General features: G+C 52.5%; 1 protein-coding gene across 1 annotated transcript; it reads left to right on the forward strand.

Annotated features, from left to right (window-relative positions):
• Positions 1-20,531: 20,531 nt before the first annotated feature.
• On the forward strand, positions 20,532-55,603 carry MROH7 (maestro heat like repeat family member 7; the record flags this gene model as incomplete). The annotated part of the gene is made up of 22 exons (XM_084871286.1): positions 20,532-21,756; positions 23,753-23,826; positions 26,044-26,127; positions 27,820-27,899; positions 28,171-28,300; positions 30,670-30,765; positions 31,477-31,581; positions 31,800-31,935; positions 35,298-35,410; positions 35,719-35,901; positions 36,229-36,383; positions 38,932-39,070; positions 42,400-42,599; positions 44,092-44,229; positions 45,948-46,062; positions 46,415-46,555; positions 47,804-47,983; positions 48,747-48,902; positions 49,156-49,278; positions 52,120-52,222; positions 54,788-54,850; positions 55,359-55,603. The coding sequence occupies 22 exons, from the start codon at positions 20,532-20,534 to the stop codon at positions 55,601-55,603; spliced, it is 3,984 nt and encodes a 1,327-aa protein (XP_084727412.1).
• Between the last annotated feature and the right edge of the window lie 1,295 nt (positions 55,604-56,898).

The raw sequence follows: 56,898 nt of genomic DNA on the forward strand, positions 1-56,898 counted from the left end.
CTGGCCCAGGCTCAGCAAGTAGTCCAGCATGTCTGCATCTGGTCGACAAACTGCATCTTGCGTACAGACTGGAAGGAAGGCCAAGGTGATATCAGCATCAGTTCTTTCTGCCCCCAGCACGACCCCGTCTGCTCACCACCCTCCCTCTCTGGGCTCCAGGGCGTGTCCAGCATGTCATCCAGCAGAGAGACGGGGGGACCCCAATCACCAGTGCTGGGGAGAGAGAAGTACGTGGGCTCCTGGGTGAAGGAGGCTCTGAACCAGCCCAGAGCAGTCAAGGAACTTAAGAGAAGGGAACATTTATGGGGCACCTTGATGGATGGACATAAATTGACAGGGAAGGGGGGATAGGTGATTCCACCAGAAAGGACACTATAAGCAAAGGCTTGACTGTAGGAAATAGGGACTGAACTTTGGCTCCGTACAGGTGGAATGCAGAGAAATGGAAGAGGGCCAGACTGATAAACGGCTTGGTGATCAGGTTGTAAATGGCCTTGACTGACAGCAAAGGAGCAGGGCGTGCGCGGAGGGCAGCGGGTGAGCTCTGTGTTTAGGAAGATCTCACTGGTGGTGGAGAGGCCGTGTGGGAGGGAGAGGGCCACGTCAGGGGTCCAGGAGGAGCCGGGTGCCTGGGAAGGCTAGGTGGTAGGGAGCCCATGGAGGGCAGAAAGCAGATGCCTCAAGGCGAAGGGCCCGAGGAGACAGACGAGAGGCAGAGGGTGAGGGGAGGCTGCTCCCCGGGGAAAGGGTGAGTTTGGCTCAGTGCACCGAGTCTGAGATGCCCACATCACCTCCAGGAAGGACCGCCTATCGGGGGCACAGGAGGGAGGTCAGGGCTGGAGACCAAGACTTGGTGTGATTTTCAGGCAACGGAAGCCTGGTGAAGGAGGAGGGAAAGAAGGCCAATGGGACCTTCCTTCGGGGGGAGAGATCTTGGTGTGGTTGGTAAGGGGAGAGGCAAATGGAGCTGAATCTTGGTGGGGATGTGGGATGGGAGAGAAGGCCACCACAGCTGTGGCCGAGGACCAGAAGGCTGGGTGACGAGGACAGATGAGGTCTGCCTTGGTGGGGACAAGGCGTGACCGATGCGGGGAGCAAAGCTAAGGGCAGGGTGGGGAGGGACCTACCTGGCTGGTGAACCCACAGCAGCGTGAAGCCCAGGACCATTCCGAGGACGATCACGAGGAGCACACTGGCAGCGCCCGCAATGGCCCACTTGCTTGAGCACTTCGCCATGGCGACCTCTCTCGGAGCGTGGCTCCCTCCTCCTCTGGGCCCAGAGTCCCGAAAGCTCTGCAGCTCGGATTGGGGGGGAGACAGGAGCTCCCAGCAGCACCTTTTCTCTCCGGGGCCCGGAGCTCCTTTAGGCAGCGGTGGAGTGTGGAGCTCCTCCCTCCTCCCCACCCTCCTCTCCTTCCCGCTCCCTCCCAGGATCTTAACGGGTCAAGCAGAAAATCCTGTCACCCTGACTGTGAACTTTGAGCACATGAAGAGGCAGCAGAGGATGTTGGCCGGAGCCCCCACCACCGGCCTCTCTGCCCGGCCTGGGAGTTGGGAAAGCAGGGATCTAGAGACCTACAACAAGCGTCTTCCCTTCTCCGTCCCGGCTCCCCCATTAGTAAAAGGAGGCCGGTGGATGGGCCCTTCCTCTTTCTGCCCTGCCCTAGGGAGTCAAGAAGATCTGGTCGGTGTTGGCGATAAGGACAGATTAGGTCTGCCTAAGGAACTGGCTTTTTCTTCCACCCCAGATTGTGGCCGATAGTCTATCTACCTGAGATAAGCCGATAGGCCTGGCACGCTGACCTGGGGCAACAAGTCCATGGGGAGAGATTGAGTTACCGTCTCCAACTGAGGGTGTCCTGGGCCCCTGGCATGGGAAGGAAGTGAGAGTCTGTCCCGACTTCAGCTACCTTGGCGTTTAAATTAAGGTGACCAGATTTTAACATTGGTAAAGCGGGACACCATTGGGGGGGGGGGCGGTTTCTTGATTAAAAATTTGGTCTAGCCGAAACCGGTTTGGCTCAATGGATAGAGCATCTGCCTGCGGTCTGAAAGGTCCTGGGTTTGATTCCAGTCAAGGGCATGTACTTTGGTTGCGGGCACATCCCCAGTGGGGCGGCGGGGGTGGGGGGGTGGGGGGGTACAAAAGGCAGCTCATTGATGATTCTCTCATCGATGTTTCTAACTCTATCCCTCTCTCTTCCTCTCTGTAAAAAATCAATAAAATATATTAAAAACATGTTTCTATTAAAAAAAAATTGTTCTAGATGGAGCAACAAAAATTTTCATAGAACGCAAAAATAGTATTGTAATATATATTTTTAAATTTCAACATAAGTATAATTTATAAATATAATAAATAAATAAAAAATTATGTATAGTTGTGTCACTTTCAAGGCCAGCACTAGACTTTTTGCTGCCAGTATAAAATATAAATAATATGAGTAGTCTCTGCTAAATTCAAGAAAATTTATGTATTTATGAAATAAATAAATAAATTACTTACCTAAATTATCTGAATAGCTGATTTGTAATGACATCACTTGTTTAACTAGCTTACTAGCACACAGTACAATGTGTATCGTCTGAGAGACAGTTACAAAATGTTTTCGTCGTTGCCAATCCCCAAAAATGCCATTGTTCATTAAGTCCAAACAATGGTGGTCGAATTCTAACAACTGATCAACAATGCGAACTTTGATAAGTAGTTCTTGATAATCAGTTCTCAACAATTATTTGTTATTATTAAAGTTTAACATTATAAAATTAACAAAAATAATATAAAACTCATATCCTGGCTAAATAGCCACATGGCTGCTGGAAACCATATATTCCCTGTTCTCCCACTGTTCCCTAGCTTGTTGTGCATTCTTTCCAAAAATTGGGACTTTTTTTTTTTTTTTTACAGAGAGGAAGGGAGAGGGATAGAGAGCTAGAAATGTCGACGAGAGAGAAACATCGACCAGCTGCCTCCTGAACACCCCCCACCAGGGATGTGCCCGCAACCAATGTACATGCCCTTGACTGGAATCAAACCCGGGACCTTTCAGTCCACAGACTGATGCTTTACACTGAGCTAAACTGGCTTCGGCTAAATTGGGACTTTTTAAAAACGCTGAGGGACGAGGGACAAATTGTTAAAAATTGGGACTGTCCTGCCAAAAGCGGGACGTCTGGTCACCTTAGTTTAAATGAGTCCAAAAAGCACCTGTAATGGGCACAAGGACGTCAGCTTGCAGAGGTTCACAGAGAAATCCAGCAGGGCCCCTGGTGACTTCAGGTGTATCTATGTGTGTAAGAGTGTCTAGAAGAATGAACGACGGGCAAATGGAGGGAGCCTGCAAGTGGGGAGCAAGTTGGGCGGGGGGTTGGTTCAGGTCCTGTGGAGTCCTGGGCTGTGGGTCAGCCCCCAGGAGCTGCCCAGGAGGACACTCAATATAGGGGTCTGGGGCTCGGGACCAAAGACAAGGATGTGAGCATCTTTCCTGCCCAAGGCCCAGAGAGTAGACGTGGACCACGGGAATCAGGGCAGAAGAGGAAGTGGCCGAGAAGAGTGGGGCAGAATGAAGGGGGGGGAGAGGTCCCAGGAGCGAATGCAGGGTCCCTTCAGGAAGAAAGGGGGTCAGCTATGCCGGGAGCAGAGTCCTGTAAGGACAGCAAAGTGCCGCCGGATTTGACAATTAGATGGATGGCGATATTGGTGAGGACAGTGTCCATGGACTCCTTACAATGGGATGGTCACTTTGGAGGGGTTATAATGTTTAACACCAATGCTGGACAGACCTCTTTTTGAAAGAAAAATCCAGAACTTAGGTCTCACAGTTAAGAATGTTTCTCCATGTACAGCCTTTCATTTTATTTATTTAAAAAAAAATATGTTTTTATTGATTTTAGAAAGAAGAGGGGAGAGGGAGAGAGAGAAACATTGATGAGAGAAAAGCATCTATTGGCTGCCTCCTGCACGCCCCTTACTGGAGTTCAGGCCCACAAACTGGGCATATGCCCTGACCAGGGAATTGAACCATGACCTCCTGATTCATGGGTCGAGGCTCAATCACTGAACCACCCTGACTGGGCAAACAGCCTTTGTATTAGCGTTGCTTGTTTATTTAGATGGCATGACACTCGTAAGGGGGAGGCAGCATCACCCTATTTTCAGCTAAGGGAACAGGAGTGGGTGAGCAGCAGAGTGGGGAGAGGGTAAGGTGACCAGATTTTAACATTGGTAAAGCGGGACACCATTGACCGGGGCAGGGGGTGGGGGGTGAGGGGGTTCTTGATTAAAAATTTGGTCTATATGGAGCAACAAAAATTTTCATAGAATGCAAAAATAGTATTGTAATATATATTTTTAAATTTCAACTTAAGTACAATTTACAAATATAATAAATAAATAAAAATTATGTATAGTGTCACTTTCAAGGCCGGCGCTAGACTTTTTGCTGCCACTATAAAATATAAATAATACGAGTACTGTCTGCTAAATTCAAGAAAATTTATGTGTTTATGAAATAAATAAATAAATAAATAAGTAAATTACCTAAATTATCTGAATAGCTGATTTGTAATGGCATCACTTGTTTAACTAGCTTACTAGCACGCAGTACGATGTGTATCATCTGAGAGACAGTTACAAAATGTTTTGGTCTTTGCCAATCCCCAAAAATGCCATTGTTCATTAAGTCCAAACAATGGTGGTTGAATTCTAACAACTGATCAACAATGGGAACTTTGATAAGTAGTTCTCGGTAATCAGTTCTCAACAATTATTTGTTATTATTAAAGTTTAACATTATAAAATTAACAAAAATAATATAAAACTCATATCCTGGCTAAATAGCCACGTGGCCGCCGAGAAAACCGTATACTTCCTTCCCATTCTCCCGCCGTTCCCTAGCCTGTTGTGCATTCTTTCCAAAAATCGGGATTTTTTTAAAACGCCGCGGGACGCGGGACAAATTGTTGAAAATCGGGACTGTCCCGCCAAAAGCAGGACGTCTGGTCACCTTAGATAAGGGCCTGGTCTTTCCTCCCAGGAGGGTGTGTGCTGCCCATCCCCCATTCTCGAGTCACCCCCCCCGCCCCCCCCCCCCCACCCCCGCCCCTCGGATGCAGCAAGCTCCTCTCTGGGTTCTGAGGGCTCTGCCGGCTGTGTCTTAGGGAAGAGGGACTTTTGGCAACTAAGGTTCTGAGCCCTACTCTGTGCCTAGCACTGTGCTGGCTCTGGGACCCACCTGCAGCCCATGACCTTCTGTCATGGAGGAGAGAAGGAATGGGGGGTGCAGGGGGCTCCAGCGTCTCAGATGGAGCAGGCATTCTGGAGGTGGTGCTGCTGGAGGGGCTCAGCCTGGGAGAGTGGACTGATGTCAGGCCCCAGAAGGGGGGGGGGGGGATGATGGGTTAAATAGACACAGGGGATGAGGAGTCCAGAGGAGGACGGGTGACTTTCAGGAGAGTCACGGAGAACTTGGGGCATCGTGCGGGTCAGAGGCCGGGGAAGGACAGTCCAGACAAGGGAGCAGAGTGTGTGGGAACACGCAGGGCTTGCTCAGGGACATGAGCAGGGCAGTGAGCCTGGATCACGGGGTGGTCAATGGGGGTGTTGCCGTTGGAAATGGGGTCCTTGTGGTGTGGTAAGAAAAGCATTTCGGGGACCATGCGTGGGAGGATGTGTGTGGTGGGGAGGTTTACTGAGGTTGGAGCAAACACAAAGGACTGTCCTGGCTTCATCCCCTCCATCCGCACCCCCCCCCCCCCCCCCGGGTGGCAAAGTCCAGCCTGGTCTGCACCCGGCCCTGAAATAGGGCCAGCGCCCTGCTGTCCCCATCTGGCCAGCTTAGTCTGCTCCCGGCTCTGCTTCCGCTGGTGCTGCGCCCAGGCCCACGTGGCTGCCAGACCCTAGGCAGTTGCTAGGCCCACATGCCCGCTATGCAGAGAGCACGTGAGTGCACGCCAAACGCATGCTATGGGCAGAGAGAGAGAGAGCGAGCGCTCTCTTTGTTAAGCTTGGATTGTATTACCGGGGGCTTGGGAAGGACCAGGCACCCTTTCAGAATAACCCGACAATTTCCCAATCCCTCTGGTGCTTAGGGCCTTCCCTAACCAGCCCGTTTCCGAGATCTTCTGGGGTCTGTCTCCCCATGCAATCTGATCCATTTTCCAGGCAAGGCCCTGCCCTTCGGTTCCTGCTGCCGTGCCTCGTGGTAGAAGCACCTCCCCTGTGCCAGCCTGGCTTCTCCTGCGCATGCACCCAGCAGGGGAATTGCCCCTTCATTGTCTACTCCTCTGCCCTCACCGCCGCAAGTCTAGTGAGTGGATGGAGTGGACCGTGGTTCCCTGGGAGTTTGAAAACCCAGGGGAGGGAGGGTGTGACCCCCTCGGTGGGGCGATGCTGCAGTCCCCCGGGGCGCCCGTGAATGCTGCCACTTCCCAGGGAAGCAGGCCCCATTGGGTCCAGCTCCCCAGGCCCTCAAGCTCAACAGCGGCTAGCTACTCCCGCTCACAGGGTGCTCTGGGGGTGGGGGTGGGGGGAGCCTGGGAGGTGAGCGGGGCTTGGGTTGCCCCGATAGTGAACTTGGCTCCAACTGTTGGTGGTGAAAACAGCACCAGGTGTTAGACTGGTGGAGTCAGACGGACCGTGGTTTGGCCATCGGTAGTTGGGTTCTGGCTAAGAATCCTGAGCCGAGACTCAAACTCTAGAGCAGTGTTTCCCAAACTTCTCTCATGATGAGAATCACCTGGTGGAGTTGTTAAAACACAGATTCCTGAATCCCAACTAAGAAGTGCTAAACTAGAATTTTTGAGAACATATAGGTAAAATTGCATACCTAACTTAGTGCTCTGTATATAACATCTGTCTTAGAGCACTAGTTAAGTATACAATTTTACCTATATGTTCCCAAAAATTCTAGTTTAGCACTTCTTAGTTGGGATTCAGGAATCTGTGTTTTAACAACTCCACCAGGTGATTCTCATCATGAGAGAAGTTTGGGAAACACTGCTCTAGAGAAAGTTCATTTAGAAAGCCACAGAGGTAGAAGTGGAGAAATGAGCTCAGGAAACATCCCAGAGGCAAAGGAAGGGCTCTTGGAGTTTAGGAAAAAGGGAGGCGAGGAGAACCTGCCTGGGGGATGGGGTGGGGAAAGGTGGCTGAGCTCGGAGCTCAACTGGGTTCTTCAGCTCCCCAGAGGTGGAGAGTTCGGGGACCCTCCCAGGGAGGATCTCAGCAGAACATTCATTAGCTTTCCAGGTGTGTCCCCTGCAGGCTCCTGGCTTCTGCTGATTGGTCCGTGCTGGGGCAGGGAGACAGTAGTCAGTGCAGCTGGTCCTGACTGCAGCGATGCTGTAGCTCTCTCTGGTTTTGCTGCTTTTCTGGGCCTGGAGTGGAAACACAGCTGAGGCCTAGATGTCATTACTAGGGCTTAATGCTCAAGGCCGTGGTCGGCAAACTGCGGCTCGCGAGCCACATGCGGCTCTTTGGCCCCTTGAGTGTGGCTCTTCCACAAAATACCATGGCCTGGGCGAGTCTATTTTGAAGAAGTGGCATTAGAAGAAGTTTAAGTTAAAAAAATTTGGCTCTCAAAAGAAATTTCAATCGTTGTACTGTTGACATTTGGCTCTGTTGACTAATGAGTTTGCCAACCACTGGCTTAAGGAAGTGGTTGTGCAAGGGCTTGTGGGGGGCGGGAGGGGTCCCCATGAGGCTATTTCCGGGCCCCCTTGTCCCTCCTCTAAGGGGACCTACCACGTGACTTGCATGGGGGGGGGCGCGGAAGGGATGGGAGAGGGTCAGAGGAGGGTCTAAACCGCATGACCAGCGATATGAAAGGTCAGGGGTCTAAACCATATGATTAGCGATATGCCGGAGAGGAAAGGTTACCTTGGGGCAAGGTCTTTGTTTTCCCAGTTTTTCCCATTGCTTTCCAACTCAGGGCTTTCCAACTGGTGACCTTCTGTGTGTAGCTGGCCCATCGTCCTTGCTGTGCTCATGTCTGCCTCACAGCCTGCCACACAACCTGGGGGTGACGGGAGCCTTCCCCGGTGAGATAAGCAGGTGTTAGCAGAAAACCAAGGCCCCAAGTATTGTCCCTCATGCTGGAAGTCCTAGATTTAATACCCGACGTAACTATAATTCCAGCCTTTCCCAGAAACATTAGATCTTCATCAACCAGTGTGGAATTTTCTGGTCAAGCACCTGTAAGGTCATCTGTCCCCTGGCCCCTCTCCATTCCCAGAGTACAGTGGTCGGCAAACTCATTAGTCAACAGAGCCAAATGTCAACAGTACAACGATTGAAATTTCTTTTGAGAGTCAAATTTTTTAAACTTAAAACTTCTTCTAACGCCACTTCTTCAAAATAGACTCGCCCAGGCGGTAGTATTTTGTGGAAGAGCCGCATGTGGCTTGCGAGCAGACCACGGCCATAATAAGAGGCAGTCTGCTTGGAAAAAAACCCTTCCCTTCTCTCTCCTCAAAGAAAAAGCATCACGGTCCCAACATAATCCTTTCTTTTCTTTGCTTAATAGCTCCCTTTCCCCAACCTGCTGCCGACAAAACCTTCCTAGTAAGATTTCCTGCCTTCCTCTAAGAAAAGGGGACTTTGCCAGAAATAATCGACTCTCCTAACGTCTGAGGCCCACCCTTTTTCTGCCCATAACAACCTTCCATTTTGTACAGCCCCTAGGAGCGCCCTTCTCTAATTGCTTGATGGATGCAGCTGATTCACGAATTGCTTAATCAAGCGAATTAGATCTGCGAGCGTGCGCAGGTAGGTGGAATCCATCTTTTGACTTGAGATGCACTCAGCTTTGCATTTTGGAGGGTGATTCTGGAAGCTGGCATTGAAAATGGCTTGAGAAAGCCCAACTTCTCTTAGCATCTTGGCCATCTTGTTTGAGCAGTGCCCAACCCGACAGAGCCACGTGACTTCCCACACCGTTCTGCTCAGAACAATCAAATGCTCAATGATAAGAGAATCATTGATGAGCTGCTTGAGGCTTGAGCTCCGTGATCAGTTACCTGGGTTACTTTGCTCGCCCATCCCCTGACACAGTGGTCGGCAAACTCATTAGTCCACAGAGACAAATATCAGCAGTACAACGATTGAAATTTCTCTTGAGAGCCGAAAACCAACTTCTGCGCATGGGCCACGAAGTTTCAATCATATTGTACGTGCGCGCCCACACGTGGTATTCTGTGGAAGAGCCACACTCAAGGGGCCAAAGAGCCGCATGTGGCTCGAGAACTGCAGTTTGTCGACCACGGCCCTGACGGATAGGGAGCTTGTCAGGAAGCACCAATATCAGATGTGGAGCAACCTGTGGGGCTGGTGCTGCAGGAGGTCCTGCCCCCTGGGCCTGCCCGCCAGCTTCTGTGAGGCAGCATCCCCTTCCCTCCCCTCTTCAGAAGGAAGCCCACGAGTATGGGGCAAAGCAGCCGAGAATGACCTCAGAAGTGGTTGTTCCTTATTCCAGCTTGGGGACGTTGGGCACCCACTAGCTGGGGTCTGCTCCCCAGAGTGGGCCCCTGGCCAAGGCCGCTGGGAGGCTCGCATGTGACCTGGACCTTGAAGGATGAGTAGGCTCTCTTAGGAGGAAAAATAAAAGCTCATCTTTTCCCCTTATAAAAATGGTACAAAAATATGGGAAAGTTCAGAAAAATGGGGAAAAGAAAGTATCATGGTTTTTAAATTTATATTTATTAAATTACATTTTTATTGATTTCAGAGAAAAGGGACCTTTTTATCTGGTGGAGAAACTAGATACTGTGAGCCCTGGCTGGTTTTGCCCAGTGGATAGAGCACTGGCCTGCGGAGTGAAGGGTCCCAGATTCGGTTCCAGTCAAGGGCACATGCCTGGGTTTCGGGCTCAATCCCTAGTGGCAGGCTGGTTCTCTTCTGGCTCTTCCACAGCCTGACTGGCCCAATTCTTAGCACCATGGATTCTGCCATAAAGACAGAAACGCAGCAGGTAAATGGAGCCTCTTTGGACCAAGATCCCTCCACAAGTCTGATTCTGAGGCTTTGCCACCCAGCCCCACAGAGGAGCCCAGGAGCCTCTCCAATGGAACTGGAGCACATGCAGGCCGCCCGATGGCCAAAGAGCCAGCAACCTTCACGCCGCCCAAGGTGGATGGACCTCCCAGTGATGGAAGGGGAGAAACAACGCCATGGACCCATGATCTCAAACCCCGTGGCTTGAATGTGCTCACACCCACCGGCATCTAGAGCTTTTCCTCCATTGACACTGAATAGAGGGTGTCTTGCACCCACTTCCTTTATTACCCTGGCTCTGACATAGGAATGGTTTGGGTTTGTTGTTTTTAAACCTCTTAACCTGGGGCTACCTAGAACTGGAGGCATAGTTGGTTTTTGAGAAACATTAGTGCAAGGCTTGTCCTTGTGTGGAAGAAGCCATTGTGTATTGCTTTAATTTAAAGTTAGACTACCTACTCTCAGCAGTGATGTATGGGGGCCTCATCACCAATTTCTGCATTATTTAACCTAGACAAGAACTTGATCATTGCTTATGAGGTAGACAATGTTTGTGTTGCTCCCAAACCAAGGTTCCCCCCCTCCACCCATACCAAGGCTTCTTGGTTGCTTTACCAGGGTCAGCGAGGGCATGGACCAGGGGGAGCAGAGGTGTTCACTGACTAGTCTCTGGCCTTCTCGGCGGCTGATGCTGTGCGTTCCAGCCTTGTTGGTGCAGGGACCTACAATCTGCTTGGCAGGGACCCTTCTCCTGCGTGGAGGCTGGAGCCCTGGCTATGGCTGTTGGGCAGAGCTGTTTTATTTATTTATTTACTTTTTAATTTTTATTGATTTCAGAGAGGAAGGGAGAGGGAGAGAGAAGATAGAAACATCACTGATGAGAGAGAATCATTGACTGGCTGCCTCCTGCATGCTCCCCACTGGGGATCAAACCCGCAACCTGGGCATGTGCCCTTGACCGGAATCGAACCTGGGACCCTTCTGTCCACAGGCAGACACTCTATCCACTGAGCCAAACCAGCTAGGGCTACATTATTGTTTTGAGTGGTGCCAGTGACATTTTTGTTGTTGTTAATCCTCACCTGAGGATTTTTTTCCATTGAATTTTTAGAGAGAATGGAAGGGGGCTGGGGGGGGAGAGAAACATCAATGTGAGAGAGACACATCAATTGGTTGTCTCCTGCACTTACCCTGATTCCCAACCAGGGCCTGGGATTGAACCTGCAACCCAGGTTGGTGACCTTGACAGGGACTCAACCATGTGACTTCATTGCTCTGGTCGGTGTTCCAATCACTGAGCCACACTGGCCAGGGCCCCAGTGATGTGTTCCTATCTAGTCACGGGTAATCTTAATTAGCTTAGTTATTAAGCTCATCCTTATCATGGAATCTAGGTTTCACTTCTGAGCCCGCCCTCATTCCCTTCCTGCTCCACCTTTACGGGTGCCCGGTGCAGGGAGACAGGGTGGAGGAGGAGGGAGGGAAGGCACTGCAGGCAGTGTCCTGGCTTTTGACTTTGGGCCAGTCCTTTCCCTCTGTGGGCTTGTTACCTCCTCAGACTCCCTGGTTGGGAAGCTCTTTGCCCTCACCACACTGTGCGTGGGATTCCACCCCAGGTAGCTGCACCCCAAACCCTCATGTTCTGAGACCCAGGCAAACAGAGGCATAAAGTCAATGGGGCTTTTGTGGAGAGGCGTGGGCACAGGCCCAGGAATTATGTCTTTATTTGAGTGAAGTCATTTCCAGGCGGTGGTGGAGGGTCTGGAGACAGATCCTTCTTTGGAAGTGTAGCCAGTGATGTTGGTGGTGAGACTGTACCTCGGTTCTTTTTAAAAATACATATTTTTATTGATTTCAGAGAGGAAGGAAAAGGGAGACAGATAGAAACATCAGTGATGAGAGGGAATCATTGATCTGCTGAACACCCCCTCCTTGGGATCGAGCCTGCCACCCAGGGATGTGCCCTTGACTGGAATGAAACCCGGGACCCTTCAGTCTGTAGGCCAATGCTTTATTCACTGAGCCAAATCAGCTAGGATCTCAGTTCTTTTTTTTTCTTTTTTTTTAAATATATAATTTTATTGATTTTTTTATAGAGAGGAAGGGAGAGGGTTTGAAACATTGATGAGAGAGGAACATCGATCAGCTGCCTCCTGCACACCCCCTACCGGGGATGTACCCGCAACCAAGGTACATGGCCTTGACCGGAATCGAACCTGAGGCTCGCAGGCCGACGCTCTATCCACTGAGCCAAACCAGTTTTGACGTCTCAGTTCTTTTTAAAAAAAAATATTTTTATTGACTTCAGAGAGGAAAGGAGAATGAGAGGGAGAGAGAGATAGACACGTCAGTTGGTTGTCTCCTGCAGGCACCCTGACTGGGGCCCAGGGTTTGAGCATGCAACCAATGGAGCTTGGTTCTTGAGTTCTGCAAAGAAAGATTCAGAGCCGCCGAAACCGGTTTGGCTCAGTGGATAGAGCGTCGTCCTGAGGACTGAGGGGTCCCGGGTTTGATTCCGATCAAGGGCATGTATCTTGGTTGCAGGCACATCCCCAGTAGGGGGTGTGCAGGAGGCAGCTGATCGATGTTTCTAACTCTATCCCTCTATCTTCCTCTCTGTAAAAAATCAATAAAATATATAAAATAAAATAAAATAAGAGGCATTATTAAAAAAAAAAAAAAAAAAAAAAAAGATTCAGCCGGGACTGGTTTGGCAAAATGGATAGAGCGTCGGCTTGGGGACTGAAGGGTCCCGGGTTCGATTCCGGTCAAGGGCATGTACCTTGGTTGCGGGCATATCCCCAGTGGGGGGTGTGCAAGAGGCAGCTGATCGATGACTCTCTCTCATCGATGTTTCTAACTCTATCTCTCTCCCTTCCTCTCTGTATAAAATCAATAAAAAATATATTAAAAAAAAAGATTCAGAGCCAAGAATTCAAATTATAAGAAAAAGTTTATTTAGAAAGTTACAGAGGTAGAAATGAGCCACAGAAGAAATGGACTCAGGAAACAAGTTACAGAAGCAAAAGAAGGGCCCTTGAAGCTAGGAGAGGGAAAGAGAAAGGCACCGTGCCTGAGGGTAAGAAGAGGGGGCCCAGAAGCTGCAGGTGTGTCCTGGCGGGAGAGTGTGCTGGGTCCTTCCTCTTGAGGTTTTCTTTCTTTTTTTTTTTTAACTATGGAAAACTTTACAAATTTGTCTGTCATCCTTGTGCAGGGGCCATGCTCATCTCTGTATCATTCCAATTTTAGTATATGTGCTGCTCAAGTGAGAACTTCTTGAGGGTTTTAAAGCTGGGAGTTGCCCTAGCTCAGTGGTCAGCAAACTCATTAATCAACAGAGCCAAATATCAGCAGTACAACGATTGAAATTTCTTTTGAGAGCCAAATCTTTTAAACTTAAACTATATAGGTAGATACATTGTTATTAACTTAATTAAAGCACTCCTTTGCTGGCCTTTGCTAAAAACTCAAGGGCCCAAAGAGCCGCATGTGGCTCGTGAGCTGCAGTTTGCCAACCACTGCCCTAGCTGGTTTGGCTTAGTGGATAGAGGGTAGGCCTATGGACTGAAGGGTCCCGGGTTCGATTCCAGTCAGGGGCACATACCTGGGGTTGTGGGTTTGATCCCCAGTAGGGGGCGTGCAGGAGGTAGCCAGTCAATGATTCTTATCATTGATGTTTCTATCTCTCTCTTCCTTTCCCTTCTTCTCTGAAATTTATTATATCCTATGTAATAAAAGGCTAATATGCCAATAGACCAAATGGCGGAACTGAACAGCTGGTTGCTATGATGTGCGCTGACCACCAGGGGGTGTGTGCAGAACATGCTGGGCGTTGGCTATGGCAGGATGGTGGAGCAGGTAAGCTGGGGTGCCAGACCAAGGTGGGGTGCTGATCACTGTCATTGGGGCAAGCCTCTGGTGGTTATTGAAAATTCTTTGCTCCTGTGCACTGTGGTCCTGCCTGGCACTCGTACCCGCTGCCAGTGCCAGAGCTGCCACTTGCACCACTTCCAGTGCTGGTCCCGCTCACACCTGCTGCTGGTGCCCAGTGTCATTCCGAATCACTTGACACCATCAGCAGGTGAGACTGGTGGCTGCTTGCTCTGATTGCTCCTGAGGGCTTCTCCACCTCCCCCTGCTCCTGAGGGGCAATCAGGGCAGCAGTCGCTGCTCACACTTGCTGATAGCACTGGCCCTGCTTGTACCTGCTGCTGGCACTGACCTCAATTGCTCCAGTGGAGCTGGCACTGTCAGTGCATGGGAGCAGGGCTGCTGGCAGAAAGGGGACTGGGAGGGTCTGGGCAAGGGCACAAAGGATGGGCTGAGACCTGCCCCTGTGTCTACTGCAGCCTTGTGGCCCACAGTTCCTTTCAAGGTGCACGAATTTATACACTGGGCCCCTAGTCTCTCTCTCTCTCTCTCTCTCTCTCTCTCTCTCTCTCTCTCTCTCTCTCTATATATATATATATATATATATATATATATATATATATATATGTGACTGGCCAACTGGCTGACCATCCGGTAGCTATGACACATATTGACCACTAGGGGGCAGATGCTCAATGCAGGAGCAGAAACCACAGGCATGGAAACATGGAACAGACTGATGAATCTCAGAGGGAAGTGGGGAGAGGGGAGGGCGGGAAGAGATTAACCAAAGATCTTAGATGTATACTAGAGGGCTGGTGCATGGATTTATGCATCATTGGGGTTCCTCAAGCTTGATTTGCGGGGATCAGGCTGAAACCAGCAGTCTGACATCCCAGAGGGGTCCCCGATTGTGAGAGAGTGAAGGCCAGGCTGAGGGACCCCACTGGTGCAAATCCGTCTCTAGTCTACATATATATAAAAGGCTAATATTCTAAGTGCCTGACCATCTGACCAGTCACTATGATGCACACTGACCACCAGGGGGCAGATGCTCAATGCTGGAGCTGCCGAGCTGCAGTGACATGGCAGCAGTGGTTCTCAGGTGATGCACCCTGAAAACAGAGAGGATGGAGCCTGATTCCTTGAGAGGCTGCACAGTTCCACCTTTGGCTGTGGGTTATGTTGTTGCTGGGGCACTGTCGGCCCTGAATCTGGTTTACTGCACACTTGTGTTTGCATTCCACACCCTGTATGACAGCAACTTTACAGAGTGCCTTCTCACATTCTGAGACCCCTCAGAGGAAGTTGGAGAGCCGGTTTTGGCCCGATCCCCGCAGGCCAGGCTGAGGGACCCCACTTGCCAGAGGGATCCCACTTATTCTGCAGAAGCATTTCGAGCAATGGTGCCACCCAGGTGCTGCCAGAGGTTGGCTATGGGACGGGCCTGGGTGAGACAGACGGGCCACCTTCTAATTAATTTTCTTTCAATGTAGAGGAATCTGTGCACCAGGTCACTAGTACATAGAGGAGATCTTAGGGGCTGATCTCAATAGAATATTCATCAGCTTTATGCTGATGGGGCACGATGAGATTTATTCCCTTGTCCTTGGGTGTGGTTGGCAGAAATGTCATTGATTGGATATCTGCTATCTATCTCACTGAGTAATTTAAGCTATTTATCCTCTGGTTGGGAGGAGATGAGTAAACCATTTACTCTTAAGTGTCCTTGGTTAGGAAAGATAGGATTTTGTGATTCACTAGAAGGCTATAAACCACTTGGCCCTTTAAGTATGTCTGTTTCCCTATTCCACTTGCCTGGCTCACCAGCCTCTCCGAAGAACACCTAACTGCTTCCCCCTAAAATGCCGGGGCCCTATTGGCTGGGAACTCCTAAGACCTGGTGACCTCACAAAGCCTGTACCACTGGCCTGGGCTCGGGGAGCCTAGGTAAGACGGGAGGCGGCTCTGGGAGAGTCCCCGGGGTGGGGGCCTTCACGGTCCAAGGGTTACCACCTAGACCCCACCCCCCTGGGTAGACCTCTCTCCCTCTGGCTGTGATTCCACAGTTAGAACGTCATACCTTTGGCTTACAGCTAAATTTTCAGTTACCATGTGGATGCCCCAGGTGGAGGTAACACATTGAACTTTCCATCAGCAGCCCAAGGCTCATGGAGAAAGTTTAGATTCTCAAGTTCTGAGAGTGTGGTGGGTGGGGATTGGGCGCAGGTGAAGGAGAAGAGAGCGGGAAGACCAGAAAGGGAGTGTCATAGACTGGGGGAAAGAGAAGGCAGATAACCCGGAAGCACCATACATAGTTATCGCAATATTATTAACTATCTTCCTTATGCTTTACTTCACATCCCGTGACTATTTTGTAACTACCAGTTTGTGTTGAATGAAATTTTAAAGGAAGATCTTTGTGGCTCAATTTGAGACCATTGTCGAGAGGGGAGAGGGCAATTCCAAAACCAGCTCCGAGGCAATGGGGGCTTCACTGGGGTCTGGCAGTAGTGATAGAGACATGGGAAGATTAGATCTATCTATCATCTATCTGTCATCTATCTGTCATTTATCTATCTGTCATTTATCATCTATCTATCATCTATCTATATATCTATCTATTTATCAATCATCTGTCATCTATCTATCACCTGTCTATCTATCTATCTATCTATCTATCTATCTATCTTCATCATCATAGTTTATCCATTATCTATTGTATCTATCTATCTATCTATCTATCTATCATCTATCTGTTATCTATCTATCTATCTATCTATCTATCTATCTATCATCTATCTGTTTATCTATCTATCTATCTATCTTTCATCTATCTATCATTTATAATCTATCTATCTTCCTTTCTACACGGTAATATATTTAGGAGCTTTTCTGGAGCCAGAATGAACAGAGCTTGGCTAAATCGAATGCAGCAAGTGAGGGAGAGAGCTGTCAAGGATGATAGTTTTTGGCTTGGACAGTGGTGCCAGTTTCTTTCAATGGAAGAGAATAGAAGGATCCAATTTGGGAAAAGATGGCATGTTGTGATTTGGATTGTCTAGATATGAGATGTCCTAATGCCAGATGTATGTGTGCACTGGCATGCGTGTGTATGTGCACATACATGAGTGCCTAACATTCTGGGCCCATACATCTCATAATCGTGTTCCTCAGCGAGGAACTGGAAGACCTGCTGAAAGTGCCTCCCCCCGAGGGCGCCAACAAGGGGCTGGCAGGGCTCACTGAGGAGGGGAAGACACGATGAGAATCAGTCAATGATTCTCTAGTCGTGGACAGGACTAGCTGTTTTATGGCCGCCCTCTGCCCTCCCTGTTTGCGGCTCCGGCTTTGGAGCAAAGGCCAAAAGGTAGCATGTGGCTGTCAAATAGTAGTGAGCTTCCTTTAGCTCCCCTGGGTGGGCCCACCCAAGTCCCTCAAGAACCATCACTTTTCAATGCACAATGGCCTTAAAAAATCTTTTAAAATGTTTTTATTGATTTTTAGAGAGAGAAAGGGAGAGGATGAGAGAGATAAAAACATTGATGAGAGAGAAACATCATCAATCATCTGCCTTCTGCATGCCCCCTACTGGAGATTGAGCCAGAAACCCAGGCATGTGCACTGACCGGGAATCGAGCTAGTGACCTTTTGGTGCAGGTGACCATGCTCAACCAACTGAACTACACTGATTGGGCCTTTTTAATTGATGAGAGAGAGAGAGAGAGAGAGAGAGAGAGAGATCAATCGATTATGGTTGCCTCCCTGAACCTGCCACCTTCTGGTACACAGGATGACACAGCCACACCTGACAGGGCACACAATGGCCCTTTAATGGAGGACAAACGTGGGCGGCCTCAGTAATTGTCAGGCAGCTCTGAAGTCATTGCAGGATGGAGGGTTACAGGAATAGGAGAAAGTGTGTGTGTGTGTGTGTGTGTGTGTGTGTGAGCACGCGCGGTGTGTGTGTGGGGCGGGAAGTGGAGATCTGCTCTTTTCTCATGGAAGAGGGAGAGTCAGCCAGGGCTGAGACCTGCAGTTTCCCAGCCAGTGACCTGGTATTGTGCATCTGGGGTCAGAGGGGTACAGGTCACTCTCTCCCACAGCCCCCACCAGCTAGGCTTTCCAACACCTTTTCACTGCTTCAGGCTGGCACTGATTCCTATTGTTTCTAGGTTGAAAATGCTTCTCTTTAATAACCGGTGTGTGTGTGTGTGTGTGTGTGTGTGTGTGTGTGTATACACAGGCGGAAGGGGAGGTCAAGGGAAGATCCAGGGCTTTTTGGAGCCTAAATTTTTTTTAAATTATAAATTTTTAAAATTTCTTTATTGATTAAGGTATCACATATTTGTACTGTTTAATTATAATTTTGAGGCTCCTCTTTAAGTTAAAGAAGACAAAATTGTGAACGCAAAATTAAGTACAGTCATTTTGTAAAGGGACTGCAAGCAAGGAACCCTGGCATTTTAAACTGAATCAGATTCAGGGTAAAAATGCTTCCGGAGCCGATGGTGAGTGAGCCTTTCCCACTTCCGAGGCAGGATGCAAGGCTGTGCGCGAGCTGCTTGCTGGGAATGGAGGCAGCTCCCACGCTGCTCTGCCTCCCCTTCCCCACTGCACAGCCGCTGCCTCCTCTCTGCCCAGTGCCTGGCAGGGAGGAATAGAACACACAACCATTTATAGAAGGCCTTCGGTGGGCTGTGTGCAAAGGCCCCAGGTAGCAGGCTCTATGCTCCCATATTAGAGACAGGGAAGTGGGGGTCAGAGAGGGTCAGAGGGGGAAAAGTCTCTTATTACCCAAGTTCGCTAATATTAGTAAGAGGATGACTTGGGATTTGAACCTGGGACAGCGTGACTCCAAATCTATGGCCTTTCCAAAGCCAAGTTATAAAGATGCACAGCAAAGTTTGTGGATCAAATGATTTAGCGAGTGCAAGATTTAAAAATCAATGAATAAGTGATCAAATCGGCTAGGGAAAGAATGGATGGGCGAATGAAGAAGAGATAAAAAGATGAAACAACAAGCTTATTTATTAAACATTCACTGTGTGCCAGACTCTTAGGGGTCTTATAGTCTAGCGGGGGAACCAGATCCCGTCTGCTGAGAGACGGGGAGTGGACCTGATCCATTGGGAACTCACGTGTGGACCTCCCTTGTCTGGGGGACCTGGAAGGCTTTCACCATTTGAGCCGAAATCTGGGGGTGGTGAAGCTGTGGTGCTAGCCAGGCAAGGAGGCTGGAGAAAGGGGTGCCCAACGTTAGAAGGCCCAGACTTAACCCAGGAGCCCGACTCCTTGGGAAAACTAAAGGAATTGAGGATGGTGGAAAGGAGTGGGGCAGGGAGTATGGATAGGCAAGAGGGGTGGAAAGGGAGTTGGGGCCAGACACAGAAAGGCCTTTTGCTAAGGATTGAGGATGCTGTCCTGGAGACAATGGGAAGCGATGGGGGTGGGTTGGTGGGGGAGGCAGATGGGTGGCATAAACAGGCGGTCTTGGCTGCCCTGAGGGTCGTTGGGCTGGGTGACCCTCCTCTCCTTGACTGCCACTTCAAGTGTATAATGAAACAATAATGTCTCACTTCCGGGACTCTGTGTGTGTGTCTGCCTCCTTGTAGGCTTTGCTCAGTAAGTACTGAAAAGGCCACTCTCCACCTGACTTGACCTCCTTCTGTGTCTCCTCCCAGGGGCCCTCTCCTGCCTAAGAACACCATGCATGCAGGTGAGCTGTGGTCTCGGGGAGGGGCTGGAGTAGGGTGGGGGGATTAGGGAGGCCGCCCAGCAGTCAGCCTGCTGGCCTGAGGCAAGGCTGTGCTTTGGATGAGGATCTCAGGGTCTCTTCTCTGTAGCCTGCCCCCCTTCGAACAGGCACACTTTTAGGGGGTGTGGGCAGCTCTGCCAAGGCTGCTCTGGGAACATCGGGCCATAGCCATTTGCAGGGTAGTTTTAGCAAGTTGGGGGTCGGCTGGAAGTAGTATGACCAATAAGGTGGCTCCTCCTCCCCTTTGTCTACCCTCAGGCGGGAGAGTTCCTCCTCTGTCTGTATTTGTGGACTTCCGACCGTGCACTTGGCACAGTGCTCGGTGCCAGGGGTGCCCCGGGGTCTAAGATTTGCAGTTTTTGCCCGCGAGGAGTTCATGTCTGGCAGGGGCTGGACCACTAACTGAGTCATTGGAATGAAGTGCATTGAATATTTTGTCGGGTAGGATGGGGCTGGACAGGTGGGCTGGGCATGGTCATGCAGAACCTTGTAAATGACACAGGGACCTCATTTTTTTAACTTTAATTTTATTTTTTAAAATATATTTTATTGAGTTTTTACAGAGAGGAAGAGAGATGGATAGAAAGCTAGAAACACTGATGAGAGAGAAACATGAACCAGCTACCTCTTGCACACACCCTACTGGTGATGTGCCCATAACCAAGGTACATGCCCTTAACAGGAATCGAACTTGCGACCTTTCTGTCTGCAGGCTGATGCTCTATCCACTGAGCCAAACTGGTTTCGGCCAGGGACCTCATTTTAAAGAGAGTGGGGGTCCTTGGGAAGATTGTAACAGGGGAGGCATGGCTGAATTCGCCTTCTCTCTCTCTCTCAGGAACACTGCAGGGAGCTCAACAGTCAGCTGTCAGATTGAAGGGGGCAGTGGCATTGACAGACATCTAGAAAGGCATGGCTCTGAGTCAGAGGGCCAGTCCGGTCCTCTGTGAAGACCTAAAGAAGACATCCAGTTTCAACTCCACCGGGGCCCCCAGTTTAGGCTCTAGCACTACCCCTGGGCCAAACCCAAACACAGACCTTGTTCCTGCCTTGAGTCTACCCCCGAGTCCTGGTGTGGCTCTTGTTCCAGACCTTCATCCAGTTCTGAGTCCTGTCTCCAAGGAGGCCCCGGGCCTCCTGTCTGATAGCAGCCCCAGACCTGATGAGAGCGGGGCCGTGGCTCCAGCCACCCTCCAGACCACCACTTCACCTTCTGGTGAGGCCCTGGGCCTGGAGCTGAATCACATGTCGAGGCCTGACTCACAGGGGGCCTTACATCCAGCCGCACAGCCCATTCTGAGCCCTGACTCTGCCGAGGCCCAGGGTCTGAGCTCTGACAACCACCCTGGGCTGAACCCTGAGGAGGCCCTCAAGCCCAACTCAAGCAAGCCTTTTGAGTTGGGTCAGAATAACGCCAATCCTTCCGGGTCTGAATCCAACCCATTTTTAAGGACCTTTTCCAGAGAAACCATCGTTCTGGGCCACTGCCTCTCCAGGCCATGCTCCAAAGCGCTCCTTATCCCAGCCTCAGGCTCTGTGGAGTCCCCCTCCAATCACCGGCTCAGCGTGGGCTCCAAGACCGTCTCCAAGCTGGACCTGAAAGGGGCTCCCGGTTCCTGTGGGAACCGAAGCCCCGGCACCAACGAGACCGTCTCTTGGGTTTCTCAGGACATCGCGGGGACTGTTTCAAAAGGAGCCTTTGGTGCCACCTGGAGCACGAGTTCCAAGACAAACATCAACGTGGCTTTAAATAGCAATTCCAGGTCTGACTTGAACATGACCATCACGCAGGCCTCCTGCTTGACCCTGATTCCTGGCTTCCAGGATGACATCAGCCTGCGCTCCAGCACCCACAGGCCCCACTCGGCCGTCTCTCCAAACTCGTGCATGACCCTGATAATGGGCTCCAAGGAGACTCTGAGCCTGAGCTCCAGCCTCATCTTCAGCGACACGTCCACCCTGACCCTGAGCAGCCAGCAGGAGGATTCGGAGGACAACACCGTCCACACCATGCCCCTGGAGGAAAGGCAAAGCTGGAGCGAGATGGCCAACTCGGAGATGAGCCGGTTCCCCCGGGTGTTCCCCACCTGCAACACCGCAGACAGGGGCACCGCAGCCTTCCACCCCGCCCCTGAGCGTGAGTACGGCCAGGGTGACACCCCGAGAGGAGGCACTGTCCCGGGAGAACCTTGTGGGGCGGGGACGGGGGAGACGGAGGGGAAGGGGAGAGCATTTAGTGGGTAACATGCAACACATTCATTATTCCCAGGAGACTGGTGCTCAGCCTCCGCTGGTTGGGTGACTTGGGACAGGCTACTCAGTCTCTCTGAAGTTCAGTTCCCTCAACTTTACTCATCTCCACAGGACAATACTTGTATTATATCCAAATTACAAGTCGACTAACTTTACCTTCCTTTCCAAATGTATGCCTCTTTCTTTCTTGATCAATTTCAGACCTGGCTGTTCGGGTCAATATTTTTCACTTTTCTTTGTTCATCAACATTTGACCAAGGGAGCAGGCAGGCTCAGCTCAACTCTATTGAGTTTTGAGGCTCCTCCCTGAGCAAAGCCTTGGGGTTCTACCTGGAACCTGCGATCACTCTGACATGCGGGTGTTCTGTAAATTAATCTCCTGGCAGTTTTTGATGATGTAAAGATTTTTCTCTCATTTATTTATATTTTTTCTCTCATTTATTTATATCAAATATATATATTTAAATATCCCTCTATTAACTTTTGGTTGAGAATGTTTTTTGTTGTTGTTTTTTTAAGTTATATTTTATTGACTTTTTACAGAGAGGAAGAGAGAGGGATAGAGAGTTAGAAACATCAATGAGAGAGAATCATCGATCAGCTGCCTCTTCCACATCCCCTACTGGGGATGTGCCCGCAACCAAGGCACATGCCCTTGACAGGAATCGAACCTGGGACCCTTCAGTCTGCAGGCTCTATCCACCGAGCCAAACCACTTTTGGTTATATCAAATATTTTTGTTTGTTCATGGACCAATACCATATTGCAATGAAAAAAGAAAATGACCATGGCTTTGTAAATATGCATTCATATCTGGTAGGGTAAGAATGCCTCTTAAAAGTTTTCAAAACTGCTGGGACCGGTTTGGCTCAGTGGATAGAGCGTTGACCTGGGGACTGAAAGGTCCCGGGTTCGATTCCGGTCAGGGGCATGTACCTTGGTTGCAGGCGCATCCCCAGTAGGGGGTGTGCAAGAGGCAGCTGATCGATGATTCTCTCTCATCGATGTTTCTGACTCTCTATCCCTCTCTCTTCCTCTCTGTGAAAAATCAATAAAATATATATTTTTTTAAAAAGTTTTCAAAACTATTCTGAGGACAACAGCATCCAAACTGTGCCCTGAAGTCTGTTAGTAAGCTCTCATTCTTCCATATACATTTTAGAGTATTTTTGTCTAAGTCTAGGTCCTCAAAAAATCTTGCTGTCATTTTTATTGGAATGCTACTAATTTATCTATCAGAGTTTTCCTTTATATAGGATACTAGAGGCCCAGGGCACAAAATTTGTGCACTTGAGGGGGGGCGGTGTCCCACAGGGGAGGCAGGAAGTCTGTCACCAAGAGAAAGAGGAGGAAATCTGGGACTGACCAAACAGCAGGTATCGTTTTAATTATAAAATGTGATAATGATTGAAAAGAGAGAGTACAGTGATGCACAAGAGGGTCGCAGTGGGTCCCCTGTTAGCCTGGAGGTCAAGGGGAGCCTCTTTGAGAAGTGACAAACTTAGGCCTGAAAGGCAGGCAGGAGACCTGGGTGAGGGGGTGAGGCAGTGGGTTGGCCCAGGCAGAGGAAGATGCCTGCGCAAAGGCCCTGGGCAGGAAGCGTGTCTGGGCCTGGGAGCCTGTGGCCAGTGTGGCCAGAGCATGGGGAGTGAGGGGAGAGCAGCGGGGCAGGGCCCGGACAGGGAGGGAGGCTGACCTGGCAGGGCCCTGACAAGGATGCTCAGTGAAATGAGGTACCACCGACAGGTTTTAGGGAAGGGAGCTCAGTCTGGCTGCTGGGGGAGTTGGGATCGGAGAAGCCCAGGTGGGGAGGAGAGATGGGACTATGGCACCCTCGGTACACTGTATCTTCCTACCCTCTTCTCTTCTATGACATGCAGGAGCCTTCGACGAAGACACCTCATGCCTGGTGAACGGACCAGGGGAGAGAGAGGATGGCAACAAAATGACTCTGGTATGCTTCCTGCCCAACCAGCAGTGGACTTCCTGGGATGCCCCTTCCTGCCCCAGCCCCCACTCTCCAGCCCCAGCCCCAACATCCCCTATTTCTCCCCGGCTCCTCTCTTCTCCATGTGCTCATCACCATCTTACGCAAAGTGTGCTTTGCTTTTCCATCTTCTTTCTTGTTAGTCTCTCCCTCTATAATGTTCCCCCTGGGAATCGGGGATTTCTTTCTGTCTTCTTCACATCTGTTTTCCCAGGGCACTGTCTGGCACACCATAGGTGCTCAATAAGATTTCTAAGCAACTGAATGCATTGTGAGAGTCTCTAAAGGAGATAGAAAGGCTGGACACAGGCCGGACCTAGGTCTTGGCCATGCAACAGGCCTCGGGAGGCCAGAGAAAGCATCTAAAAGTCTAAGCAACCGTCTCACAGGCTGACTGTCCAATCGGTAGCTATGACGTGCACTGACCACCAAGGGGCAGATGCTCAGCGCAGGAGCTGCAGAGCTGCAGTGACTTGGCAGCTGTGGTTCTCAGGTGATGCATCTGGAAACAGAGAGGAGGGAGCCTGATTCCAGGGTGTGTCACCCAAGAACTGCCCTCTTGCAAACCAGAACCCCTCAGGGAAGGTCAGAGAGCAGGTTTTGACCCAATCCCCGCAGGCCAGGCCAAGGGAACCCACCAGTGCACAAATCCATGCACCGGGCCTCTAGTATTACATAATATATGCACAGCCCTGAGCACAGTCCCTGCCCAGAAAGGGTTTATTACTGCAACCACTCAACACATTTAACTGAGTCCCTACTATGTGCTAGGCACTGTTTCAAGCACCAGAGATTCAATAGTGAAGTGACATTCTAGTTTGGGGAGACAGGTAGACCCTCCTTCTAGTTCTGCACATGGCTATCTCTTGTCATTCAGAACTCGGCTCAAATATTATCTCCTCTGAGAGGCCTTCCCTGACCGTTCATTCTGAATGAGCCATCTCTCATTCTTGCAGTTGAAGTTATCAACCTCTGTAAAACAAACCACCCCAAAATTTAGTGGTTTAAAAGTTCACTCTGGCAGCCAGGGAAGTAAGGATGGAAAGGGCCCAATTTCTCATGATTCTAAAATCTGACTGGGCTTAGCAGGTGGTTCTTCCACCCTGCATGGTATAGACTGAGATCACCGGAGGGGTGGGGGGTTGCAGGGCTGGAACATCCAAAATGACCCCATGTTCCAGTGTCTCTCTCCACGTGGTGTCCTCACTCCATGGCAGCTGGGTTCCAGAGTTGCCGGTTCCTTTAAGGGTTAGGCCAGGAACTGCACAGCATCGCCTCCATAGCATTCTGTTGGTCCAAACAAGTGGTGAGATGAACCCAGATTCAAGGGCCAGCTGTCCTGTTGGTAGGAGTGGGAAAGAGCTTGTGGGATCTTTAACCCACCAGACTGTCCATCTGGTTGCTTTGCTTCGCTTCCTTTTATTATATGAAGTTATTTTATCTCATGTTTTCTTTCTTCTGCTTTAAGATAAGGAGAATGAATAGATTAATTGGACATTGGTTAATGTAGTCCCTCTCTCAGGTAACAGAATACCTTAATCTGACTAGGACGTGCCCTTAAGAGGGTAGATAGCAGAGGCCCTTACGAGGTATTACTGCCCCTGAGTGGCTCAGTTGGTTGAGCATCATCTAATGCATCAGGAGGCCGCATTGGAAGCAACGAGTTCCTGGTCAGGGCACATGCCCGGGGTGCAGGCTCCAGCAGGGGGCATGCAGGAGGCAGTTGATGAATGTTTCTCTCTCACAGATGTTTCTCTCACTCTCTGAAATAAATAAAAGCATGTTTTATAAAAAGAGGTATTACTCACGGTGAGATTTCAGCTTGAGATAATGGGACCCTTCCTGTCCGTCCCCCCAGCTGCGACCTCTGCTCCCTTAGTTGACTGGTAAGGGGGGAGAGTTAAGCAGTTCCTCATATCTGTCCTCCCCCAAATGCTGTTCTTCAAGGATTATCCACACCCTCCTGCTGCCACCTTCTCAAATCTCACCCTGCCCCCCAGAAGTCCCCCATGTGGTGTCTCATTTCCCTGGAGCGATGCCAGGGGCTGGCAGCTGGGGAGGAGCGGCTGGCATGCCTGCAGGGACAGGCCGGGTGGCTAAGGCAGGGGTAGGGACGGGACAGCCCCTGGAAGCTGGGCTCAGTGTGGCTCTCACCCCCTGGCTTTGCCCTCTGCTGCCCCCGAGGTCGAGAATGCCGTCGCCCTCCAGAAGAGCCAGGATGTGCCAGAAGGCGAAGGAGAGAAGAAGACCATGATGAAGAAGATGATGGTGTGGGAGCCGCATCCGATCCGTGGCATTGGGGTGGGGAGGGAGCAGAAGTCCGGAGTCCACCCGCTGAGGAGATGGGGGCTGAGGTGGTGAGGGGACCGATGGGGAGGCAGGAACGTGGGCTTGAGTCCCAGCTGCACCTTTAGCTGCCCTCTGCCTGTCTAGAGGGAGCTCAGGCAAGCCATTCCCCTTCTCTGAGCCTCCCTCTTCTCATCCCGATCACACTCGAGTCACTGCCTGTTGGGAGGACACATCCAATGGTTAGTTCCCTGGAAACACGATATGCCCGGGAGCAGTTAGTATTTAATACCAGCAACTCCTTCTGGTGGGCAGGCGATTTCCTGGTCATTTTGCAAAATGCAAACACTTCTCAGTTATCCACAGAACGGACTGGGTGGGGATAACCACGGAGGTTTCCAAAATTGCATTTAGCTTTGGGCCTCTTAAAGAGAGAAAACATCCTTGCCCTTGGTACCTTCGTTTAACCGGCATTAATTTCACACCTACTGTGTGCCGGTGCTAGATCAAAAGTGAGACCATCTCTCTTTTTTTTTTTTTTTTTAAATATATTTTATTGATTTTGTACAGAGAGGAAGGGAGAGAGATAGAGAGTTAGAAACATCGATGAGAGAGAGAGTCATCGACCAGCTGCCTCTTGCACACCCCCTACTGGGGATATGCCTGCAACCAAGGTACATGCCCTTGACCGGAATCGAACCCGGGACCTTTCAGTCCCCAAGCCGACGCTCTATCCATTGAGCCAAACCGGTCTCAGCAACCATCTCTCTTTTTTAAAAAAAATATATTTTTATTGATTTTTTACAGAGAGGAAGGGAAAGAGATAGAGAGCCAGAACCGTCGATGAGAGAGAAACACCGACCAGCTGCCTCCTGCACACCCCCCACCGGGGATGTGCCCACAACCAACTTACATGCCCCTGACCGGAATCGAACCTGGGACCCCTCAGTCCGCAGACCGATGCTCTACCACTGAGCCAAACTGGTTTCGGCAGACCATCTCTTTAGTATATGTGCTGCCGAAGCGAGCACAAGGGAGACCATTTCTAAAGGAACTCAACTGGATTTCTTTCGGGAGCCCTTCGCTGTGTTTTTGGTTTGGGCCAGTCCATGATTTAAATACACCTCCCCATAATGAGGCTTCAGAAACAGGACTCTCTCTCTCTCTCTCTCTCTCTCTCTCTCTCTCTCTTAAAAAATATATATTTTATTGATTTTTTTTTACCGAGGAAGAGAGGGATAGAGAGTTAGAAACATTGATGAGAGAGAATCATTGATCAGCTGCCTCTTGCACACCCCCTACTGGGGATGTGCCCACAACCAAGGTACATGCCTTTGACTGGAATTGAACTGAGGACCTTTCAGTCCGCAGGCTGACGCTCTATCCACTGAGCCAAACTGGTTTCGGTCAGAAACAGGTCTTGCTGAGCCCCCATGCTTGTGGCTAAGTGGATTTCTGGGTGCAGCTGGTTGGAGCGCAGGTGTTTTTGGTGGCATTGAACTGCGCGCTCAGGGAAGTGAGCAGGCTCCCCTCACGGGAGGTCTATGGGAATGGAGGCAGGGAGCTCTGCCCAGGCGAGGGGCTCTCCGCCGGCTCCTTGTAGCAGGGTGGCCGCGGCCCTGTGGTCTTCAGCGGCCTGCCCCCTCATCGGCCTAACTGTAGTCCCTGGTCCAGAGACAGATCCAGGAGGAGCCGCTGGATTCCCTCTCCAGCTCCGTCCGCCAGCAGGCCATGGAGACCCTGACGCAGCTGAGGTGTCCACACCCCTCCCCATCCCCCACGCCCTTCTTCCCATGGGCTCTGCCTCTCTCTTTTGGGGCCTCTCTGCCATGCCCCAACCTCACTCCCATGTCTTCTCCTCTCCCCTTGCCCGGTCCCTCCTCCCCAGCCTCATCTCACCCTTTGTGGGTCTGAATCTCAGGCCCAGCCCTACACCTCCATCATCCAGCCCTGCCTTCCCAGCCCCAGCCTCTGGCCACCGACCCCTCCCACCCTCCATGCCTTTGCTCTCTGACTCCTCACCAGCCACACCCAGCCGGCCCTGGGTGTTCGGGAGCGGTCCGAGCTGGTGAACACGTGCGTGCGGAGTGTGTTCTCGCTGCCCTCTGTGCAGGCCATGCAGGAGAAGGATGAGGCCAAGGCCGAGAGCATACAGGTGAGCAGGGCCCTCCCCAGCAGGCCCTCCCCAGCAGGCCGTGGGCTGCCCAGGGCCCTCAGAGTGAGGCACGTTCCAGGCGATGAGGAAGTCCACCTCCTGTTTGAAGGCAGGGCCTCGGGCAGTGTGCTGACCCTCTCTTGGCCTGAGAGGGATGTTTGGTGAATGAATAGGGATCAACCCCTCCTCTGGAGTGTTCGGTCCACTTCTGGGCCTGGCCCTGCCTGCCTGCCTGCCCTATGAGAGGGATGTGGGCAGACGCTGGCCTGGCCAGAGGAGGCAGAAGGAGTTGAGAGGAGAAAAGATAGACACAGAGACAGTAAAGCAACAAACAGACTGTCAAATTACAGCGGGGAGGGTGGGGAGATATGGGGGAAATAAGAGATGAACAGAAGGACTTGTATGCATGCATATAAGCATAACCAATGGACGCAAAACTCTGGGGAGAGAGGGCATGTATGGGAGTGGGGCGGGGTGGGGGGGGGCGCGCAATGGTAAGATATGTACACAAAAATACCTTAATAAAAAAAATAAAAATAAAAATAAAGACTTGAGAGGAGGAGGGCTGAGGACTGGGCCACGACGAAGAAGACTGGGCTGAGGCCTGGAGAAGTAGAAGCTCCAGGCGCTCATTCCCACGAGCCTCTTTGTGCCTCTGCAGGGCCGTCCTAGGAGGCGTGGGCAGAGGTGACGCTCAGGGCAGGAGGTAGGGCCAGTGGGGGAAGTTAAGGAAAGGTGTTTCAGCTCAGGGTAAGGCACATTCATTCATCCTTTCGTTCATCTAATACTAACCGAGGGCCTACTCCTGAAGTGCAGGGGTGAGATTCAGCAGGGGCAAGGGTAGGGGGGAGATACACATGATCAGGGAATCTTACAATTAATGCAAAATTACAGCACCAGCAAATGTTGCAAGAAAGAAGTACTTGGTGCTATAAGAGTCCAGAATGGGGGAACCTGGCCTAGATGGGGGTCAGGGGTCATGGTGCTGGAGCTGAGGCTAAAGAAGAGCTAATTAGCCAAAGGGAATGCGGCTGGCACACCAGGCAGAAGGAACAGCCTAGGCAGAGGCCTGAGGACAGAGAGAACATGTGTCTGCAAGGGAGACACAGTGTGGCTGGAGCCCCGAGGGCCAGGCTAGCGTTCTGGGAAACAATGCAGAGAGCTGAGGGAGCCAGACCAGGTGGCAGTAGGAGGGCTCCAGGTGGCTAATTGGGGGGTTTGGACAGGTAGGCGGAAAAGAGAGCAGTCCCTTTGTGTTACCAGCCCCAGCCAGCAGAGGTCAGCACTACACAGTGATAGGTGGCAGATGAGAAGGAAGTAGGAGGAAGTTGTCGAATGAGGTTTGCTTAGTGGTTGCGTTGTAACCAGGAACAATGACAACATGAGAGGCAGACACGGTGACTTGGCAGGACAAGGGAAGACAGGGGGGAGAGGGCCTTCCCAGCGCTGCTCGAATCCACTGCTCAGCCTTGTGCATGTATAATGCACGCACTTACTAAAACAATTCCGGGGCTGTGGTGCGGCTGACAGAGGAGCCGCCTGGGCAGGGTAGACTAGATGGTCCCTGAAGAGACGACTTGGAAAACCTACTTAGGTCTAGGACTAGCAATTAAAAGAAGAATCAGAGACAGTGGTAAAGTTTATCTTACAGCTCTAGAGCATTTTCCCACCCACCCCTTATTTGTTGCTTACCTGGCCTATAGTAGATTCTCAGTAAATGTTGGGTTTCTGCTTTCTCCCCCTTTAAGGTAAGAGTAGATGGATAATAATTATCAATCTGTGTGTGTGTGTGTGTGTGTGTGTGTGTGTGTGTGTGTTTTTAATAATTTTACTTGTTCTTTTCTAATTCAGATACCTTTTTTTTCCCTTGTCTAATACTTCCAGAACTATGCTCAATAGGAGTTGTGAAAGTGGGCACTCTTTTTTTTTTTTTAAATATATTTTTATTGATTTTTTACATAGAGGAAGAGAAAGGGATAGAGAGTTAGAAACATCGATGAGAGAGAGTCATTGATCAGCTGCCTCTTGCACACCCCCTACTGGGGATGTGCCCACAACCAAGGTACATGCCCTTGACCAGAATCGAAACGGGGACCTTTCTGTCCGCAGGCCGACGCTCTATCCACGAGGCAAACCGGTTTCGGCTAATTATCAATTTGTTGATAAGGAAACTGTAACCCATGGAGGGGAAGGAATGTGTGCAATATCATACATCAAGTTAGTCTCAGAGGAGGGACCAGAGAGCAGCTTTTCTACCCCCCCTCTGTACCCCCCCCCCCAAACACACACAGGGGTTGCCCGGGGCTGGGGTCTGCATGTCGTCCTTGTTCAGTGGCCTCCTCGTGGCTTGGTCCTCCTCCTGTCCACAGATACTCTACCGCCAGACCGTGGATGCCCTACAGACACTGCTCAACGCTCTCTTTGTTGAGGACCCCACTCCTGCTGGGCTGAAGAGCATTTTGGAGGTGTGGGGACAGGGAGGAGAGGAGGAAGCAGAATTGGTTCAGGAGGGGGAGTGTGTGTGTGTGTGTGTGGGGGCCTAGATCCAGAAGGAGTGATTTGACTTCCGGCTGTCATCTTGTGCCAATGTTCTGCCTCCCTGTCTTTTACAGCCCATCCCAGACTCCTGCCCTTCACCCTCTCCCCATCTCTCATACTCCTGCTGCAGCCGCTCCCATCTCTCATATTCCTGCTGCTGCCTCTATGATTGCCCATCTTTCTCTTTCATCCTCATGTCTCTCCGTCTTTCATCTCTCTCCTCATTGGTCTGCCAGCCTCATTCTCAGCTTCTGAGCCCATGAGTCCCTAAGCTTTAAGAAGAGGAGAACTGTGGGGAGTGGTCTTTTTCTTTTTCTTTTTTTAATTTTTTTATCCTCACTTGAGGTTATTTTTCCATTGATTTTTAGAGCGAGAGGAATAGAGAGAACTATCAATGTGAGAGAAACACATCAATTGGTTGCCTCCTGCACGTGCCCCAACCAGGGCCTGGGCCGAAAGGAGTCTGCAACTGCAGTACGTGCCCTTGACTGGAATCGAACCTGGGACCCTTTGGTCCTCAGGCCGATGCTCTGTCCACTGAGGCTAGGGCGGGAGTGGTCTTTCTGCCCTCCCCAGTAGCGGGTCAGTGGAGGCTGGCCGCTGGCCTGTAGCTCTGGGTCTTGCCCTTGTCCTCACAGCCCCTGGCGCCCTGGATGAACTCGGGAAAGGCCCATGAACGAGCACGCGCCGTGAACAGCAATGTCTCTTTGTTGAACCATACGCTTCTCACCCTGCCTTTCTTTGTGAGTGTCCGCTGGGAGGCGGGGGGTGGCGCCCACTTCTGGGGAGAGTCCTCCCAGCTCTGGGGGTGCCTGTGCATCTGTCCAGAGATTCCCGGGTGACCCTGACCACCCTCCGAGGGCTCTGCCCTCAGGGACAGGTATTCCAGCTGCGTTCACCATTTGCTGTATAGCATTATTGAACCTATCAGACTCCGTCCCTAAGATTCCAACGCAAACAGATGTCTTCGGGATTCCCTGCGCTGGGGCTTCTGCTGGGGAGACTCATCCTTCGCATCGGGGACCCTGAGGAGGACATCGGCCGGGAGGCTCTGGATGGCATCGCCGTCCTCTACACCATCCTGGAGCTCCAGAAACGTAAGCCTGGAGCCTCTCCGAAGCAAGGCTTCTGCGCAGGCACTGGGCCAGGGACTCGCCACTGGTGGGAGGTCGTGGAGACCAGCCAAGGGCCTGAGGGGGTCTGCAGAGGCACAAACACAGTCCCCGCAGGACCAGGGGGCAAAGGCTGCACACAAACCTGTTTTTGTGCTTTTCCTCATCCTCCCATGTTTAATTGGCAACTCGCTTTCACATTCCCATGGCACCATAGATACTCAGGCATGAGAGCCCTAATATCTTGTTTCCTGGCCTGTCTTTCCCCATTGAGGGCAGGGCAAGGCTGTGTCTGGTTCACCACTGAATCCCCAAGGGCCGGCACATGATGGGTGCTTTGTGACTATTCACTGAATGAACAGAAAACAGACTCTATCTTAGAATTGGGAGTGGTTGAAACCTGTTGGTGGAGAATATCTCTGGATTCAACCTCAGGGAGCTAGAGAGGTGGTATGGGCTGGCACAGGTGCCCCGATGGCACAGTACCACCTGTTCCTTGCATCCTTCTTTTTGCCATAGTCCCAACATTGCTCCAAACCAAGGGACCTGGGCGCACGGTTTAAACGTCCCTGGCTCCAGAGGCGGAGTAACCGAGGTACAAGATCAGCTCCAGCCCTTCCTAGCTGTGTGACTGTCTAGGCCTAGATTTCCTCATCCGTAAAAAAAGGGTGCAATAGGATATACCTCACAAGATTTTTGAAAGCTCAAACGAGATCATATATGTAAGAGTGCCAGCTTAGTGCCACACATAGACATTTGTCAAATAGTTTTGTTCTCCCCATGCCTACAAGGATGATTGGTTTAGCCTGTTGGGATCTGCCTGGCGTCCTTGCTTTTCTTGATCTCTAGCGTTTGGGACACAAAGATTTGGCCCCTGGGCGACATCCCCTGCTGCCCAGGAACCACTCAGACCTTCCGAGTGATGGGTGAATGTGGTCTAAGTCATGTTCATCATCAGCCTTAGGGTCAGGAATAGCACAGACCAAGCTAGTACACATGGCTAGAGTTAGCAAATGCAAGGGTAGGACACCCACTTAGCTGTGAGTTTCAGATAAACAATGAATACTTGGATTGAATGTATAGTTGAGATATACTTTCACTAAAAATTATTTGTTTACCTGAAATTCACATTTAACGGGGCATCCTGTATTTTATCTGGCAATCTGAGGCCAAACCCACTCTGTTCAATTCTCCAGGAGCAAAGTGGTTTGTCCAGGCCTCTTCCCCCCTGCAGGAAGCAGCCAAACTAGGACATGAACCTGCGTCTGCCTGATTCTAGGTCTCAAGCTCCTTCCCTCTACATACAACCCCCACACCTGCTCCATGTGGTCACTCCACCCTGACGGACCTTTCTTATGCCCATGTCTTGCCTATGCTGGGGGATCCAGGTAGGACCCAGGCCAAGCCATAGTAAGGGCTCAGAACATGCACCGGAAATGTGCTTCCTTCAATAGAAAAACCAGAGCCATCATGTGCCTGGGACTATTCTAGGCCCTGGGACACAGCAGTGAAGACAAATCTAAAATTAATGAATTAACGAATCCTCCCTGTTGAGCTTGCCTCCTTGTTGTCGGGAGACAATAAAATAAAAAAGTAGTGCGGATAGTTGAAAGATGAAACAGAGTGGGCCGGAGACCGGGATGCCAGGTTGAGGGAGAACTTTATTGAAGAGAAGAGTACCACTGCCCGCTGCCTTCCGGAGAAAGAGAGCGAGGGCCGGGGTTCATGCACCTTTTAAGGAAAGGAAAGAGAGGGGACGGGGCTTAGGGCACTCAGCACACACTGATTGGTGGTTCCATGTAAGGCCTATGATTAGGAACCTAGGGACTTAGGAATCGGGGGTGTAGGGTATTTGGCAGGTGCTGATTGGTGGTTCAGTGCTCAGGAATGTCTGGCTGCAGGTGGAGTTTACATCCGTCCATCAGTTGGAGGAAGGGAGGATCTATCAATAGTAAGTTAGATGATGATAAATCCTAAAGAAAAGAAGGGCAGAAAGGGGGGTTGGGAATGCCAGGGGTAGGGCGATTGCCACACACCCACCAGGATGGCAAAAATGAAACATACAGGCAATACACATGCTGGTGAGACTTGAAGCCACTGGAGCCCTCATGCTCTGTGGGTGGGAGCACACGGTCCCCGCCGTGGGGCACTGTCAGCATCCCCTGACGTGGGACCTATGCCTGCCCCAACACAGTGATTTCTCTCCCAGCCACCCACCTAACAATGTGCACGTTTATCCTCCAAAAGGCACGGCCTAGACATACTGGAATGTTCACAGCAGCACAATGCATGGTAGCTGGAAACTAAAAGATGAAATAGAGAAGGCCAGAGACCGGGATGCCAGGACACAGGCTTTATTGAAGAGAAGAGTACCACTGCCAGCTGCTTCGAGAGAGAGAGAGAGAGAGAGAGAGAGAGAGAGAGAGAGAGAGAAAAGGCCGGGGTCCATGCCCTTTTTAAGGGGAGGACAGGGGGTGGGGCTTAGGGCACTCAGCACACGCTGATTGGTGGTTTCATGTAAGGCCTATGATTAGGGACCTAGGGACTTAGGAATTGGGGGCTTAGGGTATTTGGCAGGTGCTGATTGGTGGGTCAGTGCTCAGGAATGTCTGACCGCAGGTGGGGTTTACATCTGTCCATTAACTGGAGGAAGGGAGGATCTACCAGAAACAACCCAAATGTCCCTCAGAAGTGGAACTGTAGTGTATCCATACCATGGGGAACTAGGCAGCGCTGAGACAAATGAAGCAATGCTGCTAGCAGGGGTGCCGTGAGTCCCGCCCACACGATGCTGCGTGAAAGGCAGACATCAAGGATAGCATATGAGCCCATGCACAGAAGTCCAACAGCAAGAATGTCCAATCTGTGGGCGAAGGCACAGCCGTGGTTCCCGCGTGCCGAGGGGAGAGCGGACCAGAAAGGGCACCAGAGGGGCTTTTGGGTGCCGATCATGTTCTTTTTAAAAATATATATATCTTATTGATTTTTTTACAGAGAGGAAGAGAGAGGGATAGAGAGTTAGAAACATCGATGAGAGAGAATCATCCATCAGCTGCCTCCTGCACACCCCCTACTGGGGATGTGCCCGCAACCAAGGTACATGCCCTTGCCCGGAATCGAACCCGGGACCTTTCAGTCTGCAGTCCGACGCTCTAACCACTGAGCCAAACCGGTCCCGGCCAATTGTGTTCTGTTTCTCGGTCTAGGCCCAGCTCCGGGGCTGGGCTGAGCATCTGAAAATGCATTACGCTGGTGCCTGTGATGCATGCACTGCCTCTGTCTATGTTTAACATGATGTTTTAAAGGCGTGGTGGCCGGGCCCCGCTGAGAAGGCCCCCTTCCTGTAGGGGCCAGAGATAAGAGGGACACCAACAAGAAGGAGCTGTATGAGAGCAACCGGCGGTTCCTGGGGCCCTACAACCCTGACAGCCCGTGCCAGAACATCCTGCGTGTCATCGCGGTACTGCTGGCTGCCCCCTGTCCGGGCCCTACCGGGGAGGAGGGAGAAGGGCAGCGCCCATGCCCAAGGCCTTCCCCACCCCTCCCGTCTTTCCAGGTTCAAGCCCCCTTTCCAGAAAGCCTGCCCCGACCACGTGGGCCACGCTGAGTGCCCTACCCGCTCTGGCCTGTGCCACAGCATACGGGTCACGTCGCCCCTGTGTTGCAGCTCCTCCCTGCTGACCTCTGCCTGTCTGGTGCATTTATGCAGCTGCGTACAGCTCATTGGGGCTGTCCAGGTGTGCCTGCATCTCTGTGCCTTTGTTTCAGGAGTTCGGGGACTTCCTGGGGCCCCAGCAGGTCAAGGACCTGCTGCTAGCCGCCCTGGAAGGGCTGACGGGCAGCTTGGACGTGGAGGCTCAGAGCAGAGACTCGGGAGAGATGATGCAGCTGGCCTCGGAGGTGACGCTCAGCTCCGTGCTGGAGTGGTACCGGCACAGGGCTCTGGAGGTGGTAAGGCCCTGGGAGCAGGGGCTGGGCGGGGAGACCCCACAGGGCCCTCAGGCAGAGAGCGGGTGGTGGTGGCTGAGTTCTAGGTGCTCCCAACGTGGGGCGAGAAAAAACTCACCCGTGCGGTGTGGGGTGGGGGTGGGCAGTGAAGACAAAGGGGCTCACTTCCAGGGAAGGAGCAGGCATCTGCCCTCCCCATTCCTCTCTGTGTGCCCCTCTCCCCTGTCACTCCGTCCTGCCGCTCCTCTCCTCCTCCACCCCCCTGCCCCCACGCCTCCCTTTGCTTCCCACGGGCCTCGGCCTGCTCACGCGCCCGCCGCTGTGCTCCAGATCCCGGAGATCATGCAGGCCATCTACCTGCAGCTGAGCCGCATCCAGGAGCCCCGGGCCCGCGAGGTGGCCCTGCTGCCCATCTCCCTCCTGGCCAGCTCGTTCATGACCGAGGTCGTCGTGGCTCTGCTCATGTGCCCCCTCCCGCTGGACAGGTACCCAGTCAGGGGGGCTTGTCAGCCACCACATCTCCGAGGGTCAAAGCAGCTTTCCCCTCCCCGCCCCTCCGTCTGGGACCCTCCTTCTACCCAGAGGAGCCCCTTGCCCTTCCCGATGCCCCCTCTCCTGTGACTGTGCTGCTATGACAACCAGTAAGCACTTCCCAAGCACTGCTAGCTGACGGTGCTCAGCATTCATAGTGCAGTAACCCCATCCTACAGACCAGGAGACTGAGGTTCAGGGGAAGTCTTTTATTTTTATAGATTTCAGAAAAGAAAGGGGGGGGGGTTGAGAGAGAGAGAGAGAGAGAGAGAGAATAAGCCCATAAACCAGTCACATGCCCCCACTGGGAATCGAACCATAGGTCGATGCTCAACCACCTAGCCATGCCAGCCAGCCAGGAAGTCTCTGAGCCAGCATCAGAATGAGGACCTAAACTCAGATCTGACCAGCTCCGAGCCCAGAGCTCTGTAATGACGCCACAGAAAGAAAGCCTGGGAGACTGTCCTGACTCATCCTCTAGCCGCTGTGCGATCTTGGTACCCTGATGTCCTCTCTGGGCTTAATTTTCCCCACAGGCAAAAGGAGGAGTAACCCCTGCATTCCCATTTCAGGCGAGCTGTCATGACAAGTAATGCAGCCAGCTGTGCTGAGTCCCTGCAGGGTCCCGGGCCTGTGCAGGATGGTCCAGGCTCTCCGCCCCCAGGGAGCAGGTGGCCTGATGGGCAGAGAGGACTGGGGCCAAATGTGAGCTTGTAGGCAGCAGACACCAGTCAGACTGCTCCAGCCGCTCAGCCCAGGAAATGCCCCACACCTTGGAAGGGCTAAAGCAAGGCAGAAAGTGGGCAGCCTGTGGGAACCCCTTTCATATCCCAAGTGGTTCAGGGTTCAGGTTCAGGGTTTGGGCTCTGGAGGAGGCTGCACACAAATGAAAAGAGACTAGAAAAATAAAAATTTGGTGATATTGGGAGCCAGGCAGCATCCCACCTCTAGGGGGAAGACTACACATCACTCCGGCCTTGCTATCCCTTTTATTAAAGTTTGGGATTCACCCATAGCCAGCAATAGCCAATCAGCAAGGACTTACATAAGATTGACAGGTGGAAGTTGCTTCAGCTACCAATGTCTCAATCAGAGGACAGTGGGTGGCTCCCCACAGTGGCCCACATCTTACCATGTTTGGTTGAGAATGAATGTAAAAGAAGAGTGCGGAGCTATGCAAATGGGACGTGCTTCTAAGTAAGAGTTGGCGTCATTCATAGAAACCAAAGGCACCGGTGGTGCTGGCTGCGTGACACAGGTCTCCCCCCTGCGAGAAGAGTGCCCTCTCACTGCCCACCAGAGGGTCGTCTTCTTGGAGCCACTACACATTCGGACTCACGAGGCCTACAGGGGCCACACTTGGCTTAGTGTCGCTCAGAATATCCAACTCGGAGGGGCAGTGTCAGGGACTCCTCTTTGCAGGAAACCAGGCAGCAGCCCATGAGGCCACCAGAAAGCTGGAACAACTTTTAAGGAGGCCCTTGCTCTCGGGTGCCAGGCCTGCACTTGTGTGAGCCCGAGAAGGAGGGACTCCTTAAATGTTGTGACCCCGATGCTTCACTTTCCTCCCTTTCCTCTTGGCCTTGGGTCCAAGGGTTGGTCTCCCGGGCCTCTCGGGTGAAAGGTGCAGGAGCTGCCCCGGCTTACATGTCTCTGGCCTCACAGGAACTAGTATTTCTTACAACAAATAACTCATAGACCTTGCTTCCAGGGACAAATCCAGGCACAAGAGTCCCTGCACGCCAGGAGGCTCAATGCATCGGTTCTTACAGTTAATGTACAGCTCCTCCCAGCCCAAATGCAATTTACCAATGGGGTCATTTTTACCATAAGCAACGGTGCCTAGCAACATAGTTGACATCCTGTGTTTATCAGGTTTCCAGGGGAACAGAGCTGGAAAGTTAATGGAAGCTTCAACCTCACTCAGAAGCACTGGTCTCTCCAAGCTTTCCAATCCTCAGGATGGGCATGTCCGCAGGCTGGTGCCGCCTGCACAGAGGCCTCCCCCTGCCTGGTGGACTGCCTCCTGAGGGACAGGAGTGGGGGCTCCTGATGTGGCAAATGCAGGCTCCAGGCCCCATAGGCTTTGGAGACATCACACCTGGTCACTTCATGACAATACAGCTCCTTTGCTGGGTAGTCTTGGGCCGGCGAGTCCACCTCTCTGAGCCTCAACTCTGCTTCTGTGAATGGGAATAGCAACCCACCCTGAGGCCACTGTGAGAATCCAGTGACGTTGAATGGTTTAATATCTTGTTCACACCTGTAGCCCCAGAAATGTGCTTCATGCCTGGCAGAGGCTCAATATGTGCTGGCGTAATAAGTTGCATGTGAAGGAAATATCTAGGAAACTGGGTTTTCTATCGCTATGAGCCCCTGCTTCACAGGGAGTGTTTTCTGGATCGTTCCAGACATTGCCTGGCGTGCCTATGGATACCATTGGAAGGCCGGGTGGGAGCCCTGCCCTGGTCCGCACTAAATTTCCCACCCCTGACCCCCCAGCAATGGAGCAGAGATGTGGAGGCAGCTGATCCTGGGCAAGCCCAGCTGTGATGTCGGAGAACTCCTGGACCTGATCCTGACCAGCCTGAAGGAGAAGCCTGTCACCAGGAAGGGCAGGGCCTCCATCATGCCCCTAGCGGTGAGACTGGCCTGCTGCCCCTGCCCCTGCCCCTCCCACCCCTGCAGGGCTTACCACTGCTTCCTGTGTCCTGCTCTGCTGGCAGCTAGTTGTGTGGCCTTGGGCAAGCCTCTGCCTCCGGGCTCTTGATTATGACCCGCTGATGACAATGGCAGTGCCACTCACAGTGCCATCAGCACCCCGGGGGTAGTGAACAGGAAATGCCCGGGGATGATAGACCTGCGTCTGGGAACCGGCGTTGCTATGCTACTGTTGTGTGGCCTGAGCAGGTCGCTGGACCTCCCTGAGGCTCCGTCTCTGCATCTATAAACGCAAAGACTAAATAACTCATTTCTTCATTCCGCAACACTCTTCTTGCTGCCAGGCTCAGCGCTCAGCCCTGGGAACACAGAGGGAAGGGGCTCGTCCGCAGGAAGGAAAAAGCTTCTCTCCGCCTCTATCACTGCTGCCTGGCCTCAGGCAGCTGGGGAACACCCCTGCCCACTCCCTGCTCCCGCCCCTGCCCCCACAATCTGTACTGCAGCCAAAGAACCTCTGATTAACACATGTGTCAAACACAAGGCCCGCGGGCCAAATCCAGCCCGCCAGGCCTTGCAATGTGGCCCGCACCGCGCTGTCATCACTGCACTCCGCTGTCAGTTTATGACATTGTCAGTTTATGACTGTTCAGTAAACCATTTGGCCCGCGATTTAGGCTGGATTTTAGATTTTGGCCCCTTCTCTGATTGAGTTCGACACCCCTACGATAAATGCGCATCTGCTCTTCTCAGCCTCCTCCATGGCTTCCCATTGCCTGGAGAGTAACACGGAGCTCCCACCCATGCTGCAGGCCCCGCCCCTTACGCCTCACCACACGCTGTGCTCCTCCTGCTTGTTCCAGCCTCACTGGTCCTGACCAGAATGACATACATGCTCTGCTGTCTCCTGTCACAGGGCCTCGGCACATGTTTCCTCTGCCTAACCTACTCTCCACCACGCTAACTTTATTCATTCCCTCAGCTCTCAACGCAAGCATCACCTCCTCAGGGCAGCCCTCCCCGCTCTCCCTGACAAGATAAAACCTGTGCCTATTATACTTTGTATCACATACTTTATCTTGGGAGGATTTACCCCAGTTGTGATTTGACAGTCGTTGGATTAACCTGTGAGCCTGTTTTGCTCACCATGATATCTCCAATGTCTCACATATACCTGGCACACAGTAGACATTAGACATTTTTGAACTGATGTATTCAACAAATAGTTATTGAGCACCTACTATGTGCCATGCACTCTCATAAGCTCTGGGGATACAGCCGAGAGCAAGACATTCTGATGGAGGAAAGCAAACAAAGATGTGGGGAAGGGAGGAGTGGGTGGCACTGTCCTTTACAGAGGAAGATGCTCCCACCCAGCAGCACAAGGTCACAGAGCCGGGAGCAGTGGTGCCAGGACTCACACCCAGATCTCTGACCTCCAACCCCGGGCTTCACCCCTGGCCTCTCTGCCTTTCCCCCAGCACTGAGTTCTGTGAACAAGCACCAGCACCCGTGCCTTCCCTGCCCTGGGCGTTTATCCACTCCTCCTCCCGTCAGTGTGTGTTTGTCTGTTCTTTAGTCGGTCATTCCTGCTTCTTGTCTTCTTGTTCAACCAGCATGGTAGAGATAGCCTGGACTAATTAAAAAAAATTATATATATATATATATATATATATATATATATATATATTTATACACACACACACACACACACACACACTCACACACACACATATATATCTTAATTGATTTTTTGAGAGAGAGAGGAAGGGAGAGGGAGAGAAAGATAGAAACATCAACTGTCTGCTTCCTGCTAGCCCCCTCGCATGTGCCCTGACCAGGAATCCAACTGGTGACAGGTTGGTGTATGGGTCGATGTTCAACCCTGAGCCACATCGGCCGGGCTGGACTAATTTTTATATTGTGGCATTGGTAAACCATTTGAGCAAGATTAAGCCAAGAGCAGAGCCCCTCATGAGGCACATCACTAGCCACTTTTCTCTACACCACAGGCTGTTTTGTTTAAACACACTCATTGGTTTTCGGGCTGCCGAAAAGGCTAAAGGCTTTGAGTCCAGGAGGCTCGTCTTAGCTCTGCCACTGCCTGTCTGTCTGACCTTGGTCGGTCACTTCCCCCTCTTCATCCTTCATATTTACGTCTGTAGAGTGGGTAGTAATAACTCCTGCCTGCCTGTCTCCCCTGTTAAGAAGAGGAGGCAGTGTATGTGAAGGGGTTTCTTAAGCTGCGGATGACAAATGAGTGCCACTCATTGTTCTCATCCAGCCCAGGTTATGTCATTTCCATGGGAACAAGCCATGGGTTTTGGTGGCACAGATTTCAACCATTTCTTTAGAAAGCGTTCTCCCTTCTCCTCCATCCAATTCCCACCGCACCTGTGAGCTGGCTGGAAGAGGACCACAACCTGGCTTTATGTAGCGTGAATCTGAGGCCCGGAGAGGGCAGGTGTGGTGGGACCAGAATGAGCCATCAGGTCTCGGACCCCAGCCCATCACCGGCCACCCCTCTCCCCTCCTGCAAGTTAGAGAGGACTGGTGGGCAGAGTGTGAGGGGTGGGCCCACTGTGAGGGGAGGGACTGAGTGAGAGGGGTGGGCCCAGGCCAGGACCAGGGAGGACTGGTAGGTGAAGTTGGGAGGTGAGTGCAAATTGGGTCCTTGGGAATGTGGTGGGCCAAACGCCAACACAGCCCAGTTTCTGGGACTTGGGAAGGCTGGTGTGGGGGCAGGAGGGCGAGGCTTGGGGTTTGGGGTGAGAGAGTCCAGGACTGGTCCTCCCCGGCTCTGCTCAAGGCTGGGGTTTGTTTTGGCTGCTGGCTGGATGGGGAGGCAGTGGGGCAGTTTAATGGCCCAAAGGAAAGGGTCAGCTGGTGCCCCTTGCGGTCTGGGGCCTGTGTTACAAAGAGGAAGAGGCATGGGAGCTACAGCCTTTCCTCAGACCCTGGGCTCAAGACCCAGCTCTGCCTGCAAGGGGTGACCTTGGGCAGGTCCCGTCCCCCATCTAGCTTGTCTCCTCACTGACACAGTGCGAGCCTTTGAGCCATTGACACTCCACCTCCCCAGAGATGGGGTGGGATCCCTCCCCCAGGAGCTTCCAGGGGTGTGAAGGTTAAGCCGCAGGCTTTTGTTGTTGCTCTGGGTCAGGGCTCACCCAGAGAGCCGGGAGCCGGCTGGGGCATGGAGGGGATCTGGGTTCCCCAGGCTGGGCCCCAGGAGAGCAAAGATCCAGTGTGACCTAGAGAAGCAGGCATCCCCTGCCGATGCCGAGGTCCCACCAGCCTCCCCTCTGCCCTCAGGCAGCCAGCGGCCTGTGCGAGCTCCTGTCGGTGAACAGCTGCCTGGGCCGCGTGAGGCGCCTCTACCCCCAGCTGCTGCTGGCCCTGCTCATTCAGGTCCATTACCACATCGGCCTCAACCTGCCTCACCGCCCGCTCTCCCAGCCTGTCCGCAAGGCCGCCAAGAAGGACGCACAGCCCTCCGTCATCGAGCCCGTGCGGTATGCTCCCACCGTCTCTGGCCCGGGGAGGGCCGCGCAGCCAGGGCCCTTGTGAAGGTCTTTAGGGCGCCGATCGGTGGGGATTAGCTGTGGGGTGAGAAGGGAAAAAGAAGCACACTTTGGTGAAAGCACCTGTCTGTGTGTCACACTCTGCTCAGGGCTGGGCCCCAGGAGAACCGGCCCTCTTCCGGGGCTCACCCTGCCATCCTCCTCTCTCCCAGGGGTATTATATGTATTAGGTTTGTATCCAAGACCCAACCGTCGGATTTTATTTTATTTTTAAAAATTTTATTGACTTTTTACAGAGAGGAAGGGGGAGGGATAGAGAGGTAGAAACATGGATGAGAGAGAAACATCAATCAGCTGCCTCCTGCACACCCCCTACTGGGGATGTGCTCGCAACCAAGATACATGCCTCTCTTTTTTATAATCCTCACCAGAGGATATCTTGTCCATTGATTTCTGGAGAGAATGAAAGGGAGGGAGGAGGGGCAGAGAGTGAGAGAAACGTCAATGATGTGAGAGAGACCCAGGGATAGGTTGCCTCCTGAAACCTGCCCTGACCTGGGCTGGAGAACTGCAACCAAGGTACATGCCCTTGACCAGCAATCCAACCCGTGACCCTTCGTTCCATGGGCTGACGCTCTAACCACTGACCAAACCAGCCAGGGCATGTCTTAAACTCTTAAAGCAAGGGTTTGGGTTTTCAGCGAACACTGCTTAAATGTAAACTTTATTCCACACATTGTCATTTTTTTATTTTAATAAAGGGTTATACACACATGTAAATGTGTATATGTCCATATATTGATATATCCATACATATACACATATCTATACAAACACACACACACACACACACACATACACATATGAATACATATACACATATATGCACTATATATCTGTGAGCACCCAGTGCTGTGCTGGGCGCACAGTAGGACGACTCCCAGGCAGTGCCCTCCAAGCTCACCCAGGGGCTTCAAAGGCACAGAGGCTGGGCCCAGCCTGGTCAGCCCGCAGGTTGTACAAGCTCCCCAGGTCTGGTTGTGCGTCTTGGTTTGGGACTCACCACCTAAGTGTCCCAATCAGATGAAGGACTCGGGGTGGACAGGAGACTGTGTCCCAAGGAGCGGACAGGACTGTCCCGCAGAGCACTACCCTGCCATGGGCTCGATAGGGGTGGCGACCGAGCATGAGGCAGGGCCGGGAGGCAGGGAGCCCCAGCTCCCACCTCTCCTCCCCCTGAAAGGGCCCCCGGGAAAGGGAGGGGGAAGCACCAGCTCAGAGGGAGGGAAACTGCTTCTGTTTCCTCTTGCTCTCACAGCTAACGATCCTTTGTGGGTGCCCTGGGCACACTAGCCAACAAGTGCCGCGGCAGAGAGAAGATCCTGGCGAACATGGGAGCTGCCCGGGGAAGGGCCCGGGCGGAGGGAGGCCCGGCGTGCTGGGAGCGGGGCGCCAGGAGGTCTCAGCCCCCTTGTCTCGGCAGCTGGGTGATCAGAGTGGTGAAAACCCTGCTGCTGAAGATGGGCTGCTCATACGAGGCCACCTTTCTGGATGAGCAGGGCGGCTGGGAGCTCCTGGGGCAGGCGGAGAACCACCACCGCGGCGTGTCCCTGCTGGCCAGGTGAGGCCCGGGCCGGGCAGGGGTCGAGGGAGGGGCGAGACCGCGGCTGCTTCAGACAGACAGACAGACAGACAGACAGACAGACAGACATGGGCTTGCAACCCCTCAGCCCACCGCCTCTTCTCTGAAACCAGGAGGCCTCGTCTGCCTGCGGGTAGACGACACGTATGTGAGGGACGGCACCCGCTCTGCGGAGGCAGCGTGGCTGCCACAGTGCCGGGCATCGCAGAGCACCGAGAGGTTTATGAAGCCCGTGTCTCGCTGCATTATGATTCCTTCCCACACGCAGGCAGAAAGGACGGGGCCGCCAAGTAGTTCCGAGTGTGGCCTTGGAGTTGGTTTGCCTGCGTCTGAACCCCCCGTGCCATTCCCAGCTGTGACCCGGGCAAGGCACTTCTCTCTGTCTCCGTTTCCCTTCATTAGTATGGAAATAGTAACAGGACCCACACCAAGATCTGGGGGGGAGGGTGGTTAAATAAAGGACTTGGAATGGCACCTGACATATGGTAGGAGCTCAACACAGTGAGCTTTCACTGACCTGCGGACTGGTGGGGCAGAAATGACTGATGCAGAGGAGGGTGCCAGAGGGACAGGTATGTACCCAGTCACACAGCCAGGAAGTGGCAGAGCTGGGAAACCCTGCTGTCCCAGACCTGGGCTCCTCCCCGCCACCACACACCGCTCCCCTGGGGTCAGCAGAGGCCCCTGGATGTCAATGGTGTGAGCCCTGTGGGAACAGCCCGCCCCTCAGCCCTGCACCTAGTGCCCAGGACGGTCCTCTCCCTGGGTCTCAGGACACAACACATTTATCGAGCACTTACTATGCTCAAGTCCACATGCAAAGGGCTGTGTGTATGTGGTTCATTCCCTTTAATTCTCACCGTGGCCGATGAAATAGCACTATTATCATCCCAGTGTTACCCAGGAGGAAACCGAGTCACAGAGAAGCTAAGTGACCCGCTCAAGTCACACAGCTAGTGGTGGGGCCAGGATTTGAACCCAGACGCTGCAGCGGCCACATTCTCTGACTCACTGGTGAACAGAACGTAGAGCAGTGGTCCTCGGACTTGGGATTGCTTGAAACACAGAGTACTGGGCCCCACCCCCAGAGTTTCTGATTCAGTCCATTTGGGGTGAGGCCCGAGAATGTGCATTTCCAGGGAGGCTGATACTGCTGATCCAGGGGCCCCACTTTGAGAACCGCTGACTTGGTACAATAAGCAAGACAGCTGGAGTGGAGAGCCCTGGGTTGGGGATCCAGCCCTGCCATTTCCCAGGCTGCGACCCTGAGCCTCTGTCTCCTTATGGGTGAAAACGGGGATGTGATGGTAATCCGCCTCGAAGCTTCGTGGTGAGGATCCAACGCAGCCACGTGGGCATGCTTCAGGCTGCTGCCTGGGGCTCAGGGGGCGATCCTCCCACCCTCTCCTGCTGGCTCCTCCTCCTGGCCTGGGCCTGGGCCTGTGGGTCTTACTAATTTGCCCTGTGCTGTTGGGCAAGTCACTTTCCCACTCGAAGCCTCAGTTTCCCCACCTGGAAAACAAAGCAGTTAGCCTAGATGGCCTCTGAGATGCTGTCCAGGTGGGATATCTGGGGAGCACAGAACCCAGGTGACCTTGGTCTTGGCCATAGTTTCAAGGGTCATGACCAGACCCCGGCAGCCGGCCTCCCAGGGGCTGGAGAGCCTGAGGGACTGCCCCTCTGCCCCCCAACCCCAGGGCCATGGTGCAGTACTCCTGCCAGGAGCGGTGCCGTATCCTCTACCTGCTCATCCCGCTTCTGGAGAGAGGCGATGAGAAGCACAAGATCACCGCCACCGCCTTCTTCGTGGAGGTACCAGCCGGGCCCTGGGTGCCCGCGGGCGCGGCTCCCAGGCCTCCCCCAGGCTAGGCCTCAGGCCACATTGCTGGTCTTTCCTCCTGTGCAGACTGTGCTGCACACGTATGGTTTTTGTGTGAGGGTGATTTCTCTTTAATACCATGAGCTCCTCTTCCCTCCCTTCTTACCCCCTCTCCACTCCTTTACCCATTCCACTCTGCTCAACCTCCCCCCCGCCACCCCAGTGCCCCAGGCATGTCTGTGCACCAGGCACCAGGTTGGAGACGCAGCACACATTTGTCTCTGCCCTGCTCTCGGGGGGTTCTCAGTGCGCGGGCACATGGGGAGTAATGGCCGCCTCCCTCAGCTCTTCCAGATGGAACAGGTGCGGCGGATCCCCGAGGAGTACACTTTGGGGCGGATGGCGGAAGGCCTGAACCACCACAACCCTATCATGAAGGTGCTGTCCATCCGAGGCCTGGTCATCCTGGCCCGCAAGACGGAGAAGGTGAGCTGAGAGCAGAGGGGAGCCCGGCCCCGCCCGGCTCAGGGCCGGAGGGAGGAGGGAGCTGGCCGTCATCAGCTCCCGGATGCCAGTGCTGGAATCAGAGCCCATTTCTGTCCCATCCGTAAAATCAGCTGCCCATCAGTAAAATGGGTGGCTCTTAGTAATTCCCTGGTTGAAACCGGTTTGGCTCACTGGATAGAGCGTCAGCCTGCGGATTGAGGGGTCCCAAGTTCGATTCCGGTCAAGGGCATGTACCTTGGTTGTGGGCACATCCCCAGTGGGGGGTGTGCAAGAGGAAGCTGATTAATGATTCTCTCTCATTGATGTTTCTAACTCTCTATCCCAGTGTTTTTCAACCTTTTTTGGGCAAAGGCAAACTTGTTTCATGAAAAAAATCACGAGGCACACCACCATTAGAAAATGTTAAAAAATTTAACTCTGTGCCTATATTGACTATATATAAAGTAATTCTCTTGAATAGGAATCAAATAAACACAAAGAAAGTATTTTATAATTACTTTATTATGAAATATTAAGTAAACAAAATAGTGAAAAATTATAAAATTCTTGTCTTGTCTGCACCTACGGCACACCAGGCAACATCTCGCGGCACACTAGTGTGCCGCGGAACAGCGGTTGAAAAACGCTGCTCTATCCCTCTCTCTTCCTCTCTGTAAAAAATCAATAAACTATATTTTAAAAAATATTTTTTTAAATTTAAAAATTAATAATTCCCCGAATATTCTATTCTTTCTGAGTATTCATAAATAGTTTTTAATCCAGACTTTTTACAATGATCTTCAAGGCAGTATGTGTAAGAGGGGCTGGTGGTAATTATTCCGGTTTTACAGATTCGGAAACCAAGGCCAGGCTTGCTGGGGAGTCATCAGCATTTTTAAAGTGCTTTGTTTTTTCCTACCGCTCACTGTGGCAGCTCAGGATGTAGGTAGCGGGATGAAGCGACAGGATGTAGAGTCACAAAGCTAACCAACAGCACAAGGAAGGGGGCAGACAGCAAAGGTCTCAGGGGTCCAGGCCAGGAAGGAGTCAGCAAGGCCAAAGAGGGCTTCGTGGAGAGCAGAGCTTGAGGGAGGGCCTCCTGGTGGAGGAGGAGGGGGAGGCGGGGAGCTGGCATGGCAAAGCCTGGAAGCAGGGCTAGCTCCACCGAATTCTTCTCCGTGAGTCAGAGGCTGGGTCTCCTGCCCGTTAGCCCAGGTGGGAGCCTCATCCAGTGCTCCTGCCCCACAGATCGCCAAGGTACAGGCACTGCTGCCCTCCATGGTGAAGGGCCTGAAGAATGTGGATGGGCTGCTGGTGATGGAGGCAGGCCACAACCTCAAGACCATCTTCAAGGGCCAGGACCGGAAGCTGAATGACAGCTCGGTCTATGTGGAGTTGCTGCAGATCCTGCTGCCACACTTCAGTGATGTAAGGAACCCCACCGGGATGTGGGGTAGGAGCGGGGAGAGGTGGAGGTCAGCGTATAGAGGGCAGTTCTTCACTGCCCTGAGGGCTGCAATACCCCCACGGCTTGCAGGACCTGGGCAGGCCAAGTTATCCCAACACCTCTTTTTGCAATGGGTTTGCATAGAGAAAGGTCCTTTGCTAATTGGCTCTCACAGAGGCTTGCTTCGTTGCTATTGGTGCACCTACAGGGGGTGCATTTTTTTTTTTAAAGTATATTTTATTGAATTTTTACAGAGAGGAAGAGAGAGGGATAGAGAGTTAGAAACATCGATGAGAGAGAATCATCCATCAGCTGCCTCTTGCACACCCCTTACTGGGGATGTGCCCACAACCAAGGTACGTGCCCTTGACCGGAATCAAACCTGGGACCCTTCAGTCCGCAGCCAACGCTCTATCTACTGAGCCAAACTGGTTTCAGCTGGGGGTTGCATTTTTATGGGTTCTGGCAGAGGGGGGCATTTTTCCACTTGGCGCTTAGGCACCTTTGAGGTGAGCAGGAGCCCTGGCTGGGAAGAGCCGGTGGAGCTCCGGATCTAGGCTCCGGTCGGGGGAGGCCAGCCCCAGGTCAGCCCCATCGGGTGGCCTCTGCTAGTCTCTGTCTCCTGTGCCTGGAGGGCCACTCGGAATGAGTGGAAGGAAGGTCATGGTGCCTCCGTGTGGGGCTCAGAGGCCCAGGCAGCCTCCTGGAGGAGGGGACGCGCCTGAGCCTCCACGTCTGCCCCAGACACGCGAGGATGTGCGCTCCTCCTGCATCAACCTGTACGGTAAGGTGGTCCAGAAGCTGCGGTCCCCCTGCACACCGGCCATGGAGGAGCAGCTGGTCAGCACCCTGGTGCCCCTGCTGCTGACCATGCAAGAGGGCAACACCAAGGTGAGCCAGGTGAGTGCACGGGCCCTGCGGGCGCATCTCCCTCTGTGGAAACGGACCCAGAATCCCCGACCACGTACCGCGGGGAGTCCCTTTTCCAAGCGCACCCCCGTCAGGATTCCTCTCCCAAACAACCGGCCTACTGATACATTGCAGATGGGACTTGATTTTCCAAAACCCAGTTTCACCCAGCTCTCTCCTGGGATGTTTTCTGGCCTGTCTCGGGATGCCGCAGCTCTGACCTTCTCTTCCTGTTGGTCCCCAGTTCTGCGTGAAGACCCTGTTCCGCTGCTCTTGCTTCATGGCTTGGGAACTGCCAAAGAGAGCTTACAGCCGGAAGCCCTGGGACAACCAGCAACAGGGGGTGACCAAAATTTGCAACTACCTTGTGAGTGCTTCTGACGCTACCGTGGTTCCTTACGAGTATGTTGGACGGGGACAACTCTTTCCTTTTTCCTTTTTTCTTTCTACATCCTGGCTGGCAATTCCATTGCCACCCGTGAGTTCCTGGCTCCTGCATGTCTCCTCACTCCTAGTGTTTGCTTTCCAGTGGCCTGCCAGATGCCTCCTGCTGAGCCCCATGCACTGCAAGCTCAGCATCCCTCTCCTGGCCTCCCCATCTTACTTCTGCTTGGTCCCTCCCTAGGATCATCCTAGACTCCGTCATCTCCCTCACCTTCCATGTAGGATCCATCTTAAGTAACTGGAATACCCCTGAGACTGTTTTTCCCTCCCCATCCCCAGTCCTTGCCTTTAGTTCAGTCGTGGATGTCCCTCTGCTGGGACATGGGTCCAGCCACCCAGTGGGTCTCCCAGCCTTTCACCCCATCTGCACCCGGGCCAGCAGGGTGGTCTGGTTAAAACATGCGTGTGTTTGTCTTCTGGGAGGGCCTCCTTGGCTCCTTGTTTGCAGCCGAGATTCCCGGGTGTACTGTCTGGGACACAGCTCTGTGAGACCTGGGCACCTCTCTCCTTTTTTCTTCTGTCATAACACAGCAGTGTATCTTTGGTTCTATGCGGACATATGGAACCACCTTCCGGGGAGAAGAGAAGTTCTCAGATAAGTGTGGGAAATACCACATTGTCATCTTCCTCTCGGGTATTTGCAATGCCATCAGCTCATTTAAGTCTTGGAGATGTTCTGTGCTAAGGACATGTTTCATGGTTGTTGAATTTATGGTTTCCCAGACTTAAGTGACCGCAGATCCCCTTCCTAGGTAACATCTGAGAACACCCTGAGGTAGTCAAGTGCTGCATTGCAGGACACAGCCCGGTTCCTCCGCATGACACCTAGGAAGCTTTGCCGTCCTCCGGTCCCCTTTACCTTCCCTGTTGTCATGGGCAGGGTCCCCGGACGCAGACTCTAAGACAGAGATGAGCATGCTGGGGGTTTATGGTACGAGGGAGGACCCTTGGGGTCAACACCTGTGGAAGGGAAGGCAAAGAGCAGGAGTGACAGAGAATCAAGCCGTAGTATGGTTCAGGGGAGGCCTCAACCTGGCCCAAAGCTGGGGGATACATTTTTCATACCCAAAGGGAGAGCTGGACAGAGCATGCCAGCACCCCCATAACCAACCTAACAACTATATACAGGTTGTTACTAAAATCAAGGAAAGGGCTCACCACCACCATTATCAATAATGCTCAGAATCCCCTCAGTCCAGTGTCTAACATTATTACCATCATCGTTCAGAGAGAGAGAAAGGCCTGGAGGAAGTGTTTGGCCGGGGCACTAATCCAGATCTCTGCCGGGACCAGTGACGTGCAAATGCTGATCAGGAGTGACGGGTGGTGGTGGGGCCTGCGGCAGCCCGGAGGCCCGGCCCCGCTGAAAGCCTGCGTGGGTGCTCCAGCTCACTGTGCAGCCCCTCTTGCCAGGCCTCTGGTTCCACAAAAAAAAGCCAGAAATCCAGATTTTCGTAAGACATTAATGAGCAATCAATTTAGCTTGCTTAAAACCCCGTGCTGGTCACTGCTTGGCTGGCCACTGTGGCCTGTGGGCTGCCAGCTTGTGATCTCTGTGTTAGACCCCGAGGGATTCTCAGTCTGTTCTTAGGGCTCCGAATGTCAACAGCTTTGCTCATGTGAAGGTCAAGTTCCAGTCTTAGCTTTAGGAAGGGTGGTAACCAATTCATCAGTTCATTCATTCACGCACTCATCCATCCATCCATCCTACACTTGCTGGGTACCGGCACCCTGCCAACTCCTGCCCGGGGTGCTGAGTTGAGAAAGGTGCCTCCCTCTCTTTGGGAGGGCTCAGTTCCAGGGGAGAAACAGGTATAAATAACTACAGCACAAGGTCAAAGTGCCGTGACAAAGTGTGCAAGAAGCTGCAGAAACATCAAGGGGGGTGGGACTCTGCCTGAGGGTTGAGGAAGCTTCAGGCAGGAGGTGGCTTCTGAGCTGAGCCTCAAGGCACAGGGGGGAATTCATCAGATGAGGAAGAGAGGGAAGGGCACTGAGATCAGGAGCCATTGCTGGTACCTGGCACAGACCTGGGGAGAGCTGGCCACGTCCTGGGTCTGGATCGGGTGGAGGCAGTGGTGGAAGTTGAGGTCCAGAAGGAACTTGATCATGAAGGCTTTGCATGCCAGGCCCAGGAGTTTGTTCCCTGAGGTACAGATTGCCCACAGAGGAGTGATCATATCAGAGACTTCTCCTCATCTCCCTCAACAGCCTCTTCGCAGGATGCCTGCTCCCATTTCCACTTGATCAGACTCATCCTGAACACACCACTGTCAGACTATTTTGTCCCCAACGCTGATTTGCCTTTGCCCTATCATGCGTGAAAGCTGGCTGCCTATTTTCTAATGCCTAAGTAAGCCCTGTTCCTGTCTAGTTTTCCAGGGCTTTTAAGACCCTCCTCACTCTCCAGTTTATTCCCATCTGCTCTGCAATCGAACCCTTCACCCTGGTCAGACCTGTCTCCTTATCGAGCATGTCTCTCGTGTGCCACCTGCATTCTCACCTCTGGCTGGACTTGCATTTAGAACTTTCCTCCCAGCTGCAGCGGCAGGGGAGGGGGAAAGTGGAGGAGAAGAGAAACTGAAGTGATTGTGTAATCAGCTAAGGGAAGATGAGGCTGGCCTCTGGGGGCTCAGGCAGGGATGGATTCTCAGGAGGCAGAGGGCCAGGGCTGGGCTGTCTGACAGAGTCGCCACTCCTAGCATTGGGAGGAGTGGATGAGTCCGTGTGAGGGCTCAGCGCTCTCCGGGTTCTCTTGTCCCAGGTGAACACCCACCGAGACAGCGCCTCCACGTTTCTCAGCCAGAGCCTGGAGTACTCCAAGAACCCCCGCGCCTCCCTCCGGAAGTCCTCGGTCCAGTTCATAGGTAACCTGCCCTGGCTCCCGGGCTCTGCACTGTCTCCAGTTTGCTTCCACCTCTGGGAGAAAGCTGCCAGCCCTTTTGGCACTTTCCTCGGGTTTGAGGGTTGGCCAGCAGACAGTCTGGTGCGAATTAGAAAAGTCTTCTCTCCTCTAAGCTCAGTGCCTGGGAAAGGGCCACAGGCTGCATTCAGCCCAGGGTCCCTGTGCAGGCCACAGCCCTGGCGCCTGTACCAGCAGAGCTGCTGCTGCCCGCCTGGTGGAGGCCCAGCGGGAGGGCCACACGGCACAGTGGGACAGGGAAGTCAAATCCCAGCTCCCTGATCCCCTTTCTGAGCTCAGTTTTCTCATCTGTGAGTTGGGGCTCAAACCCTGTTTCAGATGGAGGAGAATTTTTCTTTTTAATGTGAAGCCTGGCTCGTCAAGGTGCTCGCTCAATGTTAGTCACCATCTTCCTATTTCCCACAATCCCGACCTCTGCCTCTGGGGGAAAAACAAATAGCAGATTCCCCTCACCCAGAACGCCCCACAGGACCCATCTGCTGACACACTGGCTATGTCTCCTCCAGCTAGTCCCCTGCCCCAGTGGTCAGCAAACTCAATAGTCAACAGAGCCAAATATCAACAGTATAATGATTGAAATTTCATTTGAGAGCCAAATTTTTTTTTCCACCTTACCTTTTTATTTTATTTTATTTTATTTTTATTTTATTTTTCTTTTTTTCTTTATTTTTTTTTCATTTTTTTAAATATATTTTATTAATTTTTTTTTTTGCCCCCCACCCTCCCTCCCACACATCCCCTCCCTCCCCAGAGTTTTGTGTCCATTGGTTATACTTATATGCATGTATAAAAGTCCTTCGGTTGATCTATTATCTCCCCCAGATCTTCCTCCCCTCCCCGCTGTAATTTGACAGTCTACTTGTTGATATACTGTCTCTATATCTATCTTTTGGTTCATCAGTTTATAATGCTCTTTGTTATCCACAAATGAGTGAGGTCATGTGGTGTTTCTCTTTCATTGATGAGAGCCAAATTTTTTAAACTTAAACTTCTTCTACTGCCACTTCTTCAAAACAGACTCACCCAGGCCGTGGTATTTTGTGGAAGAGCCACACTCAAGGGGCCAAAGAGCCTCCTGTGGCTCACGAGCTGCAATTTGCCGACCACTGGTCTACCTGGGCCCTAAATAACCATGCTCCCTTCACCAAGGACCAGCTGCAAAGAGGCTCGGAGAGGATGATGCTCCCAGCCCCCCACTTTGTAAAGCGATGTTTCCTTGAGTTTCCTCAATTCATTTGCAGTTTTGCATCCATCCAGTCACCCATGAATCCCTTCAGCGGTTTATTTAGCAAATGGTGGCTGACCCTCTACTCTGTGTCAGTCACCAGGCTCAGTTTGGAGAAACAGGAGGTGATGGTGGAGGGCCGGTAAAGTGATCAGCAATGGGAGAGAGGAGCCATGCCCGGGGCTGGGAGAGCCCTCAGGATGTTTCTCATACCGAGTGACATTATTTCCTAAATCTTGTTCAAATTCATCACTTTTAAACCTGGGCGTCTCCTCTGTGCCAGGGCCTGTGCTGGGAACAAGGCTGAGCAGCGCCCGCCTCTGCCCGCAGACAGCCCCCAGCGTGGGCAGCGGTCCCAACCCCTGGGCTCCCACTCTGTTGGGAGACTCTGAAGAAAGCTATGAGCACTTTCTCTAGGGAAAGGCACACACACACACACACACACACACACACACGTAAGTGTGCACATGCTATAGGGTCCTCAGAGACTGCCCCAGCCCTCCTCTTCCCAGTGGATTGAAGAAACCCCTGGTGTGGTGGGAGATTCATAGATCACATGTGAAATATAACACTGTTTACAGAGAGAGACACACACAGGGACGCTGGGAGCCCCGAAGGTGCGTCACCTAGCTTGGGGCCAGGGGCGGGAAGGATTTTCCAGGGGAGCAACTCCGTTGAGCTGAATATTCCAGGACAAAGAGGAATTAGCCAGAAGGACCACGGAGTCACCGAGACACAGGACATGGCCCATCCTAGGAGCTTGTAGTGTCGGAAGGGCCTTCCATGATGTCCAAGCCATGCAAGGGCCTGCGGGCACTTTGGGAGCCAGGCATGCTGCTGGGAGCCGGGGAGAGCTGCCATTGCTGAGGAGCTGGGTCCCGGCCCCTCCAAGGGCCCTGCCAACGGCCTGCCTGGAAGGGAGGCCAGGCACTCAGCGTCTTTCCTGTTACTGTGGCTCAAACTCCCTGAACAAGGGGCAGCTGAGGCAGCACCGCCCCACATCTCAGGTCTGACCTAGGGACCACCTGGGGCTGCCTGTCAGCATTGGCAACAGCCCACATCCTGCCCCATCCCCGCCCTTTGCGCCTGCCACCTCTCCCAGGGCCCCTCTTGGGGACTCTGTCCCAGGGTCAAAATGAAGTTCGCCTCGGTGTCCTCTTTTGTGGGGCTGCAGAAGACGGGGAAGAGCGTCTCTGAGGAGGTCTGGTCTGAGGGAGGGACGGACAGGGGCAGGTCAGAGTCAGGAGGTAGATGTGCTGACCTCTTGCTTGGGTTATTCTCAAGGGTCCCTGGTCCCCTTCATGGACAGCATAATGACGGAAGAGCGTCTGAATGAAGTCAAAGCCAGTAAGTTGTCGCTGTGTGGGTGGGATTTCAGGGGCCCGTGAGAGAAGGGTGGGCTCACAATGGGTCAGAGGGAAGGGAAGGGATGTGTCCCAAGGCAAGAGTCCTCAGCTCAGTTCAGTTGTCAGTCTTCATGCACGTGAGTGGAGTCACCAAGACACAGGAAACCACCATCCTAGGGAGCTTATAGTCTAGGAAACAGGCTCAGAAAGCCAGACCAAAACCACTTAGTTCAGAGCAAGCAGTTCAGATTCTTAAGGGGGGAAGATTACTTTGTAACTGGGACTGCTGAAGGTAGGCCGGAGAGTCCAAGAAGCCTTCCTGGAGGAGGCACGTTTTGCTTCAGCCTTTGAAGTGTAAACAATTTGAGGAGCTGGGAGACCGGTAGGAGTAGGGGAGGCTGAGCCGAGGGGGCCTAAGCCACGGCGTGGAAGTGAGAAGGAAGGATGAGGTATGAGGCCCAGGTGGGGACCCGGTCCTCACAAGTGGCCTCTTCCTTCCCATGACTCAGCTCTGGAAAACCTGAGACATGACCCGGAAGCATCGGTGTGCATCTGTGCGGCCCAAGCCCAGGACAACATCCAGGCCAACTGCTGGCGGACCTCCTGGCCACTGCCACACGCGGACCTGTGGGCGTGTGACCCGGCCACCACGCACCGCTGGAGCGCCAGCTATGAGAACCTGCCCACGTCCCACCGGCCACGCTCCTGGATCAAGCAGGCCCTGGGCTCCTGGACCATGTCCTTGAAGCAGTGATGTCCCTGAGCCCCAGCCCCTTGCAGGGGAGGCCCCGGCCCCAGCCATGCTCACTATAAATGCCACGCGGCTCACCTCTCGCCCCTGAGTGTTTTCTGGTGGGAGAGGCCCCGGGGTCAGGAGCAGTCATTGCTCCGCAGAACAAATCAGTGAGAAGAGCATGGCCTTCATCGCTGATGCGGTCAACATTTACGGGCTCACATAGGCTGTGAGTCCACATGTTATCAGCGGGGAAGCTGAGGCTCAGAGAGATGAAGAGGCTTCCCCAAGGCCACATGGTAAGTTTGCTGGGTGTTTCCATTTCCCCTCCTCCACCGGGAGAGCGTAAGTACAAAAAGAGATGATGCTGGGTATTTTTTTGAGGGAGCAAAAGAAGAGACTCCTCCCACCTCGTGACATCATGCACACCCCAGAACCCTAGCCTCTGAGACCCATCCTCGGGTCTTTACCCAGAGACTGGTCACCATTCGTTTGGGTACCACGGATTGAGCAGCTCACCGGGGCTGTGCCTGTTCTGGGTACCTAAGATACAGACAGGAATGAGACCCAGCCCAGCCCCGGGCAGTTCATAGTCTGATGCCGTGGTTTTCTGCAGCAGGGTGATTTTTTGAGCCCTGGGGAATATTTGGCAGTATCTTGAGACATTTTTGGTTTCTACAATTTGGGGAAGGAGGTGCTATTGGTGTTGTAGAGGCTAGGGATGCTGCTAAACATCCTCCAATGCACAGGAAAGCCCCACGGGGAAGAATTATTCATCCCAAATTGTCCAAAGTGCTGGGGTTGAGAAACTTTGGTCTGGAAGTATGAGAGACATACAGCCGCCAATAGCCCAGCAGGTCAATACTGTGATGAAGGGAAGCGTGGAGCTCTGAGGTCCAGAGGAGATATATAGACCAGTGTGGGGTTGGGTGTCAGAGAGGGCTTCCCAGAGACAATGCCCCCCCCCCCCAGGGGGTTTGGAAAGATGCCCTTATGGTAGATGTGTATAGAGAACAGGGCACATAGGGCCAAGGCCAAGGGCAGATACATAGGTGCAGCAAAACCCAGTGAGAGGGAAGAAGAGGGCAAGGGTTGGTCACTGTGGCCTTGGAGGCTGTGCCAAGGAGAGAGACCTCACCAGGAGAGCAGTGGGAAGGCGTGATGGGGAGGTGGAGAGGCAAGCAGGGGAGACACGGAGATTTCTGCTTGGAAAGCTCCCTCCTCATGGAGATACAGGAAGCCCCAGGCACTGCTGATGGGAGGGAGAAGAGTGCAGCCATTTGGAATGGAAATCTGTCTGCACTCACGTTGTTTAT

The sequence above is a fragment of the Pipistrellus hanaki genome, assembly GCF_964339955.1.
Source record: "Pipistrellus hanaki genome assembly, chromosome: 2".
Classification (NCBI taxonomy): domain Eukaryota; kingdom Metazoa; phylum Chordata; class Mammalia; order Chiroptera; family Vespertilionidae; genus Pipistrellus; species Pipistrellus hanaki.